The sequence below is a fragment of the Acanthochromis polyacanthus genome, chromosome 21, assembly GCF_021347895.1.
Source record: "Acanthochromis polyacanthus isolate Apoly-LR-REF ecotype Palm Island chromosome 21, KAUST_Apoly_ChrSc, whole genome shotgun sequence".
Classification (NCBI taxonomy): Eukaryota; Metazoa; Chordata; class Actinopteri; family Pomacentridae; genus Acanthochromis; species Acanthochromis polyacanthus.
The window spans coordinates 1,457,710-1,529,524 of record NC_067133.1 but is presented as its reverse complement, the minus strand read 5'-3'; the positions used below and the strand labels follow the sequence as shown (position 1 = coordinate 1,529,524).

At 39.4% G+C, this 71,815-nt stretch overlaps 4 protein-coding genes across 7 annotated transcripts in view; 1 reads left to right on the top strand and 3 right to left on the bottom strand.

The window, feature by feature from the left end:
- Window positions 1-7,896, bottom strand: part of traf7 (TNF receptor-associated factor 7) — a 24,071-nt gene extending 16,175 nt beyond the window's left edge. The window contains exons 1-9 of one of the 2 annotated variants that reach the window (XM_051940968.1): window positions 7,773-7,896; window positions 6,911-6,995; window positions 4,179-4,349; window positions 4,010-4,067; window positions 3,812-3,903; window positions 2,549-2,665; window positions 2,335-2,427; window positions 235-268; window positions 1-133 (exon numbers count right to left, since the gene is read on the bottom strand). The exon at window positions 1-133 is cut by the window's left edge and continues 90 nt beyond it. In XM_051940968.1, the coding sequence (XP_051796928.1) occupies window positions 1-133; window positions 235-268; window positions 2,335-2,427; window positions 2,549-2,665; window positions 3,812-3,903; window positions 4,010-4,067; window positions 4,179-4,289 (638 nt within the window). In that variant the 5' untranslated portion in view covers window positions 4,290-4,349; window positions 6,911-6,995; window positions 7,773-7,896. The remainder of the gene's footprint in view (window positions 134-234; window positions 269-2,334; window positions 2,428-2,548; window positions 2,666-3,811; window positions 3,904-4,009; window positions 4,068-4,178; window positions 4,350-6,910; window positions 6,996-7,772) is intronic. The other variant, XM_022216930.2, reaches the window with a different exon arrangement.
- Window positions 7,897-12,706: 4,810 nt separating this feature from the next.
- Window positions 12,707-47,989, bottom strand: carhsp1 (calcium regulated heat stable protein 1). The gene is made up of 5 exons (XM_051941002.1): window positions 47,783-47,989; window positions 19,086-19,249; window positions 17,830-17,938; window positions 15,762-15,884; window positions 12,707-13,514 (listed from the first exon to the last, which is right to left on the bottom strand). Exons 2-5 carry the CDS (start codon window positions 19,165-19,167, stop codon window positions 13,352-13,354), a joined length of 477 nt encoding a protein of 158 aa, XP_051796962.1. The 5' UTR covers window positions 19,168-19,249; window positions 47,783-47,989; the 3' UTR covers window positions 12,707-13,351.
- Window positions 47,990-51,346: 3,357 nt separating this feature from the next.
- nat15 (N-acetyltransferase 15 (GCN5-related, putative)) lies at window positions 51,347-58,794 on the bottom strand. 3 transcript variants are annotated; one of them, XM_022207200.2, is made up of 7 exons: window positions 58,576-58,794; window positions 56,904-57,059; window positions 56,574-56,703; window positions 55,809-55,905; window positions 54,637-54,871; window positions 53,322-53,487; window positions 51,347-53,223 (listed from the first exon to the last, which is right to left on the bottom strand). In XM_022207200.2, the coding sequence occupies exons 2-6, from the start codon at window positions 57,011-57,013 to the stop codon at window positions 53,331-53,333; spliced, it is 729 nt and encodes a 242-aa protein (XP_022062892.1). In that variant the 5' UTR covers window positions 57,014-57,059; window positions 58,576-58,794; the 3' UTR covers window positions 51,347-53,223; window positions 53,322-53,330. The 3 variants fall into 3 exon arrangements, with proteins under 3 accessions (XP_022062892.1, XP_022062890.1, XP_022062891.1); XM_022207198.2 differs by having other exon boundaries at window positions 56,904-57,022; XM_022207199.2 differs by having other exon boundaries at window positions 56,904-57,019.
- Window positions 58,795-66,128: 7,334 nt separating this feature from the next.
- dnase1 (deoxyribonuclease I) overlaps window positions 66,129-71,815 on the top strand; it is a 6,407-nt gene continuing 720 nt past the window's right edge. Inside the window, exons 1-8 of the mRNA XM_022207219.2 lie at window positions 66,129-66,232; window positions 67,899-68,037; window positions 68,288-68,376; window positions 68,460-68,540; window positions 69,023-69,138; window positions 69,668-69,780; window positions 69,874-70,028; window positions 70,957-71,050. Of these exons, the coding sequence (XP_022062911.1) occupies window positions 67,900-68,037; window positions 68,288-68,376; window positions 68,460-68,540; window positions 69,023-69,138; window positions 69,668-69,780; window positions 69,874-70,028; window positions 70,957-71,050 (786 nt within the window). The 5' untranslated portion in view covers window positions 66,129-66,232; window position 67,899. The remainder of the gene's footprint in view (window positions 66,233-67,898; window positions 68,038-68,287; window positions 68,377-68,459; window positions 68,541-69,022; window positions 69,139-69,667; window positions 69,781-69,873; window positions 70,029-70,956; window positions 71,051-71,815) is intronic.

The following is a 71,815-nucleotide window of genomic DNA, read 5'->3' as shown; positions in this document are numbered from 1 at the left end:
GCCGCCCCGGCTGCTCCGCTGGCCGTGGCCCTGCAGCCGTATTTACAGTGGATGAAGAGCTCTCCGATTTGCTCAGCCACCGCAATGTTGTTGACCACAACCGTTAGTTTTGCAGCATCCACTGGGCACTTGTCTGTAGGGAGCACAAACATCATGGTGAAGATTAAATGAACTACACTTTGAAAATGTGCATCATGACAAAGGCCTGCTGCTCTAACCAGCACACGTACTCACCTGAGGTCAAGGCACATCGTCTGCAGAAGGTGTGCTGCAGAAGGAAGAGAAGAGTTTCAGTCCACAAATCTTATTATTTCTTCTAAAATTTGAACTAATTATGAAAGCAATGGGTTTTACTTTCACACAAAAGTAGACTAAAACAGGCTACTTTTTTAGAGAGGCAACCTTTCATCTTGTCAGGTGAAAAAAAAATGTTGCTCGCAGGTTTTATCATCTGGACCTAACTAGTTAATAAACCGCATGTTAGGTCAATGAGTAGAGTAAAAAAGCTGTCTGAATTTTCAACTATATTATTTTGTCCCTTGAAGAGCGACTTGTTATACAGCAGTTACACAATAAAAACAATGAAAAACGATTTGAAAAAATGTAAAAAAACACAATAAAAACAATAAAACATCACACAAAACATAAAGCAGATAGGGGCATTAGCAGTAAGCCAGGTCATTTAGTCAGGTGTAGTTCAGTGCAAACAGCTGCTCCATCAGCAGCTGTACATTACTTCAATAGACAATAACGCTCCCAATGTGACACTTTTAAAACAAGAAAAATTTACTAAATAATTGTATATACATGATGGCTACATATCACTCTTAAAGACAAAGGCTAAAGCTGCTAAAACTCAGCTTCCCCACCATGAAAACAATCACTGTTCTTGAGAAGCAACACCGTGTTGATTCCTTTTACTTCAGTGCATGTATATTTCACATTTAACCACACAAAAGGAAAAGCTTTTTGGATGACGATTATACAGCATGTTTGACACAAACAAACTTCCCCAAACTCAGCAGAGCATGACACAGCTGCTAATGTTAGACTAAACCACAAAACAGAAGCAGTGATATCAGAGCACATTGGAACAAAAGTTTGTCACTTTTTTCTTCAAATGAGGTGAGAGAATATTTCCAGTTTGCGCAATCTGGTAAAGATTCATGCGCATTTTTATACAGAACTGAAGATCCAATCATCATGAAAGTATAAATATGCACAAGAGCTAACATAAACAAATAAAATGGTCAACATTGCAATGATATTAAAGTTGTATTGACAGATTCACAACATCGACTCCTCCACTGAGTAACACTTAGGGCGGTACAATTAAAAAAACATTAATCACAATCTCTATCTCAGACAATTAAATGAACAAGATTAGCCGTTATTTTAATATTTAAAATGCTCCGTTCATAGAAAACAGTCCATGCAGATTAAACCACTTGGTTTCAACTTCACTGAATCTGACATTAGAACGCCTGATTTCAATCTGAACGGGAATTTTTGTTCACACATCTGCTGCTCGGCTAACCTTAACTAGCAAAGAAGAACAGGGGGCAAATTCATCAATCATTCAATCTTCTTAGAGTTTCTTAACGTTTAAAGCGTTTGTAAGAAACATCACAGGGTCAGTCTGTTGGGCAACTTGTGCAGCGTCCACAGGAAATGAAAGCTTGTCTAGCCACATTTTATGGCCTTGGCTCATAGATGAATCTGACCTGCAGGGGAACTTTTCCACACAACAGATGACGACACAATCACAAGACAAACTGCTTGTGATTCACCCGTCTACTTAATGCCACATTAATTACAACCCACTGCATCAGAGATGATTTTTTTGCAGGTAATATACCAACACGATGTAACTATGCGAGTAATCGGATCTCAAAATTAATATTCGGATACCGCCACAACGACAGAATATTCGGATATACACGTCCAGCCCTAGTAAACTAACCACCAAAACAAGCAAAATCTTAATTGTGTACGTACAACCGGAGAATGGAAACAAAGCGTGACGACGTATTCATCCGCTCCGCTCGCCAACTAATTCCACGTAAGCAGTTCCAACTAAACAACAAAACACTGTGGGTTGGTGACATCGTAAACCCATGTACACGTGTAGTTTTAGTTAAAAAAACAAAACATCACCATCGAAACTCTTTAAATACGGAGTAACTGTTGCTGCAGCTTTATGCATCAGACACATTGTTCATTTAAAACCACTTTAAGCTGTTTACAAGCAAAAAGAAAGAAATGAAAACCAGAGACAGAAGGCGAGAGATGGACAGATGGAGACAAGTACAGAGAAGACATGAGCAAACTCACCCCACATGTGGTGATGACAGGGTCCTTAAAGACGTTACAACACAGCTGGCAGCACAGTTTTACCGACGGCTGCTCAGCAAACACCTGGGGCTCCTGCACACAAACACACTCGTTTGTTAGTCTGGTCCAAAGTACGTTTGCTGTAAATGAGTTTATTCTATATGTATAAATGTGGCTGAATTTATGTTGCATAGGTTAGTGCAGGATGCCATACCGTGTCCTCCTCCTCTTCATGTAAAGAGAAAGTGGAGCGCAGCGACATGTTGGACTCGGAATGGAGAGAACGGACTGAGATGGCCGAATCCGACCTCCGAGGAGTACCGATGGGAGGCTGAGAGGAGGAAGGAAGCAGATTCCCACCTTAATAATGTCACAGTATATCCAGATGTGTGCAAGCATGCGTACAAACTGCACAACATCTAAACAAATGGCAATATTTGACACAATAAGCAAGGTTTTTCAATTCAAATTAATTTCATTGGAAGAGTGAATCGATGAATAGACATATATGTGAACTTAAACAGCAAAAATGTTATCTGCATTTTTCATCTGTCTACTACATTCACAACTCAAAGTGCAATTCTAGCGACTATATTCAACATTTTAAGACTTTTTGTAAACTCAAGCACTTTCAGTGTGTTGAAAGGTTGTTGCTAGAGGTACGGACCCGTACCCATAGCCTGTGGACTACGGATACGGCACTTTCCATTTGCCAATCAGATACGAGAGATCTGGTCACGTGACTCCCGGTAGACGCTAGCGGTACGGACCCGTAGCATCGGTACTACAGGTACGGACCCTAACACTAACCCTAACCTTAACCTTTGCTTACCTTTCAACAGTTTGCAGTGGTTAGCAGCTTCTTGACTCGCGAGACTCGCATACGGGTCCGTATCTGTCTGGCAAATGGAAAGTGCCGTATCCGTAGGCCACAGGCTACGGGTACGGGTCCGTATCTGTAGACACTACCGTGTTGAAAAGTGGTCTATTATGGGATATCTACACTGTTTGTCGGTACCACGACTGTCACAGCTAAATGGTGCGTCGTCCTGGACCTGATTTATATAAAGTAGTTTCATTTACGCAAATGCGGCGGGAGGAGTGGAGGTCCGACGCATCGCAAATCTTTCATTGAACGTCTAAACTAGTCGTCGGTGAACTAAAACCAGCACAGATTTAGCAGCTTATTACTCACTTCAAATGCTTTCAGAAATACTTTTTGCTGAACAGCTTTCTTAATATAAGAGAAAGTTTGAGCCCGAGCCGCCACGTTAATCCCACTTTAGGTTGATTACCGCCACATACTGGACCTGAGTATGCATCAGTGTTACCAGTGCAGCAGAAATTAGGGAACTGAGAAAGGTGATAAAAAGCCTTATTTTTCTGTATTTAATTAATCGGAATGAACATATTAAAGTCCTAGTATTTTACCCATACAAGTTCCCATAAATGTCATGAATTTTACAGGAATATTCACCATTCCATCGTCGTCATCGCGGGGAGAGTAGGTCAGAGTGCTTGAGGAGGAGGGGGTTCTTCTGTGCTGCTTGTAGTTGCTGGATCCTTCAGCTGGAGTCGCACAAAATGCACAAAATTAAGTACTTTATTGACAATCAAGCAAAAAGAAGAAAAAAGAAGGCTGTGTTTCGAAAAGAAAACAGCAATTATTGGTCACCTTTAGCTCCAGCAGCCACGGCTGAGAAGGTCGGGCCAAATGATGCCTCCATCCTGCTCTGCAATACAGAAAGGAAAACAAAGGGTATCACTACTACAACAGGAATACATAGCAGATGATGAGCAGAATCTGAATAAAAGTTCTCTTGTTTGCCACACTAGTGTCTCACCCCAGTGCCAGAGTCTGCTGGGGGGGTGGAGGGGCTGCTGGGAATGGTTGCTGTGGCGGCTGCTGCTCCTCCGGAGTATCGGTTGTAGTGAGCCGTCTTGCCGCTGCTCATAACCCAAAGTACACGCACGTACGCGCAAGGAAATACTGGCAGCTAGCTGGACGGCTAGGCCTGGGGAAACGAAGAAGGGTATTAGGGTGTTATTGTGACACATACTGCAAAAAAAAAAAAGCATCAAGTCTGGTGATCGCGCTCTGAGCAGTGCAACAGAAGCCTGGCTGAAAACAGGATAAGCACATAATGCTTGCCATAAGTTGGATTTATGTTTTAACAGTGACGGGGAGAAAAAAAAAAACACACCCACACTTGGCTCAAGAAGTGTTGGCGACTGCCAGCGGCGACACTACAGCTTAAAGCGAGATGAGCGACAATGCAGTGAGATACGAGTGAATGACGGAACAGAGGAGTCACTGTTGTTAAGATGTTTGACCTACTTTACTGGCCTCAGGCAAAACCACACAATCACACCAAATGATTTCCTTTCAGTCGCTACAGAAAATTAAAACCCAATAAAGAGCAAGTTTTTCTGTTCAACTCCATTGTCTTGTGAAGCTTCTAGAAGTGTTGCAGCAATAAGAGAAAGTTTGAAGTTCGCTCAACCAGTTAAACAAATAAAACCCTTTAGGTACGACATTTCCTCTAGTTAGTACGACGTCATAAGTTTTGTTGACATAGTTACTCACATATATACTGATTTGATGCTCCTGGTTAAGTATTTGTGCCTCGTCTGACCTTAACAAAGGGATCACTCTTGATGGAAGCAATCCAACTGACTACTATTCAATTGTTAATTTTTAAAATTTCATTATCAAACTCCACATTTTTCCAGAAGGAATCCACTCCCTCTTCTTACCTTACAAAGAAGGTAAAAAGATTCTGAGTTTGGGAGTCTGGGGGACTCTAGAATCTGATTACAACTGACTTAGCAGAACAATTAGATTAGATGATTAATTGGTTCTTCAATGGACAATTAATAAACACCTGCCACCAATTTAGATAATTAGGATTTAAGCAGAAATGCCTAAAGACATTATTTTCCAGATAAGATGTCCAGATTTTTTATGTTCTGCGGATAAAACCTGAATATTTGGTGTTTTTGTAATATTAGCTGGACAAAAAAAACAAATCTGAAACTTGGATTTTAAAATAATAAGAGGTTTGTACTGCACAGAAGAATTGTGGCATCAAACAACGATTTTTTAAGCAGGAAAATTGCATGTGCTCAAATGTTAATGACATGTATCTAATTTAATTTACTGAAGCATAATATATATGTTTGTTTCTCAGAAGATGAACAGAAAAAAGTATAGATTTCTATCAAATGAGGTAACACAGGCTCAATGACATCACAGATCGATCATGCTTACAGCCGTGTTTGCTAACTCTTCAAAGACCCATTGTGCGCCTGGAAAAACCCTGACGTGATGACATTATTCACTATCCACGCACTCCAACATCCACAGCCCCACGAATCAACAGATTAATTAAGAAAGCAATGGAAAAAGCTGGTGGTGCCCTAAATGGGAGTGAAAGGTTTGGATCTGTGCACCCTTAATAAATACAACGCAGCTGTAAGCGAATCTCAAGGGACAATTTCAGCGAGAAAAAAGATCTGAGAAGAGGAAGCAGGATTACAGAAGTGACTGTTGCATGTTTTTGGGTTTTTTTTAAGTGATTTTTTTTTGGCCTTTGTAGGTTTTATTACATAGAACAGTGGAGAGAGAGAGACAGGAAATGTGAGCAGAAGAGTGGGGGAATGACCGGCATTGAAGAGAGTGATTCTCCTGAGACACATGCATGCTGAAAGTGTTGGAAAAATACGCAACATCTGTCTAACTCAGGGGTCATATGGCCAAAACTGGCCCAAACCCGGTCCAATCTGTCCCGTGGGACGACTTTAAGACATTAACTGCAATTTTTCAATAAAAGTACCTGCTATTTCACATTAGTTCATGCACTGCCACAACTTATGTGTTTTTTTACGTACAAATTTACAAGGAAGAGGGACAACTTAATCTTCTTCCTTAATAGTTCCCACTTCAGTTTGTATGGTGTAGTGGTCAGGATTACTACACAGATGTGGAAATGAATGCAAACAGAAAATAGTTTCCAGGGTTAGTTGTTTTTGATCAAAAAGTAAAATACGATTCCTGATACCTGCAGCTGTATGTTTTGTGCCTTTGTAAACACAGTGTGATCTGTAAATTGTACAAAGAATTGTGGTTATTTATATATAGGTGTCCACACTTGAGGGAAATGAAAATAGAGGTGGTCTGTGTGTATAGACACCTGATGACTCCCTCACTTTCAAGCCACATGTGGAGAATCTTGTGAAGAAGCTGAGGCTAAAATCTGGGTTTTTACTTTACTGTAAAAAAGCGGCTTGTCGCTGCAGCTTTTTTTTTTGTCAGTGTTGGAATGCGGACATCTTTTTTATATGAATGCTTCGGATGGCTGACACTGTTTACTGCTTCTTTGACGTTTATTATAAACTATAAAGTGTCAACATACCACTGTCAGTTCTACTCTCGGGAGGACGGCCAGCTTTAGACACCACAAGGATTGATTCCACAACATGCACTTCTCTGCATTTCTCATAACTCGCTTGTAAATTACATTTTTTATTTGTTCTTTTTTGTGTGTTTTCTGTTCACGTTTTAATTATGTTTTACCTGTATAATTTGTATATGCTGCTGTCTATCTTGGCCAGGACTCCTTTGCAAAAGAGGTCGTTAATCTCAATGGGATTTTTCTCAGCTGAATATAGAAAAATAAACAAAAATATAGAGGTTATTATGGTCTGATTTTTACTGGTCACTTGAGATCAAATTAGGCTTAACTAAAATGAGTTTAGCCCAAACTGAAAACAACACTGAGCTCAAATCTAACAAAGAAGTTGAAGACTATTTAATAGCTTTGTAAAGGGGATAAAAAGTGACCAGCATCTGCAAACCCTCAAACACAGAAAGTGGGAGGATGGGAGGCAGAGAGAGGCACAAACGGAAGAGGGAGAAGTGACAGCCAAAAACCAGCGACCCGGATAACTGGCTGCGGATGTAAACAGAAAGGTATGCGGACTGTCAGCTCATATGGTAATGGACTGCAGAATCTGCCAGTGAGACTATCCAGGAGCTGTGATCTGCTCCAGTCTCTGTTCACAAAGCAGGAGATTCCCGTAAAGGGTCCTCAAACAGAAAGGGGGGCGGAACACACACAAAGTTCAACACAGCTAGCTAGCTTAAACGGCAAAAATACGAGTCTGAGAGTTTAACGTGAGCTAGCTACCACAAAACACAGCTTATAACACGGTTTCTGACCAGCTGTCATCGTGTCAAAAACAAGGATATAAAACTGCGATAATTAGCGCGCTAAAGCTAGCTCAAGTTAGCTACTGTTCCAGTTTTATTAGCAATCACTTCTACGAGCTAATTTGGCAAACTCCGCTAACCGCCATCTTGAAGTCGGCGCTCTTAAGTAGCCGTTGAGATGTTTGCTTTAAAATTTAGTCGTTTTAGTATTAGTTTGGGGACTTACCATTGTTTTTTTCCACAACAGCGCAGCTCCAAGTCTGCAGACGAATTCCTCAATCTTCCTCTCTGCCTCACGTCTACACGGCTCAGTGCGCCGCGGGGTATTCTGGGAGTTGCAGTGAGTAAGCGCACCGAGCTGATTTCCGTCTCCCCTCCCTCGGACTACGCCACCTACAATGCACTTCGCGGAGCTGACAGTGGACCGTTCCCCCTAATATACCCACGGACCGTCCGGTTCCGCGTGTTTTCTGGCGGAGACCGAGACATCATGCGACAGCTACCGTCACGTTTACGCCGAGCGCACGTGCGCGGTGGTGTGATGTGGAGAGAGGAGCTGTCAGGTACTGCAGCAGATGTTGGCCGTTTACGGGAGATGCGCTGCTTCCAGGGGATGGATGGATGGAGGGAGGGATGGAGGTCCACATGAGCAGGACGTGGATGGACCTGCAGGTTGTGCAGGCACTAAAGCATCTGGAGTGAATTTAGGCCCTTTGTGGTGCTTTGTAGCTCCGTCTGCGTGGCCACGTTGGATGTTTTTTGTCAGTCTACTGCCTCCACAGACAGCCCTTTAACCCTTTAACTCTCGTGTTGAATTAACATCCTGCACATTCCCCTGGTCCAAACGGTCCAAAATGACCCACCTCCACTGAGCCTCTAAAATAAAGCAGTTCAACCCAAAATCTGTTTTACACGAAGAAACAACCTGTCATGAATCACACACTTTGTCAATGTCTGGATTTTCCCACAGAAAGACTGTATTTAACCCTGTAAAACCCACTGTAGCAACAATACATCAATTTTATTGTTTTTCAATTAAAAAAAATATAATTTTTTAAATAATTGTTTATTATTCGAAAATAATATATACCAAAATAACATATTTTTTAGGTATATTATTTTTGCTTATTTCTATGTTTGGGTTTTTCATTAGCGTTTTTTTATTAAAAATGTATGTTAAAACTTTTATTAAATGTACATTGGAAATATCTACATATAATATATAGCAGTTTTACATGACAGATTATTTTTCTTCTTTTTGTGGAGTGATGTTGATAAATGAACACAAGACACCTGTTTTGTTAGGGATGAGTTTGCAAATATGTGAAATTTTCATTTAATATGCCATTTTTTGGAGTTTTTTTCTTCTTTACATCAGTATAACCCTTATATCCCAAGTTTTACTAATATGTATTGACTTAACTGCTACAATAAACTGCCTAAAGTGCCATAAACCTAAAAAAATAAGAAAATTGTTCTTGTTTTTTCTACATATATTACAAAATACAGAAATTGTACAGCTGTATCCCTCAAATTTGTAAATGTAAAAAAGTTGCACAATATCCCATGCATCTTTATTTATGAAGATTTTTGTTATGTGTGCTTTATTTTGTGTTTTTACAATCCCATCACTGCAACAAAAAAGCACTCTGAGACCTGGTGAATGTGTCAAATGTAAGTGGAAGTCCCCAGATTTTATATCCAAAAAGAAAGATCAATCTATCTTACCAGGTTTTAAATCTACCAACCAATCAAAAATTAATACGCAATCATCAACTTTGACCCGCAACATAACAGGAAGGTTAAATAACAGTATATAACCTAAACATAAGCAGAACCCCCATAGGAGTCAGTCTGATCACACATATTTGGAGACATATTCAATAAATGTGTCTTACAACTAACTACAAATAAGACAATTTGCTTGAAATGGACAGTAAAGACAGGCCAGCTCCCTTCAGATATGTTGTTTGTTGGTTGATTTACTTATCTATCAGATGAATTTTAGTTATCTGAATTCTGGCTTGAGTATAAATGTTTCTCAATGTGCAAATAGTTCCGCTTTCCAATCAACCTTTCGTGATGTTTCTCTGAATGAGGAGGCAGGTGTGAAGATCAGTGACGAAGGTAATGACTGCTGGATGTAAATAAAATCATCCTCAGACACCTTCAGTCACTAAGATGAATAAATTCCCTGTGAAAGTTGTATGTTTCCACTTTTACTAAACATGCAACTGCAGTGTAAAAATAGATTTTAGTGATTTTTTGGATGGGTGAGTCACCTGTAATACACAAACACGTCCAGAGGAGGGCAGCAGATTGAAGTTTTTGTGTCGTGGTCGCCACAAATCCACTGCATCCATCTGAGGCGACTGATTTATTTGTAATCAAAGGTGTTTCTCGTTTAACTTTTACACTGAAAGAGCACGTTTGGCAAGTTGAACGACAAAATCAAAAATATTCGAGTTTCAAAATAGTGCTCCAAAGAAAATAATTTCTTTTTATATGAGCATATCTTTCATTCTTTCATTGAATTTATGTGTTTATTGGAAGAGATGCTTGAAAGTAAACTCAGCAGTTACTACAAATATACACTCTGTAACTATCTGCAGAGCCCAGCTTGTGACTTTGGTCTTAAAGGTCAGGTTTATTCCCAATGGAAAACGAAGCAAGAAATTTGATTGTATCCAAAATCTAAATTTAGCACTGAAGTCTTGCTCACATAAGTATATCAAATTACAAGTAAATATATGTCAAGGAATAAAAATCCCACGGGAAAATCCAATTATCCTCACAGATCTTTGTCTTGAGCCATCCTAACTACCAAATGCAGTGATAATTCCCAAAGAAACAACACAAAACTCTCCACACATGCCGACAAAGTTGGATCTGAAAGTGAAAATTACGCCCACATCAAAAAAGTATTTGCATAAAATATGTCAACAACGTTTCAAGACAAAATATGTTCAGTAAAAAGTATTATGCACTTATCTTTCCTCTTCCCATAAAATACTAGCCTAGCCGCGCTAGACAACCCACGGCAACAAATTTAATTCTCTGCCAGGGTGGGTCTAGTTACCCTCCATAAGGCTCAAGGTTGGATGCGCCTAAAACTGGCCGGACCAATCACCATGAAGTGTAGAGTCAGAAGGCGGGCGTAACTAAGTGACGACAGAGGCGTGACGATTCTGACAGAAACAACCGGCGCACAATAAACAGTTATCTTTCGACTCGGCTTTGGCCACAGCCCTTAAAGATTTGAAGCTAAAATTCAACTTGAAAGATAAACAAAGGACGGCACTGAAGTGTTTCATTGAGAAGAAAGACGTATTTGGACTTATGCCGACGGGATATGGCAAATCCTTAATATAGCAGTTGGCTCCACTGGTTGGGAAGCTAACGGGACTTAGCCACAATCCAGCGCTGTAGGAACTACGTCAGCCTATTCGTTGCGTTGATTGGTTGTATACCTACCCAATTGCTGCAGAGGGATTTGATAGACAACCTTTTAGCCCGCCTCCCTCCCTGTCGAGCGTGCCTAGACCCTTGTGCCTTCAGAAACATGGGTCTAGCGTGGCTAGGCTAATAAAATACGCTTCCACTGATGGAATCCATTTTCCTTAAAGAGAAAGAGAAAGGTACCAAAGCCCCATCCCTTCACATTTAGCACCATTAAAAAGCCCTTAATGTCCTCTGTAGATGGCAAAAGGAGTTAGTTTAGTCGTCTAGTGGTAGTCAGGAGGATCTGTCTGTCAAATGTAGTAGCCTGTACCAAAAACACCAAGAAGTCCTTCTACATCCGGTCACATTCTGCAGTTTGAGAGCCAGCACGCTTTTTTCACCATTCCGACCCACAATCCTCTGTGCAGTTACATCACCATGTCTCCTGCAAATCCAGCAAATCCAAACAAGCTTAAGATGCCGAGAACGCGCAGACTGCAATTGTCCAAGTTTAAGGTGCACTATTGTGATGAAGTTTTATGTTCGGTTGACTGCATACTGCATGAAACTATGTGTAAAAGCAGCTGTACGTACTTAAGGTCAAAGGAAAAAGCATGCAATTTAGAAATGGAGCTGGTCATGCTTGTAGTCTGTTGGGTTCCTCTTCACCTCTCACTAAACAGAACAGTAGAAGGTTATAAAGGAGCCAGTATATGAGAGCTCTGTATCAGTCTCAGACTGGAAAATGATCCAAAATATGCATCTAAAGATACTCAAGGATGAATGAAGAAATCATTTGAGCGTTCTGAAGTGACTGGTGTTAATTAAACTTACCATCTATAAAAAACAGACAACTATTGAGGAAGAGGGCACCCTTCTAACCTGACAGAAATCAAGCCATTTGTTCAACTGAAAACAGAGAGAGGAAGCATTTGATTGCACCGATTGCCTCAAAAAGGTGTTAAATTAAAATAGTTAAGACTCGCGATGTGTTTGTTCATTATCATTCTCATTCGTTGCATTATTTAAAACAGCACAAAAAACAAAACAACAGTGTATCAGGGTTATTAAAAATGAAAAACGTGGATTCCAGTTAGTTTAACCCTCATGTTAACCCATATTAAGGTTTAAAAATGTGGAAAATATATTCACAGTGAAACGTCTGATGTCCACATTTTCAACATTTTTGGGAAATCTTTGAACATTTTTTGGTGGAAAAAATAAATGTTAAAAATGTTCCTTTAAGAACATTCATCAAAAACTAAAAATAAAAAATCCAGCGAATTTTGTAGGATTTTAGTTGATTTTTTTGTGAATGTTCTTAAAGAAAACATTAGAACTTTTACTGATGTTTATGTAATCACTTTAGATATTTTTAGGATTTTTTTGGAAGACATTTACTCATTTTTTGAAAATATTTACAATTTATATATATATTTTTTTTATTTCTTGCCAAATTTGGGGATTTTTTCAAAATAAAACTTTAAAGGGATTTTCTTCCTGAAGATTTTGGAAATTTTTTGCTGAATTTTTGGGTATTTTCAGACAAGGGAACAATATTTTTTGATGCCATAAATGAGAACAACAGCAGAGTTAAAAAAAAATAAAAATAAATCAAGTTAATAATCCAGGTTAAGAAAAGGTTCAACTTCGGATGAACTCAAGAGTTTTCCAAAGATTTATACCCAAGTATGAAAACAAAATGCAGAAACGTTAGGATTTACCAGTTCAAAATGCTTTAATTCACTTATATAGCCACCCAAACATGACCAAATACAGATTATAGATCGATATAAGTAGGCACAAACAGAGGTGTAAGTTAGAAGTAGGCACACATAGTATACCTGGAAAATAACTGCACGGTGCTGGAGCCGCATCAGCTCCTCTACGACCAGCAGCTGGTTTATTCCCAAACGCCGTCAATTTGAATTTCAGTGTCTCATAATGCAAAACTCTGTCTAAAGCACCTTCGAGGAGACTTCCAGGAAATGAATAATCGTAGCTATAAGTCCAGTTTCAACCAAATTTCAACACGGAACTCTACAATTCTAAGCAAGGATGTGAGGCCTTTCTATGAAATACATCAATCAGAAATCTGTTCATAAACCACTAAAACCAACCGCATTTTCCCAAAATATAGTCGACTATTTCTCAAGAAAGGCTGACGAAGTTCTGCCGCATTTTAAGTCAGTTAAGTGATGGTTGATTTAGGTGCCAGTCTCATCCCCTCTGACACAGCTGATAACATTACCTGCTTTTCCCTCCATTTTCACATCCACTGTTCCCTTTTGCCCCCTTCCTTTCCTCCCACTTTCCTCCATACTTCCGTTCCCCTCCCTTCCTCCCCACAGCCAGGACCGGCGTTCAGCTGCTGACGGCGTGTCCCGACCAGGTCTCGTGTTTGGTCCCCGGGTTCAGATGGGTTATAGTCACCTCCACCGCCTGGACCTTCTCGTGTTTGGGAGGGATGGAGCAGATCTTGTAGCTCATTTCGTCGCCCTCCACCGGCACGTACTCGCCTTCGATGCTGGAAGACGGCCAAAGAAAGAAAGAAAGAAAGAGGTTCATAAATTATAAATCAGCGGAGGGAAAGTGAAAGTGATGCACTGAAGTCATTTGTCTCCTGTCGCCCTTCTGGTGCTGGACTGACTGTGCTGAGAATTTAGATCCTGTTTTCAAAAATACAGAGCTTTACAGTTTTAACCCTCCTGTTGTCTTCATTTACGGGCACCAAAAAAATATTGGTCCTGTGTCTGAAAAAAATCCAAAAATTAACCAAAGCTCTGGAAATTTGCAAAACTTTCAGGAAGAAAATTCTAATAATTCCTTAAAAGTTTCCCTTAAAAGTATAATTTTAAAAAATTTGGCACGGAAATTCTTGTAAATATTTTCAAAAAGTAAAAATCTTCCCAAAAAATCCTAAAAATATCTAAAGTGATTACATAAATATCAGTAAAACTTCAACTTTTTAATCACAGGGGTCAAACATGAGGCCTGCAGGCCAAAACCGGCCCTCCAGAGGGTCCAATCCGGCCCGTGGGACAATTTTGCAAATTGTAAAAATTACAGAGAAGACATTAACTGCAGAATGTACATTGATAATACTATAAATTTAAGATAACTTCTAGACCATCACAAGTTGTTTTCATCATAACGTAAAATACTAGATTGCTCATTTTTCTTTTGCCATTTTGTGTCTAATTTTTGTAATATTTTGTCTTGTTTTTTTGTCTTTTTTTGTCGTTTGTCTCATGTTTTTGTCATTTTGTGTTTCCTTTTTGTTTCGCTTGTGTTTTTTTTTCTTATTTTTGGGCATGATGTTCATCTATTATCTATCACATTTGCTAACCTGCTGCTCTTTAAATCCTTTAAACAAATTTGTAGGCAAGACGCTTTGCTAAATTAGTTGTGTTGGCTCCCTCGATTAGTTGGCTACCAAAGAGAAACATTCCATATTTCACGTCGTTCTTCTGCCTCGTGTGTGAGCTGTGAACGGTTGGCATTAGCGCTTGGATTTACAGCCATGTCTTGGGGCTATGAAAGCTGCCAGAGAGGGAAAAAAGGCAGTTGTCACACCCACTCTGCCTGCAGGGAGTGGAGGTAGAGCACTGAAAACAGACACTGCCCTGCTGTGGAGCAACGCTGTTCATCGGAAATATACCCCTCTGAGTAAAACACCGCTGATCCACGAAAGTATCGATGCAGATAATACAGGGCTCACTACTTTTTTATCCTCAAGTTATCAACAATAACACTAATCGTTATGTTTTAGTTCAGCTCACTTGTGCCAATGAGTCACAGCTATCTGGAAATTAATGACACAGTGGTTTACTTTATGATCAAAACGACAAAAGTCAGACAAAAAACAAAAAAAAAGCAAGAAAGTATTACAAAAACGAAATGCAAAATGGCAAAAATGGGACAAACGACACAAAACAAAACAAAAGAGACAAAAAAGTTACAAAGCAACAAGAAACTGACACAAATAAGATAAAAAATGACAAAAAAGGAACAAAACGACAAAAAAATAGACAAAAAACACAAGCGAGACAAACACAAAATGACAAAAACATGAGAACAAAACATTACAACAATGAGACGCAAAATGACAAAAGAACAACGAGCAATCTTTACGATAGAAACAACTTGTCACGGTCGAGAAATGATTTTAAATCTATAGTTTTACAAATTTACAATCTGGAATTAATGTCTTCTCTGTAATTTCTACACTTTACAAAGTCGTCCAGAGGGCCGGATTGGACCCTCTGGTGGGCTGGTTTTGAGCCGACACCCCTGCTTGAGCATGAGCAATAAAACTACCTTAAATACTATATGTTATGTTTGACTCGCATGTTTTCCATTTGGTCAGTTGGAGAGGGGAAAAAAAAAAAGACTTTTTGAACTGTGTCACTGTCCTGTTTTGCTTCAAACATTGTGCTGCTTTTATTTAACGTGTGCGTAGGTGTTTCATTGTGTGATCATGTGTGCACTGCTGACGTGTTTTAAGCCTGTGGGTGATAACAAAGGCACTGCCATGAAGGTCATCAGATATTCTGTTGTCCTCCTACACACTCCTGCAGCTACTGCCATCCCAGTGTTTCCCTCCACTCCTACACTGAGACACACCTCATCAGCGACACAAAACATCAATGAACCCCTGTGTGTATGTGTGTGTGTTCAGTCCTACACAAACTCACTTACTCCCCCAACGGCCAGGACGCTCCTACTCACCGACCGACCCACAAACTCACTCATCCTCGAGGCGCACACTTACTCCGAGATGTGGACGAAGATGTCCTTGCCTCCGTCCGACGGCGTGATGAAGCCGTGGCCTTTGGAGCGGGAAAAACATTTACACACACCACTGAACGCCGGACCCTCTGCTGCCCGAGCCGTCCTGCAGATGGTGAGAAAGAGCATCAACATTAACTCATTACTCCAACCCATGACTAAAAGATACAATGTTTGGATTAGCTAGAAGTGTAAATTGCAGAATCTCGTGACAATACTTGATGTTTTCACCACTGAGCCTGACCCCTCTTCACATCATACTGAGGAATTTGTACCATTGTTCATCATTACTGGATGCTGCTCTACACATTGTGAGAAATGCAGGCATTAGACATGCACTGCCAATCACATATAATACACAGCATTCATTCCTTCTTGCTCATCTCTTGCAGACAGTTGGAAATAAAAAGTAGAAATTATATGTAAGCATCTACTGTTGACAAGTTGGCCCCAAGAAGTGTCATAGTCCTTGTACGAACTAGCAGACGGATATCTTTGTCCTACATTAAAATAAATAAATTTAAAAAAAAAATCAAGATCTGTCCACACAACCACTGTTTTAATAGAATATCTCAGCACAAAGTAGAAATGACTACTAACACTCTAAAAACAAGACGACATGGTCATCAATATCCCCCGCCACATGTGATGTCTATGAGTCTATGTCCAAAATAGTGATCAAGGGCCATAAGTCTGTTAAATATTATCGCACAGGTCTCTTTTTCGAACTTGATCAAGGTGTCCATGGTGTGAAGCTACACACTAAATTTCATAATCCTAGCTGTAATAGTTTCCGAGAAAAGCTGTCCCCTTCATGTCGGACAGACGCACAGACGCACGGACGGACGGACGGACGGACGGACGGACGGAGGCCAAACCTTTATCCCCCTTTTCCACTTCGTGGAGGCGGGGCATAATAACCATGCTGCTCCAGTCTACATCGTCATTACGTGAAATACCAAAGCAGACTGTCATACTATCATTTCTGCGAGACGCCATGGACCAAGAAATATTGGACACAGCAGACCCAGAGGCTTTTCTGAAGTGAAGTTTTGCAGCAATGATTGATGTAAAGTCCTCCAAAAGTTTGGGGTCACTTAGAAATGTCCTTTCTTTACTTATTTTCTACATTATAGATTAAAAGAATATTTATGGAATTAAATTGTAAACAGAAAAGTGTTAATCTTCAGTATTAATCTAAAATGTAGAAAATAATACAAATAAATAAAAATAATTGAATGAGAAGGCAGGAGTGTTCAAACGTTTGACTAGTAGAAATAAACTGGAAAAATCTACACTTTGAAAGGTGTTTGAAAAAAAAATCTGCATCCGAGTGTCTTACAGAGGCCCTACTGCAGAGAAAACTGTTGATTTTACAAACTAAATAAGATTAACCCTCGTGTCGTCCTGCTGGTAAAAATCAACCCGTTTTAAATTTTGAAAATGTGGAGGAAAATACATATTTTCACAGTGAAACTTCTGATGTCCACATTTTCAACATTTTCGGGAAATCTTCGAATATTTTTTGGTGGAAAAAAAGAATTGTTAAAAATGTTTCGTAAGAACATTCACCAAAAAAAAATCTACCAAAATCCAGCGAAATTCGCTGGATTGTGGTTGATTTTTTTGGTGAATGTTCTTTAAGAAAATATCAGAAGTTGTACTGATATATATGTAATTACTTTAGATATTTTTAGGATTTTTTTGGAAGATTTTTACTCATTTTTGGAAAATATTTACAAGAATTCTCTTGAGAAATTTGGGTGATTTTTTTAAAATAAAATTTTTAAAGAATTATTGGAATTTTCTTCCTCAAGGTTTTGCAAATTTTCAGAAATTTTGGAAAAAAAAATTTGCAGAATTTTTGGATTCTTTTCAGACAAGGAAACAATATTTTTTGATGCCCATAAATGAGGACAACAGGAGGGTTAATGTTAGTGAGGACATGACTACAGTAGGATTTTTTTTAATCTTGATGCCAGTTTTGCCTGTAATAACAAATGAAAAGTGCACCATTTCCACTCGTTTCACTGGCTTGTTTGTGTTCTTACGCTGAGCAGGTCCTGTTTCTGCGTGTGGGCAGAGGGCTGGGGATGAGGTAGCCTCTCATGGGGGAAGGTGAGCGGTCTCTCTGTCTGCAGGCTGGAGGCAACAGGGACTCTGATGGAACAAAAAAAAACAGCCGTAGTTCCATTAGTACCATGCGTAGAGTCACAAAGCATGTCCTGATACGACTTTTAACAGCTCTCCATGGCTCTGTAGCAGTGCTAGCATAATTTCTCTGCATTTGAAAACCTCCTCCTTGTACCTTCTCGACATGCCCATATGGTGTTTTTTACATGCTAGAAGATGCATCCTGAGTGAAATAAACTCTCAAAAAAAGAAGTCATTTTGAGTCTTGGAATATGCTTGCAGACAGTCCCCCAAGACTGTGCAGCGTGTCTTCAATGCAAAATCTGGAAAAACTTCACCAACTGGCAAACAACTTTGGACTTGGTACCAAAAACGTAAAGAGAAAGGCCGCTTATGCAGGGCTAAAGGATCTGGCAGACCATCATCAACATCAGCATATTCCAAGACGCAAAATGACTTCTCTGTGGGAATGAAACTGAAAACAGAACAGAAATAAAACATTAAATATAAAATCTTGATCTGTTTCTTTACATTCTGTGAAAATTTAAGGCTATTTCAACAAGAATTGAAAAAATTATTGCCCTGCTAAATGATGTCAAATGTTCTGGGACACCCTGTGTATATAGTGGTTTTCTTATTTTGCACAGACAATGTTTACCTTTGGAAAGCCTTGCTGGATTTGAGAATGCATCCAATGGGGTATGACAATAAAATCAGGCACAATGTGTTCATTTCATGACAGGAGACATGTGATGTTACCTAAAATTAGTTAAAAAGCCCACATATATCGGTATCGGTTCATATCTGAATCGGAAATTGAGAGCTGGACAATATCGGCACATCGGTTATCGGCAAAAAAGCCAATATCGGACATTCCCACAAAGGAGGCAAGAAAGAGACATGAGGAGAGAGGAGTTGAGGCAACGGGTATTTCACAAAAATGATAAATTCTTGCTCCAGAGCTGTTGTTGTATGGTGACACAACTTAGCATGACGTGTGACGGCTCCATCATCTGTCCGTTGTTTTGTTATACCCGACTTTTTTGCGACCTCGATTTGACTCCGTGTGTCCTGCTGCGGACATGATTTGTTTATTCCCGCTGTGTGTCACGCCTCCTTCACATGTCAAGAGTGGAGAAAAAAACTTCATGAGACGCTAAATGGGCCTTTTTACCTGGAGAACGTGGCAATCCCGCAGAGGGCAGCGGAGGGGTGACGGGTCGAGACCCCTGGATGGGCGTGGCCTGAGAGGACATGTCTGAAGAGGCGGAGTCAAAGGGCAGGGAGGAAGGAGGGGGCGTCACTCAAAAAGAGAGCACGGCAGAACCTGTTAAACACCTGCGGAAATGAAGGATATGAGAAAAGATTTAGTCATCTCAGCTGATTCCTCGCCCTCTGCTTAATGCTAGAGCACATAGAACATCAGCGTGAGTTTCTTTAAGGACATCACGTTTTCTAGAAGCACAACACCTCCTATCCCTTCAAAAAAAAAAAAACAAAAACATCAAATCAGTGACCGGCTGGTGGCATGCTCAAACCCTACATTGCCATGGCAACGATAATTTGAGGACAGCCTGGGCCGCTGCGACCTGAACGAGAAGGAGAACAGTCCTCTCATTCACCTCGGCCCGGGACTTACATCATCCACCATTACATCACCAGCTATGCCAACCAATTAGGGAAAGGCAGAAAAGAAAACCTCCATTGATTTCTTCTTTCCATTACTGGCATATTGTTTAAAAGAATACAGAGGGGAAAAAAGAGGGGGCTGCTAAATAAATATAAGAGAGCAGTCCAGAAAACACCTGGATTCAATGTCTGTATTTCTCAGTGTTTCTACAGAAGGCAGAAGAAAAGGAGGAAGATTTTTGTAGCTTCCAAAAACAAGGATTGAAAGCGACTACATGTGAACCCAGTTTTTAAAACAAAAAATCGCAGCTCAAGCTACGTGATAAGTGAAATTTAAAGCTGCATTAATAAATATTTTTACGCTTGGATCAAATGACAAAGTGTGATGTGGAGCGCTCACAGCTCTCTTCAGCATGTGTTAGCGCATCGTTTTGTTTTTCTTATCTGGCCTGCAAACTGTGCCATCTCCAATTTCTCAGCAGAAAGGGTATAATCACTTAGCTAAGATTTCCTGTTTTTCCACGGGGAGCCAGTGAAGATTATCTTAGATTTCCATGGCTATGTGAACTAGGGTAGCCTTTCTGCAAACAATGGTAGTGCCAAAAAAAACAAAAAACAGAGGAATAATGTAACTTTAGCTCAATCGTGGTTACAACATTTACAGTTAACCTTTACATGCAGTTTATATATGATTACAGTAAAGTCCAAAAGTGCAGTAAAATGTCTAAAAACATTTCTAAAGCCACTTCAGGAAAAGTCGCCACATTTCAAGCCCCAAATAAAAGTCATTTCGGGTGTTTATACAGCTGCCAAATGTCAGAGTAGGTCAAATGTGATGCAAAGAATGTGTAACGGTTAAACTAATACTCTTGATACCAATCAACTAAGACAGCTTTAAGCAAAAAAGCACCAAAAAAAGGGATTGTTTTTGTTCTCAAAAGGACAGGAGCTCTTATGCTATCTTTGTTACTACTGTGTATTTTTATTCTGCTTTTAGCTCTTTTACTGTCAGTTTGTTAATCAGTCTACCACACCGATCCAGAAATATGTCAGCTGTTTGTTGCATTGCTGTGAAATTTTCTTGGTTGGTTGGTTAGTTTTTATTTCATTCATTGACAAAAGAAAAAAAACTAACTAACCAACCAGTCTGACTATAAACACTAAATTCAAGTGATGATAAAGTTTGCAAGAAAACTACAGAGAACTTTAGTGGAGCCGAAATTAGTCAGCATAATCATGATTATTTTAACATATTTTTTCCTAAAATGCTTCAGTCCATTGTAACAAATGTTTTTCTTTTGCGTCACTGTGTGATTGCTGCATCAGTTGTCTTTGGCTCCACAGCTCCACAGTTTTAGACAACAGTGGCTGCAGCAGGTCAGTGTAAAAATTTCCAAAGATTCAAGGTTTCCAAAAAAAAAAAAAAAAAAAATCACAAAACAAAACAATGTTTGATGGCACAGCAGCCCAATGCACCCAAAAAGCAGCACACAAACACTATTCTGGAAGCCGCCACAAAAGGCAACAGCACCACGAGCGTCTGTTTATCAGCAAGAAGAGATTTTAGTATCCTTTTAGCTGCTAAATGCACTCAAGAAGTTCAAAACTCAAAAACATGATAAAATTGTAAAGTCAATTAGGCTGTTTTTCAAGGAAAATCAGTCGTTGAAATTTATCGACTCATCCGTAAAATAGTCAACAAATGAATCATCTTTAGCTCTACGGAACCTTCCAGCTTCCTGAAGGTGTCGGGTAATGGAGAAAACAGCACTGATAAGAAAACTGTTGGGTTCATTGATACAGTGGAACAAAGATCACGGCTGTGTGCTTGTTTTGACGGGTCATCGAGCTCTGTTGCACCGGGTTTTTATACTGAAGAGCAGAAGAAAACCACAGACATAAATCACTGTAACAACTGTGAGCAGACAAACCAGAAATACAAGAACACGGCAGATGATTAATAGTGGAAAAAAAACAAAACAAAACTGCGACACCAAGCCTTCAAAGACTCTTTCCAAATCTGTAGATTTGAGCCAACTCCCCGGCCTCTTATCTGTTGTAGTTCTCGGTGAGAGTTGTTTCAGATCTACATATACAGCATGTTTATCCAGGGAGGTTTGTTCAGGACACGGTGGTTTGTTGGACAAAGATAAAGCTGCACGCTGCCAGCAGGGGTCTGAGCACACAGAGCAGAGAGAGCACGGCATCTGATCTGTCTTAACTCAATAGACATGAGACTAATGCAATCACAGCCTCTCTGGACAGCATGCTTAGCTTATGATCAACCATCAACGCACACTCACACTTAGAGGTTCTGTTTAGACTGTGAGAAGAGCAGCACCCCAAAATAATAGACATCATGTCAACACACACTCAAGATGACTTCTTTGCCGTTATGTCACATATGACTAAAATAACTGACTACATAAAACATACAAGAAGGGCAGAGAAAATAGTTGCTGGAGACCAGAAGAAGGGAAGGAGACGGGGTCGCTATAAGAAGAGAGGAGTAGGAAAGTGAAACGGAAACACTGCAGATAAGCAAGAGATAAAACCAGAGGGAGGCTTGGAAAACATGATAAGGAGAGTACAGATTTAGCCTCCTTACTGCTTTCTGCTTTAAAGGGCATTTTAATAGATGCATGTTTTAATGAAGTAACCGTTAACAGTTTTCTTTAAACTCTGCAAACTACTGCAAATGCTCCCAAGCATACTGTAACTCGTCCAATCGTAGGGCTTTCAGTTGATCCCAAATGGCATGAGAAACAAGTTGAAACTTCACCTCAGTACGGTGTTTGGTACTGGCGGGGCCCCTCACGGATTCTGACTCTGAAAAAGGTTACGTTCACTCGCTACATGCTTTTCAGAATCTTAACCCGAACCAAACTTTACCAACCACAGCTGCAGCTAACAGTCACTTTCATTGATCAATCTATCTACAGTGGTCCTTCGTCCATCGTGGACGTTACGTTCCAGACTTCCCCACAAAGTAGTCACCATAGTTATTTTATTATTTAGATATTTCAAGGCTTTATAAACCCTCCCCACACTGCTGTTATTATTATTATTTTTAAATCTTTATTTAACCAGGAAGTCCCACTGAGATTAGAAACCTCTTTTACAAGAGAGACCTGGTCAAGGTAGCAGCCATACGAAATTTAGAAGTTATATAAAACAGATACAAGATACAAAAATAAACAAGAAAACTTTTTTTTTTAAAATTATATGTTGTTCAATGTGCCTTTCTGTATTTTCGCGTTCTTGCATTGTGCATAATAAGTTCATTTATAGGCTTTAAACGGTGCAGGTTTAGAACAAAGGTTCGGTGCTGTATCTGGTCCACATCTGGAATAAAGATGAGGTTGTAAATACTGACAGGGTCTAAGGATCAGACTAATTCCTGGGTAGGTTTTCTGTGGGTCAGACGAGGAAGAATCTTGGTAGCCAATGAAATCAGAAAGCGAGGGATAACCTCCTTAAACAGGGTTCATTTTTGACAGTTTGGCCAGTAATTGTGCAACATTTCCGTCACTGAAAAAGAAATGCTCTTTTAAGATAGCCTAGCCGCGCTAGACCCATGTTTCTGAAGGCACAAGGGTCTAGGACCGCTTGACAGGGAGGGAGGCGGGCTTAAAGGTTGTCTTTCAAATCACTCTGCAGCAATTGGGTAGGTATACAACCAATCAGTGCAACGAATAGGCTGACGGAGTTCCTAGAGCGCCGGCGGATTGTGGCTAAGTCCCGTTAGCTTCCCAACCAGCGGAGCCAACTGCTATATTAAGGATTTGCCATATCCCGTCGGCATAAGTCCAAATACGTCTTTCTTCTCAGTGAAACACTTCAGTGCCGTCCTTTGTTTATCTTTCAAGTTGAATTTTAGCTTCAAATCTTTAAGGGCTGTGGCCAAAGCCAAGTCGATTTTTTGTTTATTGTGCGCGGGTTGTTTCTGTCAGAATCGTCGCGCCTCTGTCGTCACTTAGTTACGCCCGCCTTCTGACTCTACACTTCATGGTGATTGGTCCGGCCAGTTTTAGGAGCATCCAGCCTCGAGCCTTATGGAGGGTAACCAGACCCACCCTGGCAGAGAATTAAATTTGTTGCCGTGGGTTGTCTAGCATGGCTAGGCTATGTTTAAGATGCATTTTACATTGAATTTTTTTGCACAAAGTTACTTTTTTTAATGTTAAATACAACCTTTTTCTTTTTTACCCTTACGGTTATTGTCTGTGGTTTTATTAACCTTTCCCACACTCTTATAAACACTTCCGATGCTCTCAAACACTTTCTACACAGTTTTAATGGCATATACAGTTCTATACAAGTACTCACCAATGAATATACTACAACTTAAATGATGAAGATGATGAATTATTTGTGTAGCACTGATTACACTGGGATGAACGTACTGCACAGTGAGAATGGACAAGGTGAGATGCTGAATGCCGCTATACACGAAGATGGAGGAGACTGATGCTACAGTCACTGAACCAATCAGAGCCCAGCACTCTACGCTACGCATTTAATATTCTTTTAATGCATTTTAACTATAATTTTTAATATTTTTTATATCGTTTTCCATTTCAATTTATCAACTGGAAAATGACTAAGATTTAATATTAGCTAGTTGGTGCAGGAACATGCTGGGTGAGGAGGTTAGTCGTAAGTAAAACAGAAGAATTTGGACTCCCAGTAAATGCTGTGTTCTTTGTTCTACCAAAGGAGCAGAGCCGAGATCAGGACTTCCAGAGAGCAGTAAGCAGTCACTGAGGATAAGATGCTGCTGCAGGACGGTCAGCAAATCTCCCTGAATTGTAGGGTTGCCTGCTTGTTGCGCCTCACTGTCCTGTTTTCTGTTTCTACATGTGATAAATACAAGCTGTGGCATGTGGGTGTGGAAGATCTGGAGCCGTTTAGAGGCACCTGATGGAGCTGGAGTGACTAAGAAGAAAGGAAGGTAAAGAGAAGTGCAATGTGCTTCTCTTCTGATGGGCAAAGACGCTTGATTAATTTTTAAAGCGCATTAATGTGAGGAATTCCAGATGAGGGCAGGGAGACTGCAAGGTCAAACGTGACAGCATGTCTGTTTGTAAAAGTAAAATGTGCACACAAACTGTAAGCAGAACAATGTCCCCACAGATGGACACATAAACACATCTGTTTAGTAAACTCAGAGACGTGATGTAAAAGCTGCTGCCTAATTGTCCTAATAAGGAACACATGAGAAAAGGTAGTGTCCCCACAAGGCCTTTAAGAATGTTAAAAGATCCCGTATGGTGAAAATTCTATCATGTTTCATCTGCCTTAAAAATCTGTAGGTGTATAAAAAAGGTTCAGCACATTAAAACCTGCTCACATGAATCCCAGTTTCCATGATTTTCTGTTTCTGTTGTAGGACAATGCAACGCAACAGCACCTTTGCTTTGAGTTTGGTGATATTTCCATGCATGAGGATCACTCCGAGAGAATACGCGAAGCAACAGATGTCACACATTGTCAGCTGCTTTTCTCTCATACTGATCATAGGTTGAGAAAATCTCCTCCAGTGGCAGCTCAGGTGCATTTAAAGCTAAAAACGGTGAAACTTAGAATGTTAGAGATTTAAAAAAAAAAAAAGAGGTTAAACACTACAAACATGACTAAATATGTATGCAAGCATCATTGCGAATAATGAAAATGATAGATAAATTGAAGCGGTTGTAGTGAAACAGAAATCGAAAATGCTATAAAATAACCGCAGCTTTTGGAAAGGCTGCTCAACTGGTCGAAACACTGAGGGGGCAATTAAGTCTGGACCCGAAGAAACCGAGACTTTTTGGGGAAAATGGCACAGACCATACTTGCTTCTGATTTGGATTTAATTGTAGCTTGCAGATTAGTCACTCTCCTACCTCATTACCTTTTCCTGGAGGAAAAACAAAGACATCACCCTTGACTACCAGGTTCTTTCTACCACAATTCTGCATTAAAAAGAAATGACATGCATTGCCGAGATTGTTGTAGAGCTGTAACGCTCGTCCAGGAGCAGATTGTTTTTGTTGGCATGTTAAAATGAAAACGCATTAGTGTGGCTGCAGTCTAAATCTACCCGAAGGCTCAAACTGGTAGAGGAGAACAGACACAAAGTGAAACAAAGATTAGAGGAAAAAGAGACAAAGGGACGCACTGAATTACATTTAAGCATCATACTGAGATTTAAGAGTTTAAGAGTCAAGGAGAAGAAGGAAAAATCCCATAATGTTTCGAGGATAGAGCACCTGTCAAGTTAAATTAAAATGCTATCAGAATATTATTTTTGATATGAGGTCAGGCTATAGCTGCCTCAGTCCCGGGGCTGTAATAACTCTTACTTTAATATATCAGAGGGCTCTGGCAAATACCAAATAAATTGCTTCTTTTCTTTTTAATTCCCTCTGTATAAACACAGCATTGTCTACCTCTCTGCCGATCACACAAACACAAACAATAGCCACACTCTGTTATTCTGCCTCTCTCTCACACACACACACAGCGCCAGATTAGACCTGTGTCCTATGGAATTTTCCATGATCGTACCCTCTGGTTGACCCAGAGACCCCGCTGACACAGCAAATACCAGCCGAGTGGGGCACAACACGCACACATGCATGTTTAGATGCATACATTAGCTCTCAGGCCAACACACACACACAAACCATTCACGTGATGAGCCCTTTATATTGTATGACCACCGTCTCCGCACAGGCAGGACAAAACGATAACGATGATGATGAGTTTATTTCGAGCTTTTACAAGGTAAAGTTTATACATGTTGTGAACAGTACTTTGGCAGTTTTTCTACTCTTCCAAGATGTTTTGATACAATTTGTTTGAACCTTATAAACATGTCAATACAAAAAGAGAAAGAAAAAAAAACACACAAAAAAAGAAAAACAAAAAAGCTCGAAAGGACCTCTCATGAATCCATCTGGACTCCATTCACTGGTGTAGAGTTTCAGCGAGGCATCTTCTGCAAGACTAGACCCATTCATCTGCATTCACAGAGAAAGCAATCACAGCTTTAAAGGCCCAGTCCTTGACATTTCTAAATCAACAAGAGTAGTATGCATTGCTTCTCTGTGTTATAGATTTTCTGTTCCAGCCGCTCAGGAGTCTGTGCAATACAAAAACAGAGAGGTTTTCTGCTGCACATGATATATGTCTTGGTTGCAGCAGTTACAGCTGTAAGTAATTAGGTACAAAGTAGAAGAACTGGTATGGTGATCAGATGGAAGGGCAGAGGAAAACGGATTCTTGAGCACATGGGCTAGTCTGCTTTATTAGAATAGTTTAAAATTTGCTGAGCTTCGGATGAGAAGATTGATAGCAGTCTCATATCTGTACGGTACAACTGATGATGGTTAGCTTGAAGACAAAGGAAAATCCTACTATCACGACCATAAAGGCTCAGTAATACCCCATTTAGACTGACACAGTGCGTCACTATGGGTCACACCACGTCATACGACCGCCCTTCACCATCCTCTTGTTGACTGGGGCGATTTTTGCATGAACAATGTCCTCAAAGCCGTTCAGAATACGATTAGTCATGATATGAACGAGTTCCTTAAATATACTCGGCTCAACACGTTACCTAAGAAAATAAACATTTGATTGCCTGGAGCTACTTCACAGAGTTGAACTGTACAAACAGCAATCACTTTTATTTACGTCACGTGCAACGCCTGGCTGGGCTCGTGTCTTACGTGAATGGCGTGTCTCGAGTCATACCGCGTGTCTATATGCGGTTTGAAAATCGTATAATTAGTGGGAAGTAGTCCCGTCACCTCCTGTGCTGCTGAGGCCTTACTGATGGATGCAGCAGGAAAAAACGCAAACATAGAGACACGACCGGGAACACATAGAAGCAAAGACACAGCAGTCACAGACCAGGAGAGAAAGAGGCGTACAATCAGCTGCAGCAGAATGGCAGACTTTGAATCCAACTCCAAAAGCTTTTATGCCATCATCTGGAAACCAAGAAATCAATGCGGAACTCGAACATTATCAGTCCGCCTTTGAACCATTCAGGACACAGAAAAGGAAAAAGGGCATAAAAAGAAATGCTCTTTTAATGGCACAACCACCCCGCTGTCTGAAAGTATAAAAGCTGACTGCGACTAATGTATTATTCACATGGGATTAGTGTTACCTGGGGATCTCTGGTAATTTCATCCATCTCAATATCCTCCCAAATTTCCATCTTCTTGTTCATGTGATTTCGCCATTTCTGCGAATGCTCCATAGGCCTGTTGTGTATCGGCCTACTCCTACATTTGCACCTAAAACACTGCCATAATTCGACCGGGAAAGAGGTAGAAAAAGAAAAAAGAAAAAGAAAAAAAAAACTAAAATTCCCCCAGTCACTGAGAAGCAGATTCACAAAGGACTAGAACTATGGCAGGACGTCGGTTGTCGGCGAAATATGGTAGATAATTTGCGATGGAATTTTTACTTTCCAAATTACAGACATGGCGCATTCGCACAGGCTTAAGATTACAGACATCCCCCGCAATTATTACAAATCACCACTGGTCCCGAGGTAAACCTTAAGGTCGCACATCTGCAAACACCAAGTCACACCAAGCCAGATTATGCATTTCAAAAACTAAAGAGCCCAAGAACGATAGACGCAAGTATGAAAAGAAAAACGAGGCGTCGAGATGGGACTACCACGTGAAGAAGTGGAACTTTTAACAAGTTCAGTGTCTTTTTTTCTGCTGCTCCATCTTGTTCTGCACCCCAATCCATGTCTTTTACATCATCCTTTATTGTATTCTCTGTTATTTGTCCCTCTCAACAGCTCTCCTCTTTCACAGGTTCACTCAGTTCCTTCTTCCCGACGGGGTAAAAAACAGAAAGGAGAGAAAATGTCAACGAGGACGAGGTGACACAAAGGCAATGAGAGTAAGGTGAGCTGAATACTAAGCAACAGACATTTAACTCAGTAGAAGAGAGTAAAAGCTATTACTCCTCTTCCTTTTCACACCCGTACAGACATAATTATCTTACCTTTGTGCCATTTCTCTGATTTTAATGTCAATTTTAATGTAATGCTTTAATTCTAAAGTCTGAATATGTTGCATTTATGCTGTGATTTTAATGTCAGCTCTCTTTTCTAAATGTACTTCCATGCCTCTGTAACCTTGAGATGCTTGGGTGTGAATGGTGCTACACAAGTAAACATATCTTGCCTTTAATTTGGGAGATTGATGCCCCTCTTTCACAGTAAATATGTACATATGTGGACTAGGTTTGTGTGGTTTGAAGCGCTGGTGTTTATCAGGCAGGAGAAGCCGAGTAAAAGGTGGTACTAAGTTGCCTCTTGGAAATGTGGAATCCATCGTTTTTACAGCTCAACCCACAATTAGGACATTTTGAAGAGCTACTTTGAACTACTTCTTAATCAGAGATGATGTCACTGTGGTTCCGTCACTTCAGTCCTTTTTCCATTTTCCATCGCAGATTTATGCGAGCCAGTTAAAGGTTTGAAAGACAATCACTGCAACTAATGAAAAAGTGGCCAAATTTTTTTTATCTCATAAATCTGGCAGCCTCTTCGACCCTTGAAATGAGCAGGAGCTGACATAAACCACCGTCACATTTTCACATCCGCCGTTATTTCTGTGGACTCGGAGCGCCTTGAGCCCTTTCAGCTGATGGTGACCCCAGTTATTGTGGCGTCACCGTTATTACGTGCTGAAATGAATGAAGTGGACAAGGGACGCAAACAGCTCCGGGCTCCGAGACTTTTATGCGCCGGCACAAAGTATGAGAGGATCTGCTTTTTACGCATTATGCTGCCGGTCTTGAGAACTGGAGGCAGAAAGCATTAACCTGAAACACAGAGGGCCTATTATATGGAGCTCTCTGTGTGTTTGGGTGGGTAGGTGAGCGGCCCTGAGTATGCATGTGTCACAGTCAAAGACGGTCATGGTCCTATAATTTGATGACTCACAGGCCTGATAAGCATCAATCTCTTTGATTCACGTCAGCAGCCTCGTTCTCCGTACCGGACGACATGAGGAGCGTCATGTTCATTTGCATGTGGAGATGCAGTGCTTTCCATACTTAAACACATTCATTCACTGGCTGTTTTACCTAAACTGTACGTAGGACGCAGGTGTAAAGCTGCCACTGGCCATTCAGTTCAGGTATCTTTGTCCTTCCCTTCCACATCCATGTGTTGCTGTGTTCCTTGCTGGAGGATCAGGGTTGTGCAGCAAGGCACCCCTGCTAGTTTTTTTCCGAGGATTATCCATTTTAATGACAACGCTCATCTCATGCATGGAAATGTTCCAACCAAACAATTCTATATCTCACTATTTTGACAGAACACTGAATAGTTTGCTTAGTCTGACCCGCAACAACTGTGATAAGTTTCAAGAAATACAAATGGGCTGGAGTGTTTTCCCCTATAGCAGAATGGTAGTATGGTGTAGCCAGACCATTCTGTTCTATAGAAAGGGCCGACAAAGCAAGACTACGCGTACTGTAAATGTGATGTATTACTGTTACGCAGGAGTATATAAGCTTAGTAGTGCTAACAATTGTACTACATACACCACAGGGCAAAAGTTTGGAAGTTTCTGTTCATAATGTCTTTCTTAAAAAGGTAAAAAATCATAAAATTCCAAATTCTTTGGATTTTTGGGATGTATTTACTGCATGAGCTGACTTTGTTTTCATTGATATGCACCATTTTCCTCACTTTACCTTTAGGTATACATTGATGTTACCAGGCAATTGCTGAATAAATGCTAACAAAAGAGAAGAAGGACTTAAATAGTGTTCAGCATGACAACAGAAACAACTCACGGTTTTGTCTCTGAAGCCGTTTTTGTCGCAGACGCTAATTCCCCTTCATCATGTCATTTTGAGCATCCTCAGCTGCAGAAACAAAAAGCACGCAAGTTCTCCCAAACTTTGACAGCAATAAAAAGGGGCTCACATGGGCTCACAAGTAGTGGTGTGTAAAGATTATGTTGGATACAGTACAGCACATTAACAAGACAAAACTCACCAGAGTAGACCAGTGAAGGCTGTTCCTCATTCCAAAGGCTCAAAACAACCATTTTGGGCAAACGCCCCGTCCTTCTTTTGTCCGTTTTTATATAGGAAAGCGAAAGAAAAAACACCAGGATTTAAGGATAAGGCTAATCGATTTTTTTTGTCAAGTAAGTTTTAGAGTTGAGAAGATTTGCAACAGTCACAACTTCAGTGCAAAAGTTTAAAAAAAACAAAAAAACAAAACACCAAATCACAGTTTGCATTATTCACTTTAGTTCTTTGGCTTTTGAGAGTTTGCAGACAAAAATGACAATGTTTGTCCAACATGACTGTCACTCTCATTAGCAACACAACTGCTGCTCCTACTGTAGTTTCCTCTGGTTTTACAAACGGTTCAACCGTACCACACAGTTGGTAAAAGGACGCCTTTCTCATAGTGACGGCTGCATCCACAACTCACTTGTTCTACGCTCTTGTAAGATGTCACTGTGGCCTCATTTTCAATGGAAACAATGAAGTTCATTCCAGGTTAGACTAACAGGTTAGAGCAGTTTGTGTTGGAAACATCACAGGCAAAACCATGCAGTATAACAGGGATACTAGTGTTTGTCGTGTGCACAATGATATGAATAATGTCATTCTCTGTCCTCTTTGTAAACACCATATTGTGAATGTGATCAAAATTAGGGTTAACCTGGGATGCTGCAATCTATATGTCTTTTGCATATAGATCAAGGTGATTCATTTCACACATTAAAAAAAAAAAATAAATCAAAAGAAGTACTTCACTCAAAGCGATGATTTATTCATACAGGTTCTTCTAGTCAAGAACAGGTGAGGAGTCAAAGCATAGCCTTTGATCAAACTATTTTTACCTCATCTTTTGTTATTTACCTTTGAGTTCATGCAAATTAAACTCGTTTCACTCAACTTGAAACAAAGCCAGAGTAATTATTATTGGCACACGAAGAGACAAGCACTTCAGGACACTTCTGTCTCTCTGGGTTTGACCAGACATTTGTCTCCATGCTGTAATTTATCACAGCTGTTAACATGTTCTTCTTTTATCTCGTCTGTATAGCGCTGTATTGTAAAAACACTAAAGAAGACAAATCTGTCCAGCTAAAGTCTACACTCTGCTAATTAGATTTTTTGATCAGCTTGTACGATTTGCAACTAGTTGGCAAAGCAATAGAAGTCCATGAAGTAATATCTTTGCTGTAATTAACAGAAGACAACATCAGAATCAGGTACGTTTGCACTGATTACTGCAGTTAAAGGTAGTCTGTGGGGGTTTTGACCAGTAGCAGTACCGCAGAGCAAGGTATTTACAAATACAGGGGTCCTCGACTTACATCAGAGTTCAGTTCCTAAAGTGTGTCATAAGTTGATTTTCGCCGAAAGTTTGAACTCCAGTGAAAATGTAAACAAACCCGTTATGTGCATCACGATATTGATCAGTTTACATACTTGTACAACTACAGTAACAAAAACAGTCGTTAGCTCACACTGAAACACAACTCAGCAGGAAAATACCGGCAAAAATGTAAAGTGCAAGTCTGACTGATGCTTGGGAGCCATAATGAAGTTAGTGAATGTAGCATAATCCAATGTAGCAGCAAATGTAAACAAAGCCATCTTATAGCGCTGCAGTATACAGTATTCGTCCACTCCGCTCACCAACTAATTCCAATGAAACGCCGTACGTTAAACCGAGGACCGGCTTGTAATCGGTTCTGATGTAACGGCGAAACGACATAAGTCGAGGACGTCGTAAATCAAGGACCTCATTTAGTTCCCTATTTTCTTTGTATTGTGATGTGTACGATGATCCAATTTGAAATACAATTTTGCATTTTTAAAAGAAAACTCCACGGTGTACCTTTAAGGTTCTCTGACGTCTCTAATCCCACCGTTTACTTCTTTGTGTCCTGCTCACATTTGGACAGGTCTGCCCTCTCCCCAGGGTGTCGTTACCACAGCTGATGATCCCAACTTCCTGGATACAGCAGGAAAAAGGAAGCTCGAAATGAAGCTTCATCCTGTGCAATCACGACAGACAAGAACCTCTGTGTATGATCTGATTTATTTGGAGGGCTCTCGTGAAGTTTTCATATATAGAATTTCCATACTTTTTGAGTGGATTTCTACTCAACTCTGATTAACTCTTAATACATACTTGAGGTTATACGCAAACTGGGACTCTATACTTTGTAATGCCCCAACCTAGGAAGATGCAATGAAGGCCCAATAGCAGTATGTTGCCTAATTAAAGGCCGTTATCTTTTGTTCATGCTACCAAATGTTTTGCAATGCCCTTTCATGGTGATTTGAGTCTATGTATTTAAGCTAAATTATCAAACTATTCTTCTGTTGCTATCAGTGCAGAGTTTAAGGCCAGCATCTTATTATCAGTCATACTTATGTTAAACTCTGACCTAGGAGGTTTAATTAGAGATAATCCTGATTTAGATACTGCAGCTTTTCCCCAAATGAGCCCAACCTAACCTGGCAATAGCCAGATTAATAATTGTGTAGTACTTGATAGTACTCCACAATATCAATATGGGACCACTCCATGTAAATCTGTTCGGAGGAAAGAGGCACGGATTGGACAATGCAACAGTATGTCCCGCCTCTGACAGGTTTGTTTTTAGCCAATCGCGGGATCTTCACAACGAGCGGAGCCAATTGGTAGATCAAACTCTTACCAAAACCCGTAGGTAAAAAAGCACAAACATCTTTACCATCCAGAAATGAGCAAAGCGCCTCTCGTTGTTCTTCCTTCAAAGAAGCGATAGGAGATTCAGCTAAAACTGACTTAATAGCAGCATCTACACGATCGTTGTCCTCCGTTGCCATGTTTGTTTTGATCTACTGGCGCTTGGTGTCGTCTTCACACCCGGATGTCCCGCCCCACACACGAATACTGCTGCGTGATTGGCCCGTGCCAACTTGGCTCTGTGCAAACAGTGAATGCGGGAGCGGAGCAAGATGCTTTCTTGAGAGATTTGTGAACTCACAAATATCGCGAGAAATCAACTTGCTGGCAAGGTTAAGCCTAACCCATTCCAAACTAGTTAGAGGAGCAGCAACTACAAAAAAACCTCTCATAACAAATAGCGCAAACGTTCGGATCCCATTTGTCACAGGGAAAAGTCTGCAGAGAAAAAGGGTTTTCGTGGCCTTCATGATGTATTTCCATTTGGTGATCTTTTTAAACACACAATCAGTGTTTTTACTGAAGGAGTCAGGAAGCTGTATAGTTCTTGGAAAGCCGACACCACAAACTTCAAAGAGGAGACCTTCCACCTGACACTACCTGAGCAGGTTCAAATGATCTGCACCTAATTTGGGAACTCCTGATTCTATTGTGGCGAATATGAAGGTGTGAGAAATGTCTGGACATTTTGAAAGGAGGGAATGCTGCTTTCCTTTGGGGCAGTTTAAGAGATCTTATTTGGTAGCTTTATAAACTGATTTTGACCAAGATCATTGCTGCTTTATCACACCGATTGTTGTCTGTTACGTAAAGCTTATAAATGTGAAGAACAGCTCTAGGTGTTGTGCCTCAGATATGCAGATTTATGATCTAGTGTTACCAATAACCCTTCGTTTTTAACTACAGTTGACAGTAGACTTTAGTTGTCGTTGTAGCTGTAGACTGCTGAATGTTTAGTAATACTTCTTTTATGGATCTGGGACGACGTTTCTGCCATCAGGGTTTAAATGGTGGACATACAGTAGAAGCAACAAGACGACATGGTCATCAATATCCCCCACCACATGTGATGTCTATGAGTCTACATCCAAGATAGTGATCAAGGGTCATAACTCTGTTAAATATTATTGCACAGGTCTCATTTTTGAACTTGATCAAGGTATCCATGGTGTGAAGCTACACACTAAATTTCGTAATCCTAGCTGTAATAGTTTCCGAGAAAAGCTGTCCCCTTCATCTCGGACGGACGGATGGACGGATGGACGGACCGACGGACAGAGGCCAAACCTATATCCCCCTTCTCCACTTCGTGGAGGTGGGGGATAATAATGGAGTTTAACATGTCGAAGATAAGCACAGTTCATAGTATATTTGTGTAGGTATATAGAGCCTGTACTGAACACCCTTTAACCGTCTCTTGTGTTGAAATGGGAAACTGAGTGATGAACAGTTCTAATTAGTTATGAAAATGACTACAAAATGTTAATTTCACGTGTTGCTATTACATCACATTTACTAGCAGCTCGTGTTTAAAAGAGGATCAAGTGTTTAAATAAGTTGCCAAAGTAAACAATTTACAAAATGAGTCATTCCATCTCATTTCAACAAATCTGAGGAAATTTTGTTGCATGACCTCCTCTGATCATCTCCAAACTTTTTTTTTAACTATCCCAACATAAGAATAGATTACTTGCAAAGTTTTAACATCATATGATTGCTATTTGCTAAGTTATAAAATATTTAAATCCCTATTTTTCCACTCGGAAATTGATATTTTAGGTAGAAAGGCTTGATTTAGGAAGATAATACTGGGAACTGACTGATGATATAGACTTACAAGTGATCTGAAGGGTTCAAACACCTTAACAATAGAGCAGGAAAAAAAAATTTGGAATGAATATACCCATTTCTCTGTGGTACAGGGCAATTTAAAAATTTGGCGAAAATGGCATTTTTCAAGAATTTAGGCATTTTTTTCACAAATTTTAATAAGTAACAAGGTTCATATGTTATAAAAATCTCAAAGTACCTTAAAAGTTCTCTCTAACCTAAAAATATCCAAGAGCTAGCTAGTCTCCTTAGACCTCAAAACGATGCCTATTTATGAAACAGACTGAAAAACACCATACATATATTGGCACAGAAACCAATGTGGGACATGGAGTAGAAACATGAAACTTTGTCTGTATAACAATAAACATCCGAATAATTGATATCTGAAGTATCAACATTGTTTCTTGAATCCTTCATGGCCAATTTAACCAAGAAATGCACTATGTTTTATAGGCGTTTTTTAGGAATTCTAACTAATATATTGCAGTTAAAATGAGTTATATTGCCTTAGGTCCCATGTAAAACATGTAATTTGTCCCCAACTTATCACACCACTATTTCTGTCCTTTGAACTGCTTGAATTTCTCTGAAATCAGGCCATCATCTGCACCAGATATGTGGTACTGTCCGCCACTGAATGCCACTGATCTTTCTTCAGGTACATACCAAGGGTCAGTCTGACTGTCTTCTGACATGCTGCTCTCTTCACAGGTTTCAATTTTCTTGTAGCATTGAGGACAGACCTTCATGCCAGGCCTCACATTCATATACCCTTTTGACTGTAAAGTTTTGGCTGCCTGTATGTCAAGAGAGCGGAGACTTTTCCTGACACTAGCCTTGTGACATCTGAAAGGGTCGCAACATGCTTTCTGTAAAAATTCATATTTGTTCAAATACAGTTTTTCATGATGCATGCATACTGAAGCATCTGCAGGTATTTCAGACCCACTTCGCATTAACAGAAGTTCTTGTTCATTGTCTGTGTAGGTACAAAATTTCCGCAGGCCCGTCTTCCTGCAGTAAGTTGTCTTATGGCATTCCTCTGAGGAGGCTGTCCTGAGAATGCAGTCTGGGAGTGATGCCATTTCTTCTTATTTAGTTACTGTATGAAAGAAAAAACAATGTCTATATAATAATTAACTTCAGATATGCCCTTTGTAACTTATACTACGATGCTGATGCTTCAGATTCATCTTTCATCTTTAGTTGGTCATGTAAATGGTTCCTAAAAACAAAAACGAGGATCAAAATATATAGTAAATTGATTCAGCAGTTGCTCATCTTTGGCACAAGAAACAAATATGAAAGTAAGTTCACACATACTTCACACATACTAGTTCCTCCAAAAAAAATTTGAACCGCGTACCATGTATCCCACATGCACTTTTTAATGCCTAAAGTTAGGCTATTTTGGGTCTACACCTGAGTTCAACAGCCTATAAATCAATAAATAAGCTTTATTTTAATGTTTTAAAACTTTTACCTTATGCAACTTTCATTAGTAAAGAAGAAAATTCATTCTTTCAATGTCTTTTCACAAGAATAAGTCCTAAAATAGAGGCATGAAAAACCCAAAATAAAGTCGCCCATGAAATCATAAGGATATTTTGGGAAATTCCACAGTCCAGTATTTTTTTATTTTCATTCATTTCTATACTTTTCTCACCAGAAGGGTAAAAGTTTTGGAAGGGGAAAAAATTCTGACCATGTAAAAGGAGTATAAATTGCTTTTTTTAGTAGTTTAAAACCCTAAAATCATAGGCGAGGATTAAGTTTGGACTGACTATGGGTATTAGATTAGATCATTACTGCTTATACTGTATGTTTATAACCATAATACTTTGCATTTGTTAATAAAATTACCCAAATAAAGCCCAAAAAAATTTTTGGGAGGATCTGAGAAAGTGGTGCAACAAGCATTTGTTGAATTGACATGGAATGACTCAAATGCAATGTTACATGAACAGAACGTCCTTTAAAAACTGTTCAAAATGTGATTGTTTTCTACTTTTCTTTGATGTTTTCGGTGGATATTACCAGATTCAATCCAATAAATCCGGTAAATGAAAGCAGCCTCGGTTTCTCCGTGGTAGCCATCAATCAGCTCTCTTTACTCTCTTCACTGCATTAGACGGTGAAACTAAAGCTGTGGTGAGCAGCTACAGAGCCATTAAGTCTCTGTGTGCACTACATCACACGAACAAGACGCTCCGAGTGAGGCAAATGATTACGACTGCAATAAGACCAATGGACCTGAAAATGAGACGAAAACTGCATCTCTTGGCCTGCTTAGTACATGGTTATCTCATCGATTGGTAAATTACCCAGCAGTTAATGATAATGTTGAACTGAACTTTGCAGTGAACCTGTTCCACAACCAGCCTCATTTATGTCTACGATGTCAGGGACCATAACACAGAGAATTCAGCACAAGTTGTTAGATGTGAAAGGAGCTGCAATAGGTGGAACACAATACAGTTATTTTTTAAAATCCCTTGTTATGTAGGGTTTTTTCAATCAGTTTTTATATAAGTTTAAATCAGCTTTCATATAGTTTTTTATTCCCAGATTTTATATTGATTTTTTTAGTTTTTATATAGGCTTTTAAATCAGTTTCTATACAGGTATTTTTTATTATTTTATGTAGATTTTTTATCAGTTTTTATATATGTTTTTATCAATTCTTATATAGTTTTTTAATCTGTTTTTATATACGTATTTTTATCAGTTTTTGTATAGGTTTTTATTAATTTATATATACGTTTTTAAATAAGTTTTTATTTGTTTTCATATTTTTTATAGATTTTTAACAGTTTTTATATAGTTTTGTTAGCTTTTATATAGATTTTTATCAGTTTTTATGTAGGTTATTTAAGAAGTCTTTATATAGATTGTTATTAGTTTTCATACAGGTTTTTATTAGTTTTTATCTAAGTTTTTATTATCAGATTTTAGATAGATTTTTCTTAGTTTTTTTTTTAGAGGTTTTTATCAGTTTTATGTATAGCTTTCATACAGGTTTTAATTAGCTTTTATATAGGTTTTTTAATCAGTTTTTATATAGGTTTTATTAGTTTTTATATAGATTTGTAGCAGTTTTTATATAGGTTTATATTTGTTTTCATCAAATTTTTTTTATCATTAGATTTTATATAGATTTTTATGTAGGTTTCTATTAGTTTTCAAACAGGTTTTTATTACTTTTTTATAGCTTTTTAATCAGTTTCTATATAGGTTTTTATTACTTTTTTATAGCTTTTTAATCAGTTTCTATATAGGTTTTTATTACTTTTTTATAGCTTTTTAATCAGTTTTTATTACTTTTTATATCAGATTTTACATAGATTTTCATTACTTTTTGTATATGTTTTTAGCAGTTTTTATATAATTCCTGAACATCTTCATTTAGCTAGATAGACGCGTGGGGAAAAACAATGCAACTTTATCATCTGACCATGTCTCAAGTGTCCATGTAGCCTTAGTTTATCTTTCTTTATAAAACTCAAACGTAAAATGTGCTTACATGACATCAAGATGAACAATAAAATCAGTGAAAAGTCTTCTTAGGCAAAATATGACACCACACGTCGCAGGATCAGAGTGAGTTGTCAACCAGACAACATGTAAACAAACAGAAGCAAGAGAATGTGTTTATCCTAGTTCTGTTTGAAATGGGGCGCAAGGGGGAAACCAAAAATCTGTCAAACGTATTCAGTGGTCTCACAGGTGCAACTGACAATTAACAGCTCTGTTTGTTTGTGGGTAGCGTTATGTCATTCTGCATTCCCGTACATTCATAGATCTGGCTGCTCTACTGTGCCCCGCGCTTTAATTCACACGTATTTGCACAGATTCTTTTTCTGGTTGTTGTTGTTTTACGTTAGCTTTGTGATATTTTGTGCACAAGCTGCATATAGTACATTAGTGACTTTTGCTCAGGCATGTCGTTTTGAATGTTTTTAATGTCCTTTATGGATTTGTGTTGTTGCAATAATGGTGTTTGGTTTTAATAACTAACCTGCAGTACTCCTGCCTCATTTGATGTGCCAGTCGTAAGAATTGTTGATGCTAACAGCAAATCGTTCACAAAGTAAAATCCTGTGGGGCATCAGGTCACTTTTGGTTCACGGAAGGGCTGGTAGGTTATTTCTGCACTGCTGACCAGTCAGTAATCAGCCCACACTAGTCCCTGCTGTGCTGTCCATGCACATCTTCAGACCTTTTCTCCTGCAAGGAGAGGAGTTGGAGCAGGCAGCTTATTACACGGGGGCTTTTCTTTTTCATTTGTTACTGTCAGAATAGACGAAGACCACCAATGAATTAAAAACTGCCTGGATCAAAACATCCCTTACTATTAGAAGACAGCAGGGATGAGAACCAGCATCTTTCCATGTGTTGCCAGAGATTGAAAACGAGAGTAGGCAGAGCAACAAACACAGGAAGAGAGAAAGCAGGCCAGGAAGAGTGAAAGACAAAGACAAACTGTGTTTAGGCTGGAAGGACAAAGAAAACAAAAGAGTAAAAAGAGACGTTTGTCGGGACGTACGCTGCTGTGAGGTCCCCAAACAATATAGCGTTCTCTAAGTGAAAGACACATTCATTGCTTCTGACAGTTTGGACTGAAACCGCTGATTTATTGCTTCCTGTGGGAAAATATTTCCTCCAACTAACTACACCCACACTAAAATAAACCGAGATAAGATGGTATATAATATGCATTTCTGTTTAAAATATTACACACTCAACTGCACCATAAATCAGAGCAGAAACTTTATAAATCAATAATTGCACTCTAAATAGCGAGGAAGACATCATCAACGAACTTCTGAGCAGGTGGCGGGTTTTTTCTATACTTCACCTGAGGCAGACAGCAAACAAATATAGCAATCCCCACACAGCCCTCATACAAACAAAGCAACGTGATCTGTCTCATTGTGTACATACAGCACTATCACCTAGCTGTACTTTACTAGGTGTTTACAGAGCAGGTCCTCTTTCACACCCTGTTACATAACACCGGTAAAAGTAAAAAAGGCTACAAGAGAGGAGTTTTTGCAGAATGAGAAGTTACCTTTAAATAAGCGTGGCAGGAGCTTGTAACCGAAAATAAGCTCATACAAAATAAAGTTGACTTGCGTAAATAAATAGGTCTTATTCTGCAAGGTAAATGTTTTTATACACAATTTTGAAAGAGTTCCAGCAACTCAGGAATTTTAAGTCGGCAGTATTTGGCTAAATCCCTGCTTAGGCTCTAGTAATATTTTGTAAATAAAACTAAATATTTTTATGATATGTTAAGGCCACTGCTTACTGTATGATCTTTGGCTGTCCCAGACGAAACATAACAATTTTGAGAGAACTGTGGCGATCTCTTTAGTCTTGGCTCTAAATACTACGTCGCGCTGTCAGACAGGAGCAAGTACAGCCGTCGTCATGGTTTTGTGACCAAAGACAAGCTGTGATAAAATTCTGCCAGCGTCAGAAATTTGGGGTGATCATCTCACAGTGTGACGTCAACTAACTAACCAACAGAAATGCAGAATAAAATGACGTACTGATCAGCTAAACCCAACAGAACGCATCAAAACAAGCATGTGGGATTTAAACAAAGAAGACAGCCGAGTAGAGTTGTGGCAGCAGAAGACTTTTTGACGTGTGCTCTAGCTCGTACCACAACCGGACAAAAAAAGACGAAGCATGAACGGTCGTGGCTCGCATCCATAGTCTCATCCTCCTTTTTTTTGGATTTGTCTCCAAACACATAAATGTCACCAGGGCGAGGGCTCCGTTCATGTTTGTCTAGTTTCCCTGTGATTGTAGGAGCTCTGTTTATGCTTCTGTTCTTTACTTTTCATGGATGGACGGGGCACGCTTATGATGTTTTATTCTTGCACATTCACGCCGACCCACATCGCACAGTGTGTCGAGGCCTTTGGGAGTCTACAGAGCTGAAGATAATGTCTTCAAATGTTTATCCAACTACAGATATTCCATTCAGAATCATATAAAACTGAGAAACTAAGCAAATCATCACATGGGTTGAAGCTGAATTTTGCAAATCTTTTAGTTTGGTTTTCTTGACCAAAACAACTAATCAGAACATTTGCCGGCATTTCTTGATTTGAATCGGTCTTAACCCTTTTGAGCGTACAAAATGAGCCTATTGCATTTCTTTGCAATGAAAATATTAAACTAAACTTTCTCTTGGGAAATACTGAAAGACATCGACACAAGTTGTTTGTTCCAAGTACAACATTAACACGCTTAAAACAGCACTGCAAAGGTTCCGTTGATGTCGTTTGACTTTCTGTCAGTAGTACACTTAAAGTACTATACTTATTACTAGCTTTTGAAAGTACCCAACAGTAATTTTTCTTGCCACTGTCCCCTTAGGGCTTTCTCTGGGGGTTCAGGTATTTGAGTTCTGAAAGCATCTTGAGAATTGAAAATTGAATTAATACAATCAGTTAATAACTATAAGAACTAACAGAAACTCAACCAGACGTGTCATGGAAGCAGATCTCTAATGAAGCTTTATAAGAGCACAAATGCAAAGGAATGATCAACACATGAAGCTGTGAACCCAAAAGTCAAAAATAACTTCATGCAAAGTTCAACTGAAGCTAAAATAGCGCTCTCTTACCACAGAGACTGTAGCCTAGTCAGTCCAATCGCTGGGACAAACGGAAAACAACTCCTTATGGTGCAGCATCACATCACTTGTTTGGTTGAAACAGTAAGCAGAAATCTGATTACTGACTATCTTCATGCTAACATGTGATTTTCAGTGTTGTAACTTCATTTCTCAATATAACCACACTGCTGACACGCAGAGTCAAGGATTGGGCCATCCTGTCTTATTTTGCTTGTTCTACCCCCAAGAGAACCACAGAAAAAGAAGCCAACCGTGTCCATGAGGATCTCAGATGCACACAGTTGCAGCTGAAGTTTATTCAAAGTGAGCACGTATCCGCATGCAAATTTTACGGATTAGCAGTTCAACAAAGTGGCACCTTTCATGTCCCTTCCCACATACAGTATTTCCTGAGGTGTAACCTAGAGTGATGTACTGATAAGCTCTGATATGCCTCCAGGGGTCATTCAAGTCGTGTTTCACAAATGTGGGTGGAATTTGCTCCTTTCAGGACGCAATAAATGTGCACACAGTTTACAGAGATGAACAAACACAGACAGGCTACAACAGCGCAACTCCCTTCCTTTTATCCCGTTTTATCTTCCGGCTTCACCTCCATATTTTCTCTTCAAACCTCTGCTCACTTTTACTGCCAACTGGTTCTGCCTTTTGCACACACGCAAAATAAACACGCTTAGCGATCAAACAGCCACATGCTTCGGTCAGGTGTTGCTTTTAAAGCGGCTAATGGACAAACGAGAAATCCATTTCAAGATATTGGACGTGACCTCGGTGCAGTTGTCCAATGTGAGAATTTGGTGCTTTTTCTGTATTATGCGGATGTAAGCTGAGCATTTTGGCGAGTTAAGAATAGACTGTCTTACTGTCAATGTGGTGAATACAAAGCTACAACCATTAGTTTAGACCAGCATAAAAACTGGAAGCTAGTGGAAATATCTGGCTTTATCCGAGGTTAACAAAATCTCCCTTTGTGTATTTTGTTTTTGTAATACTGTCTGATTTGCTGTATGTGTAACCTGTTTTTGTTGTTCATCTTGTTGTATGCTCCCTCTTCACCAAGTCGTTATCGAAAATGAGAACTAGCTCTCAACTAATTAACCTGGTAAAATAAAGCTTAAACAATTTTTTTTAAAAATCTGACCTTCCCTGAAAATTCATTCAAATCCATTTGTCCGTTTTTGAGTAATATTGCTCACAGACAGACAAACCAACATCGATCGTCACATAACTCCGCCACGGCTCCACCTCCTTGAGTAATCGTCTTTCAGACAATAGTGTTCATCCAGCAGTTTGTGTTTTGCCCTTTCCTATTTCAAGGGAAAAGGCCACTGTGCACAAACCCAGCTCCATAAATAAATGCTCTTCCCAGTTAGGTGTGGAACAACTTGACTGGCTCGTACTGGACCCTGACCTCAAGTCCGTTCAGCACCTTTGGAATTTATTGGGAGGGAGACTGCAAGCCAGACTTTATGACCCAACATCGTTAATGTCACTGTGGCAAAATGGGAGCACATTTGGACAGCCACCGCCAGAAATGGGAAAAAATTAAGTCAGAGACCAGAACAGTGGAGGCAGCTATTGCAACCATTTGTTGAGGAGTCCACATATCTTTGCCCTAATAGTCTTCCCGCTTCCTCCCACCACTGCCTCCCCTTCTCCCTTTCATTGTCAGTGCTTTATTGTCGACAGCCAGCGCTCACGAGGGACTATTACAGCAGATCATATTGCACAACAACATCCAAGGCCTTCACAACAAGCACCATCTCCTGGCTTTATAGCCGTTAAAGGCCCAGCCATAAAAAACAACCTGCTGGGCTTTCACAGCGGCACAACGCCTCAGTGAGCAGCACATCTGACATTCGGAAAGGCGTTTATGATTTGGCCTTGATTTTCTGACGTTGTATTACACGAGCCGCCCGACAGCCGATACATTAACTCACATTACTGTTTAATGAAAACAATGAAAGGAGCGCTCTACTCCTTCAATAATGCTGGATTAATGTGCGGCATTAAAAAAAATATGAGTAGTAAAATCAGTGCAGCAAAGTCGGGCATGGCATCTTGTTCCTCGTCCAAAGCTGGTGCCTGCATTAGCTACGATGCAACTCAATGACCTACAGTACATTCAGAGATTTTGGTGTACTTCTAGCCTCAAGCAAAACTCAGAAGTGGGCTGCAGAGGTCTTTACAGGTTTTTTTTTTTTTTTCATTTTTAAAATTGTAGGTTTGAGACCAACACTAAGGACTATTTATCAGTCTACTACAAGTTGTGTACACCTTCGTTTTACTGTGCTATCCAACACCTGTACACAGAGATGAAAAATTGGTGCAGTTTTGCTTCAACTTTTAAGCCAAGTGTGTTGTTGACCGATGCCGTGGCTACACTGAACACACAACATATTATTAAACTGCCTCTATAACGCTATGTTTCCACTATTATCAGTAGTTTTTAATCACCAGTAGAGAAGATTGTGGAGATCTGCTTCACAAACGTTAAAATAGACCAGTCTCTTAACTACAATTTTAGGAGTTTCAATCGGCTCTTTTACAGAAAAATACATCAAAAAATAATTTTTTAAAAATTACTCTACCAGTCAGTGAATTGCATCCAATGGAATCAGCGACATGAATAAAGTTCTTCCTCCAGCTCCCTCTGTCCAGCATTACAGACAAAAGTTCTTTGCCGTCCAGACCAGTGTCTTTTTCTAGCACCTTCCTTAATGGCGTGCTGGGCCTGCCAGGCCTTCGGATAGTATCAGGTTTCCATAACAACGACCAGCTGCTTCGTTGTGTCTCACCACATGTCCAGCCAGGGCTAGTCCACGTTGTCTAATGATGGTTGATCAGCATGGATGTGAGCCATATAGCAACTTGTTGCTGAGGTGCGATTTCCAGGAGATGTTTTGTACCCTCTGTAACATTCAAAGTCCCATGGATTCTTTTTGAGAGAGTCTTTGTTAGTGACCAGGAGTGAGATCCAGAGAGCAAGATGGTTTCCACTGACACCTTGAATACAGGGAGTCCTCAGTTTACGACATCATCAACTTATGACGTTTCAACATTACATCAGAACTGGTTACATGGAACTGGTTGGCAAGTGGAGCGGACGAATACATCGTCATGCGCTGCTATAAGACGGTTTTGTTTAGATTCTCCGGTTGTACACCAGCTTGGATTGTGCTACATTCTCTAACTTTTTGTCCTTCATTATGGCTCAGACTCTTCTGATGCATGACTCATACATGCATGGAAGTCGTTGATATTCATGACTTTTTTGAAGAATTGATCTATATCTTGATGCACGTAACGGCTTTATCTACATTTCGCTGGAGTCCCAACTTACACTGAAAATCAACTTACGTCAATCCATAGGAAATGAACTCCGATGTAAGTCAAGGATTACACTACCATACCATCAGTATCATGGAAATGACTGCTTTATACCAAACATGGATACCAGTTTGGGGTTTTGTTCCTTCTTCTGGCTCCAGCTGACAGTTGCTTCATAACTTCATCCCATACTTAGTCGACTGTCATCTGTAGAAGCTAACTTACACATATGACACAAACTTGGCCAAAACCTTCACAGCGCTGTTCTGCTTCCAAAACCTGAACACACAACAAAGCCAAAACAGCAGCTCGACGCCTGCCTAATTTGCCTGTGACTCACACAACAACGGCGTACATGCCCTGCAGGTGTAGTGACGAAAAAGACATATTCTGCATCATATGTGCTCTGCGAATGGTTTGCATACATGTTAAGTGTTCGGTGTAGCCAAATGCTGATGGTGTCAAAACTACAGGAGAACCTCAGAAAAGCAGTAAAAAAATTAGCACATTTTGGGGGAAACATGCTGCTGCTTGTTTCTGAACTGACAGTGATGTCTAGGTGTGAACAGTTACTGAATTCAAAATCAAAACGAAGCAACATGTCTGATCTGGGGTTTAATCTGTTGTGTTAACACTTTTGCAAATTTATGTAAACGTTCTTCTGTGACAGTTATGCTTTTGATAGTGTCTCGTGGTTTTGGACGAAGCTTTTTGTTAGTATGGGAGCATAAATGACTTCTTCTTCGACGTCCGTTAGTTACACTGCTATAGGCCGAGGCTGCTCTTTGATGCACTGAGTCTTCCTCCATCTACCTTTGTATTTACTATATATACCGTTATTGCAGTCCTTTATCCGAGTGTCCCTGGTCCCAGAGCTGGATGCTACAGATCTGTGGTTGCTGTCCCACCAGCTGTTTTAGTCTCCACCATGTCCACCGTAGGATGCTGCTGCTGACCTTCCTCCAGCCCACTGTTTCCAGCTGTTCATTTCCACCAGTCAACCCTGCATTGCCCTCACTTTACAGGATATGCTCTTCTCCATACTGTTTGAATTTTATTACCAGCTATATATGTAGTATATTTCATGCCAGAGCCGTACAACATAACAGTAAACTTCCGAATCAGTTTCAGTGTTGGCTTCTACTTTGTATGTATCATCCCTACCTCTTCTGTCCCTCTCAACCCACCAGCCAGCAGCAGATGGGTCCCCCCACACAAAGAGCCGGGTTCTGCTCAAGGTTTTTTCCTGTTAAAAGTGATTTTTTTTTCTTGCCACTGTCTCCTTAGGGCTTGCTCTGGGGGTTCATATAGAATCTGTAAAACGCCTTGAGACAACTTGAACTGTAATTGCCGCTATATAAATGAAATTGAATTGGTAAGGCTCCAGCATGTGTTTTGAAAAGCACAGTGAACTAAAACTTGTTGGGAAATCTTACTATGTGTCAGAAGAACTGCGATTAGATATTTTCGGCAAATCATTCAGGCCTTGCAACGTTCCAAAACCTCAGTTTAATTGACATCTGATGATGAAAGCACTACATAATTTCCTCAATCCCATAAATGTTAGAGTATATTATGTATGTACAGTCATGGACTCGGCTGTATTGTGGTAAATCTTCATGTCAGAGTGACTGTTATGGTTCCAATGCTGTTATTTCAAATGGATAATAAGAATTTCTGCTACAAAACTCAAAGCAATCTCATGATTTCTACATTTGAGAAGCTTTTCATGCCAACACAATGAACAACACAGTGATCTATAAAATGGACCAAGGACATTTCGGTCTGCTTGGGAGGAAAAAGCATTCTTGAAATGAAAATATGCAGTGAAATCTCAGAATTTCACTCATTGTGAGTACGAGATTTTCTCACTCAAAGGGATGTAAAGTCTTGTCAGTCGTGAACAAGCTAAAACACGCAGTATTACACGTTACATGCAAGTGTTGGTGCCCCCCGTGAGTCTGCTAAAATCAGAAATGTTAATCTGAGCGCAGATCTGAGGAGGAAGGGGGCACTACAGCCTTAAGAATCAGCCACATCCTGATTGAAACCGTGTCACTTGCACTCATTACAAATCTGGGACTTTTTCAGCCCGACTTTACCTATTTTTCTGCCCCACAACACCACCTGATGATCGTCTTGTTTCTACCAACACATAAGGCCTCAGAAACACTGCTTTTCCCTCCACCCTTTGCTCTCCCGTATGGCACACAAACAGCCTTCCAGTAATGAGTCTCAGATAAAATACTAACAACATCCTGCAGCTCTTCAACTCCTACAGAAGCTCATCTTGCAGCACTTCATTAGCTCAGACTGGGGGGCGGTGTGGAGAGAAAGCCCGTTTTCAAGCTTCTGAACAAAAGCTTCAACATACATACTTAGGACTGGCTCAGACTGCTTCTTTTTTTCTTTTTTGCCTCCACTTTCTGAGGAAACGAGCGCCAGGAAAACGTAACCCGTAATGGAAGACAAAAACTGTGGAACTTAAACGCAGCCCCACTTTCACCATTAACCACATTTAATAAAGTCAAATAAAGTTATTTTTCGTTCTTTTAATACAACTTAAAGTAAAACTTGACAGCTGCTTTAATAAACAAGAGAACTTTTAGCTCGCTGTTGATATTAACCCACGCGACGTTAGCGGAGTAAACAGTTTGTTTGTCGGAGCATCTCTCACCTTGTTTCCTCCAAATTTGAGCGCTCAAACTGAAGAAACGTCCAACGAGAGGAAGAAAACACTCTGGGGGGAGTTTGATGAAGTGTCCACTGTGTGTTCCCGGACTTTAGCTGTGTCAGGGATGAGCTCCAGTTTCCAGTAGTGAACCAGAGTAAATACCTTCTTCTCTTTCACGGCTCGGGTCCTTTTTTTTTCTCAATGATGGGCGTGACTCGGTTCCCAGTGACGTCACATGTTACCGTAACACACACGATAGTGCGACGACAAAAACACGCAGCCTACCGTAAAGACTCATCACAACCCGCAAAGCATCCCATATGAACAATATTCAGATTATCTATCTATCTATCTATCTATCTATCTATCTATCTATCTATCTATCTATCTATCTATCTATCTATCTATCTAGATATCTATCTATCTATCTATCTATCTATCTATCTATCTATCTATCTATCTATCTATCTATCTATCTATCTATCTATCTATCATTTTAGTTTTATTTTATTTAACTTTTTTGGTCATATTTTTTTCTATATTTGAGTCTTACACTCAGTTTAAAAATCCATACAAAAATATCGTAGAGGGAGGAGGAGGGTGCTTTGACATGGATATATCACCGATTATCTAATATATGTTTATTTATTTCATATTTTGTTTGTAAGAATGTACATAAAAAAGATAAGATAATCATTTATTGCTCCGATGCCAGGGGATATAGCTGGAGTAAATAATTCTACTTCGTCCTACTCCTTTTAGGATAAGTTGGGGTATTATTTGTTGCTTTGCTTTGTTTTGTTTATTTCCCTATGTTTTATTTTGTTTTGTTGTTGTTTTTGAATATATTTCGATTTGTTTTTGTGGCTTGTTTTTCTCACATGTCCACAATAAAAACATTCATTCATTCATTCAAGTAAAAGTGCATGTACAGCAATGTAAAAGTACTTCCTTACAAGCATTAAAAAATACTAAAGTAATACTATTGGCGCTAGCAATTTACAAATACTCTAGGTAAAAGCCCTGCATGAAAATTTCTACTCAAGTAAAAGTACAGGTAAAGTGACACAAAAATACTTGATTAAAATCAATAGAAAATGTTTATTATTAGTAATAATACAGTAAACAGTATTCTTTATGTTTATAAAGGGGTACAGCAGAATAAGCAAGGTGTAAATAATAAAATTAATCGAGGTTGAATTCTGTTTAGCTGTTCCAATTTCAGGTCCTGCTAGTGTTTACTCTCTTGACTAATGTTAAAGTTTTTTTTCTTTGGGCTTCCATACAGTTTGGAACAAAGAATGATAAAGCAAAAATATCCTTATCAGTGACTAAAAAAGGAAAGAACTGGCACGTGTCATTTGTTAATGCCATTTTATGTTTTTAATTGTGCATCTGTTGTACTTGTAGCTGAACATTTATACCATTAACCATGATTTTAAAAGCAAATGGAACCGGAGACAAGACTAAACATGGAACACCTCCTACCAATCAGCAGAGGGGGACATAGCTGCTTTTTCAGCTAAAAATGAGAATTAAGTTTCTGTTATTTCAGAATGCTATCTTTTTCTCTGGGTTAACACTAAATGTAATGTGATTCCCTGCTGCGGAAACAATACAGCCGGCTAATATACAATAATTGCCCTATTTTAATTGGTCTCTTTTATCACGAACACACACGACGGATCCTTTTTGCAGCATCCATGACGTAAAATCAAAGAGAGCAGAGGCGTTGACTTTACCTCAGCAATGAGACACGAGGACTTCACAAAGGTACAGCTGAGGTTTGACCGCCTCTCATCTGCCCTTCAGCTGACAAGAAACACACCTCATGAAAAGTGACTTTAAAGAGGAGAGACTGACTCATCACAGCCGCAACGCTGTGAAAGAAGATAATAGGAGGCTGAATACCAAAGAGCAGCATTCATCAGCTGGACAACTGGTCTGACACGAGGTATTCTAACGTGTTACAGAGCAACATATGAAAATCTTTAAAGACACCGAACAGCCCTTAATCAGTGAGGCTCGATGAGAAAATCAGCCCTTTTTCTTGCATCTTCTACATGTGCTTCAGTGATTGCAAAGCATCATTTTGGTAGAATATAATGCAGCTGTCTGGTACCAGATGGGTCAATATACAATCTAGGGATTTTTGAAGTCCATGAGATATATCTTGCACACATTTTTATCAAAAAGTAAAGAAAAAAAATGCTTTTATCTTCATTATGATCATTTCTTTACAAATTCCATAATTATTTATGATGGAAACAATCATTTATTACTAAAAAAAAATGACTGCATATCACTAAAATGTCAACAAATAACCATCCAAATTTAACAACCACCTTCTAATGTGCCTTCTTTTTGTCATTTTGCATATCGTTTTGTCATTCTCTGTCTTGTTTTTGTCATTTTATATATCAGTTTTGTCATTTCGCATCTTGCTTTTCTGATTTTGTAGTTTTCTGTCTCGTTACCATTTTGTATCAGTTTTGTCGTTTTGTATATTGGATTTGTCATTCTGCATCTTGGTTTCGCAGTTGTCGGTCTAGTTTTTGCCATTTCCTGTCTCGCAATCATATATTGACCCAGATGTTCAAAATAATTTTAAAAGACTTACACACAGAATGTCATTTTTTTTGTCACACTTTTTTTTTTTAGCCTGATACCAAAATGATTTTTAATTTGCTGTAACTTGTTGGCATCAACCACCTATTCCCAAAATGCACTATTCAAGTTTTCTCCAGTGGATTATCAAAAAGCAAATCCAGAGAATCGAAGCTTTTTAATAGTTTTGTTTTGTACAGTATATCCCATTACATTGATGCTCAAAGTGGCTTACAGAAAAAATCCTGCTGAACAAAAGCAAGATTTGGACTTAGACTGTGATACCCAGAGTGGACATAAAATTTATGTGCACTTTTGAACAGATGTGTTTTGTTTTTTAATGCCCGACAACTTCATGTGTCTATCTCTTATACTTAGGGAGTTATGAGGGCTCAAAAATGCCAAAGCAATTCTGTGCTTCAACGGCCTCCAACTCTAAAAACATGCTAAATATGAAGATGAAATTTTGCATGGATTTATTAAATATAATACAAATATTGTACAAAAAAAATCAGCTGGCTTTCAGGGGTAGAGGTGGGAGACACTGGTTGAGCTTTTAGTGGAAAGATCTTTAAAAATGATGCCATAAAAAAGAAAAAACACAAATTAGGCTTCTTTCTTTTAGCTGCTTTGGAGCAAATAGTGCAAGATCATTTATTCACAACAGAAATCACTGTTCAGCCTCTGAAAATAGTTGTATGTTTTCTAAAGCATCTTTCTAAAATACTGGAAGATTATCTTTGTCATCAGGATCTCTTGGATATATGCCACCCACATTTTTTTAAGAGAAAGCTTCAGAGATGAGATAAACAAGAGTTTTGATCCTGCATATTTTAATCTTATTCTACAAACCAAAAGTCAGCGTTTCATTTTGACCATTGCTTTAATCTGTCTCTTTGAAGTCCTAAGAAATGTGTAGAAGTGCAACACTGAGTCACAAACTGCTGAAACAACGGCATATTGGGAATGAAAACAAGGCTCAGGTTTATGACAATCACAATGAAAATGTCAGAACAATGTAAAGTAGTCGTACAGCGGGGGCAGTCAGACTGACTCAGTCTTTACAATCACCCAAATTAAACTAATTTATTGCATATACAACGTCTGAAGATTTCCTTTGAGTCACCTTTCCAGGGCCGGTAAAGTGAGAAATGCTCTCCCCTTTTAACAATGAATATGCAGTTTTCACAGTCACTCTTACATTTTCAGAGCTATGTCATGTATAAAATCTAACATTTGCTCACAGACTGATACATCGGATGCAAAAAAACAAACAAGTCGAACAAAATGCGGTAAAATTGATAAAGTACAACGTTGCTCTCTGACAAAGTTACCATCAACACCATCGGTCTTCCGTGAACAGATCTCGCTAACATTTGGCACTTGCTAGGTGCTAATTTCAGACCCTGTGTGCACATACAGACGCTCACGCAGACACACCTGCATGCACACAAGGCGGCTGATGTTTGTGTTTGGAACATTACTTTCTCATTTCATCTACAGGCCGGCATAAAAATCTAATCTGGGCCAATATTTTAAAATCTGGACAAACAAATGGACATTTCTCTACATTAGCAGCAATATTACAGCCAGAGAGCAGCAGACACACAGGACTGCAGCCGTTACCATTAAAACCTCTAAAATAAGGAGCCAAGCACCTCTCCTTTCCTCTTGGAAGAATTATACACGGGCAACACTGGAAACAACATAGAAAGGCTGCTTTGTTTAGGGTTCTGACCATATTTTTAGACTTTCAGTAAGTCCTACATAACATGAGCTGTCTGTAAACGCTGTGTTGCGGTGAGCACTGACCCAGTGGTTTACTGCAACATGTTGGTGTTTCTCTACTGATGTACAGTCACTAGTTCAGTTATTGCACAGAACAAAGGGATGGTTTCATGAATGTTGAAAAGGAAAATTCCAGCCGCTACTGAATAAATGACCTCTCTACATCGTGCCTCAAAGTTCCCTGTGTATAATTAGCTCTATCTGAACCTACTAGCACATTAACTCATCTCTAGATTGACAGGCCTGAACTTGTTCTTGAGTGTCTATTTTACAAACTGGAAATGACTCTGAATTCAGTCTTTGCTCAGAAAAGGGACAAGGATGGGTGATCTTCCAACTAGGCCTACGGACAGCATAGAATAGACATACATGTAGAGAGAATTTATATATTAGCTTAGTATATATAATATACAAACAGTATACATCGTCTCTGACAGTAGTGGACAGGATGAAGGGAGACAAAGATAGGCAGGGTTGAACCTTAAGTCTCCGTACGGTTCCCAGTGTGTCTATTAAACCCCTTTCACACCAAAACTACAACCTGTGTTTGCCATTTGCATGTCTGGATCAGCGTATCTGAACCAGGTGCTCAGCTCTGCTCTGATTGGCCTGATAGCGGGTCTGACACGGCTCGGCTCTGGAATGACTGGGAGAACACAGGTTACAATAAGAGGAACTATGAGATAGTGTGATTATATATATATATATAGTATATATTTATTTATTTATGGACTAGTATAGGAACTGAATAACTAAAAAAATCCTGTGGTTTTACCAGATCACACCCCCTATTAGTGTGAACACAACATTGCACTTTTAGTGATGTTGCAAAGCAACAACCCTGCAAACCCGAATCCTGTGAACAGTGCTTAAGTGTGGATTTCATGGTGAGTATTATTCTGGACATGTGAAGGGTCAAACGCAGGTTGAACCTGAGTCCTGTGTCACACGGAGAGTGTGGAAAGCTGTACGAGACTGAGAATGTGAGTGTGCGTGTACATCCTGGCGTGTACAGGGGAAGACTGACGAAAATCAGAACAGCTGCGCTCCTGAAAAACAAAAGAAGAAAAGCAGAAATCAGACGTCTGGAGATGCTTGAAGCTAGACAGGGAAAAGTGTAACTCTTGTCGCTGCAACTAGCTCCCACCGTGTGGCGTCACATTGTTCTGCTGTACTGTATGCCGGTCTTGGAGGCGATGTTGGACCAGGGGAGCAGAGAGCGCAGCAGGGACTGGGCCTGTCGGTACAGCCGCTGAGGGATGGAGCAGGGGCTCAGGCTGGCCAGGGTGGAACCGATGTGCTGGATGTAGTCAGTGGAACGAGACGCTAAGGAAAATTTACATCTGGTATCTACCCGACACGTCTGCAGTGTGGCTGCTTGGAAATACAAGAAGCTCATCACTCTCACTGCAGCACAGATCTCAAGTAAAATCATCATTTACCAGAATTTTTGGACTATAAGCCGCTACTTTTTTCACCTGCTTTGAACAATGTGTCTTAAACAATGATGTGGCTAACTTACAGATTTTTAACAGGATAACGAGCTTCATGCCGTCAACATGTTTAGCCTCGTCACTCAGACCAATGAAACTGTTTGAATTAAATCAAACGCACTCACACTAAATTCTTCAGATCGGTCATTTTGCGCTTCATGCACACACACTCACAAAGAAATGCACATGATGCAGCTTTTAAGTTAAAACAGCAGCTCTGTCGAAGGAGGAAACAGAGCTGCTGTACGTCAGCTTGGTATCAATGAATCGATGGCGAGACGTTGGAGACGACAACATGAAGAACTGACTCAACGCAAAAGAGATGACAAAAGCTTTCAGAGGTAATAAAAGCAGAAGGCCTGAACGTGAAAACGTTCCTTCAGACTGGGTGAACACACAGAGCAGACGGCTGCGGTGTTTCCACCATAGAGATGCACTGCTCTGTTACAGGCACTGTTTGTAAAAAAGCCTTTATTTAATTAAAAGTTTAAAAAATCTTTCAGTGTAAATATCTCATGTTACAACGCAGACACTTGCAACTTATAGACAAGTGTGGCTTATATATGTCCATTTTTTTTTTTTTTAAATTCAGTGGGTGTGGCTTATATTCAGGCGCGCTCAATAGTCCGATCATTACGGTACTTTTCATAATTGGCTACTCTGTGATATTGAGGAGATGAGGACTAATATATTTCTTGGATTCAGAGAAAAATTGTCTGTTGATATTCGGTACAAACCAAAATTAGGAACTTATTGTCTTATAAAGGATAGATACAGTTTGGAACTTTATGTGAAGAATAATTTAGGCAAAAGACAGAGATCCCTCTGTGCTCAGTTAGGCTCAGGAACCATCAGCTTTAGAAACATGATGATGCATGACACGAAAATAAAGAAATCAATCAATCAATCAAAAAGCAGCTCGACACAACAGTAAATAAATGTAGTCTCTCTGCTCTCACAAAAGGATATAATATTGTCCAGGGCGGGTGACCCCCGTTGATGTAGAGCACGTATGTGAACCCATCTTTGAGGACGCCTCGTATTGAGTAGTAGTAGGGCAGGTAGTGGTGCTGCCTGAAGTCCCTGTTCTCATAGAAGTGGATGGCAGTGTTGTTGGTGGTGAGGACGTGTAGGTAGATCGCCTTACAGTGATCCTGGGCTGTCGTTGAGATGTGCTCCTTCAAACTGTCCAGCAGTAAGGAGCCTGAGCGGTGGAAAGGAGAGAGAGAGAGAGAAAGCTCCATCACTGAGAGGAGAAGCTCCAGAGATGAAGCACTGTGGCACTACAGAGGTACCCCAGCTTACAAAATCATGTTATCCAGATATAAAACAACACACCTGTTTGACACAGACCACAGCAAGAATCGTATCATCTTTTTCACGTTTGCTTTGGTGGAAAAGAAATTACTTTTTTCCGGTAAAAGTGTGACTAAAACAGCAAATACAATCGGATGGCGTACACAATATGTGCACATTGTTCAGCTTTAGTCACATGACATTCATCTGGGTGCATCAACAGAGAGCAAATGGAAAAAGATTAAAGGGAAGGAGGAACAAACAGGAGGCAAGGTTATGGAGATGCTGCACCCCTTTATGTCATCAAATATTCATGAACATTTGGCAGCAAAAAGGGAAAACTTCATCCAGTGGAGCATTTTTCAATATTTATGGATTACAAAGTCAGAGACTCTGAGTGTCTCAAATCAGGTCAAGTCGTACCGCAGACGAGTTTAATTCTAGTCACAAGTCTCAAGTCTGACTTTAATCAAAGTCTGAGTGCTACAGTTCTGCACCAAAACCCAGCAGAGCAAATGAACACCCGATAACATTAGATGGCATCGGACCAGTGCACTGAAAGTCTCACTGAATTTAAATAAATCAGCCTTTAATCATTTGTGTCATGAGATATTTGTCTGAAATATAAATCTTGTTTCGATACAACTGGCACTATTTTAAGTATGCTGAATTAATTTGCTGTTTTAAACTACAGACATTTTCAAAACACGACAGAAATTCTGCAACTTCCACGCAAATTTATTTGCATGTCAGGACTCCCAGCAGTCAGACCACAGCCTCAGCTGGAGCTCCAACTGCTGACTCTGTGAGCGTTTGTGTGTCTGAGTGTGAAAGGGCAGCAGTACCTATGCCATGTTTCCTGAACTCTTTGACCACTCCCAGGCTGAGGATGTAAGCTACCTGTGTGTCCACAGGAAAGCTGGAGGCCAGGATGTCTCCATCCTAACAAACACAGAAACACATGGACAGAGAGAAAACCATAAAATGAAATGATCCATTCTTTATGAGCATAAAATACATACAATACTGCAGCATCCATAATGGATTCTGAAGGAAAACTGCATCTGATTCAGGACAATTTTCAGCTGAAACGGTGGTTATCTCTGTAATCTGGTGAGTGTGCTCTGAATTTCCTCTCTGGGAGCTGTCTGTCACAGTCTTAATCTTTGCCTAGGCAAAATACCCACAGGGAGGGCAGATTCCAACATGCAAATCCTGTGCCAAGGGTGCATTACTGAGGGAACGGCTTATGAAGCATTCAGCCTATAGTGAGAGGTACAGATTTCAGATAACAGATTTGTCAGATTACTGCACTGCTTTCAGACAGAAGTGAGAACTTAAACTGAATGAAGTTGTAGTCTTTAGAAATGTTCAATATTTATACTTCACAATCAAACTCCACCCTTTATTCCCAATTCATCCTCTTATCCCTCATTTCTGATGAGTCTAGCTTGGTAAAGGGCATCAGGTTTGTCTAATTAGCACACTAAAAACAGCCTCCACTATCTCTGTGATCTACATTTGACATTTCTAACTAACAGCTGACACCAATAAACTCAGTGGCACTATCTCCAGAGAACACAGCTTCAGAGAGAGACTGCACATCATACCTCTTTGTGTACTTTGGTTCGGCCTTTGATCTCGGCCACAATCATTCCCACGATGCCTCCTCTGAAGGTGGCAGCGAGGGAGAAGAACTTCTTGTTGGAGGTGATGTCTTGATACCATGAGTCTGGGTACCTGGAGTCAAAAGTCAGCGTTCATGAGTCAGAAAGCCACTCAACTTTTGAAAATAATGCAATTCTTTACTACAGGAGTCATATAAATTCCACAGTCAAATCCCTGGTGAACTCCTGGGATGCGGTTAATAGACGCACATCAATACAGATCAAGAAAAAGTAAACAAATTGCATAAATGCTTGTAGAATACGACATCTTACTCGATTGGAAACCAATCACCACAGAGCAGCTTGACATTCTCTATGTCATCGTGGCAAAGGAAGCGGAGCTGGACTTCACTGAGAGCTGTGGGAGGCACCACGTCACTCATTCACACCTGCTGGGACCAACAGAGAGCACACAAAGGTTTGATGAGTCTGTAAAAGAAGGCAGAGTGTCAGACTCTCCAGCCTAGTCAGATGAATTAAGAGCACATGCCGGTAAAGTCCATTACTGAAAACATGACCTCATGCATTCTGTATTGTGTTTGGATGAAGGAGGCTACAAGTCACTGTGTGTGTGTCCAACTAATCTGCATTCAAACGTGTGACTAAGTGCATTTTTAGCAACAAAAAAACCCCAAAGCTTTGTATCAGAACATGAAATCCAGCCATCAAAATGATTAGTCAACCCTGGCATAATATTCTAAAATGCGGTAAAAGGAAATGCAGCCATGGATTATCAGGAAATTAATCAAGCTACTTTAATAATCAATCATTTAGTGCTCAAACTAAGTTGGGTCAATATATAATTGTGGGACTTTTTGTTTCATAGTTGACATTTTTCCTACAACCAAAATCCATGCAGCCTTTTTAGAGAAAGATTCTTCTAAATTTTATATCTACAATTAAGCAAAATTGAAAATGAAAGTCATTTCTAAAGATATTGTAGTAAATCTGCTGACATGCCATAAATCCACACTTGACTCACACACTACTTTATCTTAAATAACTAAGAAAGTCTTGGAGTCATGCCCGTCTTTTCTTCAGGATATAACACACTTCCTTGAGAAGTGTTTTTGTTATGGGGATCTTAGTTGAAAGTGATTTCTTAGACACACATACAGTTAGTTATTTTCCATATAAAATTTGATATATTCCCAAAAAAGAAATATCTGTCATGGTTATCTCAACTTAATGAAAAGAACACAATCAAAACATCTGTTGAATAATCTAATTCTTTTCATAGTTTATCTAATTAGAAGGTGGTTGTTATTAAATTAGGACCGTTATTTGGTTGGTATTTTAGCAATATCCGGTCTTTTTTTTTTATTAATAAGGGATTGTTTCCTTCATAAATAATTATGGAATTTGTAAAGATATGATCATAATGAACACAAAAAACATTATTTTTTTACTTTTAATAAAATGTACACAAGATATATCCCATGGACTTCAAAAGTCCCTCAATTGTATATTGACCCATATATTCAATATTGACTAAACTGTTGATTACTTGCTTAATTAATCATTAGTACCACAAAGACACATAATATGATTGATAAAGACATGTCTGTATTTAGACACTCTGTTCATAATGCATTAACTCTTGTGATCGACCCATGACAGAGTCAAAAAACGTCTTATCAGCTGACAATCTACAAGTTCGGGCTAATTTACATGTTTTTACAAACACAAGTTATTGAACTATTCATCATTATATTCTATATGTTGACAAAAATACCAAAAACGGACCCTGCCACTACCTGTAACAACACCGCCGCTTTCTCTATTTGCTGTTTTATCCACATTTCTGGCGGACTGTTCAATCATAATACTGAGACAAACACAGAAAACAGATAAAAACAGTAAACAGTTAAAGTAACAGCCGCCTGTTAAGTAGCATGCAGGCTAACCGTCGCTAACGGTAGCGAACTAAGCTAAGCTAACTTACCTTGTTTCAACACTCGGACCGGACGAAAGTCGAACAGAACTGAATTCCGCGAGCATCAATCGATACAGTCACTCCTCCGGACACAGCATGATAGAGCACCGGTTTCCTACCGACTCTCAAAGCCGTTTCATTACTGTGCTAATGCTACACAGAGAGCTACGCTAGCCAAAACGCTGCCTATTTTCTTCCTGTTTGTGGCTGCTGCGCGAGTGACGTCGCACTGAAGGCGTTTTCTTCTCGTCGCTCGTTGGTTGGAGCCGAAAACGTCATCGCGTCACCGCCACCTACTGGACTGAAGAAGGAACACAGCGCGGAGTCTGAACTGCTGCTCCTGCACATATAAATCACCTCAGGTGGTACTTGAGCAGTTTAAAGCAAGCACATGGCAGGATTAGCTCCAAAAAAAATAAAAAAAAATAAAAAAACAACAACATCGACAATAATAGCAATAACAAATACATAAATAAAAATAATAAATAAATGCATGCATACACACAAAACAAGTATAACAATGACAAATAAATAAATGCATACATACAAAATCATGACACGAATAAATAAATAAACCCCAAAAATTTATTAAAAACAATAAATAAATAAAAACATGAAATAAATACATACATAAAAATAACAGCAATGATAAAAACATTAATAAAAAATGCGTACATACAAAAATAATAATCATACATACATACATACATACGCAAACAAACTAATTACCAAAAAAATACTGCGCTCAGCTGTATATATTGTTCAAATTATTGTTATTATAATTGTTATCATTACTGTAAATGTGGTTAGCACAGCCTTGAAAGTTGTTGTGGCTCTAACACTGGAAATTTCCCCTGATGTGGGGAGTAGTAAAGGATCATCTTATCTTATCTTAATTGAGGTGATTGAGAGTGTATGAGAACTGGGGTTTTAAAAAAAAGCCCAAACGCTTAGCTAAACATAATCTATTATTAGCTACAAGTGCTGGATAAATGATTGAACTAACTAAAAGCACTAAAAAATGGAAGAACTTATGGTTATTTACTGGTTTAAATAGCTCTAAGTAATGAATAATTAACTAAAAACAACAAATACAGTGGTGGAAATAGTTTGCTGAAAGCAACAGTTCTTGGTATTACATACAGATTATTGTTCCCATCTAATGCTAACTTTTCTCCATGTGCCCTGGGCAACTGAAAAAGATTCTGCCGATTATCCTGCATCTGCTCCTGCAGGAACCTTTGGTGGATTTGAAGATAGCTCATACGTTTGAGTAAAAAAGAAGATGAAGGAGAAAAGAAAAAACAATAGTACAAATCAGCAATAATCTTACATGTGCAGCTTTGTCATGTGAGAGTTTATAAATGGTTAGTCGGGATTTATGATATTTGAAGAGATAAAAAGTTGCATTAGTTGCAGACCTTCTTATCTGTTAAGATTATTGCGACATTTATGATCTTCATGTGCTGTAGAATGAACACTAAAGTTACACTATACTTAATTCAGACACACTGCAGAGGAGCAACAGGAACATCAGCTTCTCCTAATAGAACACAAGCGCCCCCGAAAACATCGTTTGGGACATTCTTGTCATCACCACTGATGTGTCTTGATGCAAACTTAACTCACTCAAAGGTCAGAAAAAAAACTTTCTTGTTTCCAATAGTCGTAAAACAAACAGGCAGCAGTTACTTCTTCACCTCTTTTCTTATTGCTAGTATTCACATTCTTATTAATATGAATGATGATAAATAAAAGGCACATAAATTCTTTTCCACAAAAAATGGTCTAATTGTACATTGCACAGTGGTTTATATCAGTAGAAAAACACACACAAGGACAACAGCACAGATATGTAATAACTGAAGGTCACAGTGATTAAAACGTATACAGACAGGTCTTCCAGTTTCTCCAGAAACTAGAAAAAAACTTGCGTGGGGTCAGTTAATACCAGTATAATGACATTTTTAGTATCAGCTGATTGGCACATAGTAACCCTAACCCTATTTCTGCAGGGGGTCCTCGGTTTACAACGTCTTACCGCCTATGGTGTTTCATTGTTACGTCAGAACTGGTTACATGGAACTAGCAGACGAATACATTCTCATGCGGCGCTATGAAAGGAAGACGGCTTTGTTTACATTCGCCAGTTGTACAGAACATATGGTGTTCATGATTTTTCTGAAGAACTGGTCGATATCATGATGCACGTCATGTGAGTTTCAACTTAAAGCAAAAATCGATGTATGTCACGTTGTAGGACTGAAACTCCGACATAAGTTGAGGACCCCTTGTAACAAGAAAAGTACTCAGAGAGTGCAGTAGTCCACCAAGGTTACTCAGTCATTGTATCATTTCCAATGGGAATCTTTAATAAAAAATGACTTTACTTTGAGCACAGGCATGTGTTATGCATGTGTACGTTAAGTACGGATACCGAATTGCGTGACCTAAATATGTAGCAGAATTGATGGGGCTCGGAAACACCCCCACAGTTTAATCAGTTGTTGCTTCTAAGATTTGAGCGAACAATTTGTAGTAGGACCACAAGCAAGTGATCGTCAGCAGGCAGCTGACATAGCGTTCATTTGCTGTCATGGTTACAGTGACGACATGCCGCTATCTCACAATGATACGTAAATCTTTAACAAATCCATGAATCCAGACTGTAAGTCACATCACTGCCAAAATCTAGAGAAGGGGCCCTTGTGTCATTTCTGAGCTTCCCTGAAAATGTAATCCAAATCCCTTGGTCCATTATTAAGTAATGGTGCTAACAGACAGACAGATGTACACACGTGGACAAAATTGTTGGTACCCCTCAGTTAAAGAAGGAAAAACCCACAATTCTCACTGAAATCACTTGAAACTCACAAAAGTAACAATAAATAAAAATTTATTGAAAATTAAATAATCAAAATCAGCCATCACTTTTGAATTGTTGATTAACATAATTATTTTTAAAAAAACAAACTAATGAAATAGGGCTGGACAAAAATGATGGTACCCATAACTTAATATTTTGTTGCACAACCTTTTGAGGCAATCACTGCAATTAAACGATTTCTGTATTTGTCAATGAGCGTTCTGCAGCTGTCAACAGGTATTTTGGCCCACTCCTCATGAGCAAACAGCTCCAGTTGTCTCAGGTTTGATGGGTGTCTTCTCCAAATGGCATGTTTCAGCTCCTTCCACATATGTTCAATGGGATTCAGATCTGGGCTCATAGAAGGCCACTTTAGAATAGTCCAACGCTTTTCTCTCAGCCATTCTTGGGTGTTTTTGGCTGTGTGTTTTGGATCGTTGTCCTGTTGGAAGACCCATGACCTGCGACTGAGACCAAGCTTTCTGACACTAGGCAGCACATTTCTCTCCAGAATGCCTTGATAGTCTTCAGATTTCATCGTACCTTGCACACTTTCAAGACACCCTGTGCCAGATGCAGCAAAGCAGCCCCAAAACATTACTGAGCCTCCTCCATGTTTCACCGTAGGGACAGTGTTCTTTTCTTCGTATGCTTGGTTTTTGAGTCTATGAACATAGAGTTGATGTGCCTTACCAAAAAGCTCCAGTTTGGTCTCATCTGTCCAAAGGACATTCTCCCAGAAGCTTTGTGGCTTGTCAACATGCATTTTTGCAAATTCCAGTCTGGCTTTTTTATGAGTTTTTTTCAGCAGTGGTGTCCTCCTTGGTCGTCTCCCATGAAGTCCACTTTGGCTCAAACAACCACGAATGGTGCGATCTGACACTGATGTACCTTGGCCTTGGAGTTCACCTTTAATTTCTTTGGAGGTTGCTCTGGGCTCTTTGGATACAATTCCAACGATCCGTCTCTTCAATTTGTCATCAATTTTCCTCTTGCGGCCACGTCCAGGGAGGTTGGCTACTGTCCCGTGGGTCTTGAACTTCTGAATAATATGAGCCACTGTTGTCACAGGAACTTCAAGCTGTTTAGAGATGGTCTTATAGCCTTTACCTTTAAGATGTTTGTCTATAATTTTTTTTCGGATGTCCTGGGACAATTCTCTCCTTCGCTTTCTGTTGTCCATGTTCAGTGTGGTACACACCTTTTCACCAAACAGCAGGGTGACTACTTGTCTCCCTTTAAATAGGCAGACTGCCTGATTATGAGTTTGGAAACACCTGTGATGTCAATTAAATGACACACCTGAGTTAATCATGTCACTCTGGTCAAATAGTTTTCAATCTTTTATAGAGGTACCATCATTTTTGTCCAGGCCTGTTTCATTAGTTTGTTTTTTTTAAATAATTATGTTAATCAACAATTCAAAAGTGATGGCTGTTTTTGATTATTTAATTTTCAATAAATTTTTATTTATTGTTACTTTTGTGAGTTTCAAGTGATTTCAGTGAGAATTGTGGGTTTTTCCTTCTTTAACTGAGGGGTACCAACAATTTTGTCCACGTGTGTACACCGATCGTCACATAACTCCGTGGCAGCATAACAAACATAAGTGGGTCCAGAACTGAGCCCTGGGGCACACCAGTGAAAACATTTAGCAGTGCAGATGAGTTGACCTCAAAATAAATTTGTTGCTTTCTGTCAACCAGATAGTTATCAAACCACAGCCAACGGCCTGCTCACACAAACCAACATCAAGCAATCGTTGCTTCAGAATGCAGTGGTCCACTGTGTCAAAGACCTTAGAAAGGTCTACAAAGAGGGCTGTAGAAATGTTTTTGTGAGCCAGCCAATCTATTATGTTATTGGTGGTAGTGCTGTGTTGTTTCTTAAAACTGGACTGAAATGGGGAGAAAACACTGTTGAAGGAGGAAATTCTTGAACTGATCATTAACTAGACTTTCAAGGACCTTTGACAAAATGGACAACTTGGACGTGGGTCAATAATTATTCAAGCAGGTAGGGAAGCAGAGCCTTGAGTGGATCAAGTTATGGCAATTTGGGAGTTTGCATGTCAGTTCCTAAGCAACACCTATGGAACCCTGAACAGAAGTGAGTAGAACCATGAGCAACAATGCAGAAATAGAAGAGAAAGCATCCAGTTGTGTGCAACAGAAGATATTTGCAGACTCGTGTTATCTTTTGCTCTCCCAAACTGCTTCCTTCAGAACGCAAAGTGTACGTACAAATGTTTCAATGAGATCATATCCAGTGAACTTAGTCTCATTTTATAAAACAGACAGTAAAGTGAATGTGTTGGCAAATGTTGATGCTTTTAAAGACATTCCATTTTGGCATGAAACCCGTGTAAACACGGATCAAAGGACCTTCAGTCAACTCTCTTTATCATTATTTATGCCACCTGCTGTCTTCCCATTCCTACTGAGATCATGACCAATAGCTGTTATTAACCATCTGCACACCAGTTAAAATAATCAGTACTGTAGTAGGCAGTCACCAGTTTTAGCTTTTATTATTCTTTATTTATGAAGATGAAGCATTGTGTTTAAAGTTAAAAGAGAAACATCAACATTCTGTGTGACTGCATACAAACATATACATGTCAAATCTATGAATAACATTGCATATTTATAAAGGTGAAAGATGCACATTTGAAAGAATATCTTTTAGAAATAAGACACTTTTTTTCCCCTTCTAAATCCATCACAAATACATTTAGAACACCACAGCTACTCCACTGTTTTGGTTCCATTTTTTTTTTTTTTTTTTTTTTTTTTTTTAAAATCGGTTTCAAGAATACTTTCGCATGCATACCTTCAATTCCAAATCAAGTTAAATGTTTTTATACATAATGTTTGCATTAAATTTGACAAATGTATTTTTCAAGAAAACGCTACTTTCGGATACACCATGCCAGTGCACACTATGAACTCGTATCCATCATTATCCTTACACTTATTAAAGTGACGGCTCTGCATACGGTGATTGAATGTGGTGCTTATAAAAAATATTCATTCCAAGTAGAAGTTTTCCCCCTTTTTTGCTTTTCAACATTGACTCATGGTCAAGAATTTACAAAAAAGACTCTTCCATGTCAAAGTGAACACAGGTTTCTACCAAGTAATGCCAACTACTTAAAAAATATACAACAGAAAATAAATAATTGCATCAGTATTCATGAGTTATTTAGCAGATGCACCTTAGTCAGTCCTGCACACGTGGACACTGCAAATATTTCATGGAATATAGTTCAGTGTCAGATTAAATGCTCACTGAAAGCATTTAACTTGAGATGAATTTGAAGATATGCATTTAAAAGTATTTATAACTTATCTTTAAAAAGTGGAAAATATGTAAATAAAACTAAAATTTAATCATCGTCAGTTTAGGTTAGCGTTTTCTTTTTATCCAACAACTTTGTAACGATGTTTTCTTTATGTGAATTATGATCCAACCTCTAGGGTCAACTGGATGTAACCAAATAACCAGATGTTATTTGGTTCAGGAAAAGGAATTTATTGCTCGGTCAAATTGAACATAAAAGTGGTCAAACAAAGCAAATCAAGGTTGGTGGGTCTTACCAAATGAAAGAAGAAAATAAAACCAAACAAAGGTATGATCAATACAGACGAAATATTCAATAACAAAATGAATATGTGTTTTTAGATATTTTAGCAATTTTTGAAAAATCTGAAACTAAAATCTCCCACCTACAAATGTGTTAAGAGCTTTAATTCAGCACTTAGAAGCTCCTTTGGGATGACATCTTGGAGTATTCTTTGGTAAAATTCTACAAGATTTACACATCTGGATTTTTGGAAAGCGTCTGTGAGCTGCAACCTTCAGGTTCCTCCACAGACGCTGAAGTCTGCTCTTTGGTTGAGCTGCTCAAGGATCAGAAATTTGTTCTTAAGATGCTCCAGACTCATCTCATCTGTTTAATAAGTGAACCACGGTCTCAGTCTCTGGTTATGTAGTTTTCCTAAAGGGCTTCTCTGTATTTGTCATCCTTCCCTTAGTTCTTATCAGCGTTTTTGCTTGATATGAGAAAATCTTAATAGCATATTTTGTGTTGTTTTTAGTGGTCAGCATGAAAATGAATATTCAAAGTAGTTTAAATCAATCCACTGGACTTTAAGAAAGTTCCTTGAAGACATTTCACCTCTCATCCAAGAGGCTTCTTCAGTTCTGGTGGTGGTTGGTGTTGCCTCAGCTTTTAAACCTCTGTGAGGTGTGTCCAGGGCTATTATTCCAACTAACGATACCAAAACTCATCTGACTACTCAATGATGGCCGCTGTTGGTATCGGTGGGTTCGTTGAAATGCACAGATGTCACTGAGCCCTCATGTGCCAATGGTGGTCTTTAGCATGAGTCTGCTGAGTAGTTCTTTTGGGGAGTTTTGAAAGGACCCGACTGTAAATTGGCGAAAGATGATGTCGCAGGACCCCCCCATTCAGAGATGGCTTCTCTACTTTGACATGGATGGCTTCTTTCACTCCTCTCTCAAACCATCTGTCCATGAAAATGAATGTTTGAAGAATTTATGTTTGAAGCGAACTGAATTAAACGTAATCCTAACAATCTGTTTAACCCAAGAATTAGAGAAACACACCTCTCCTCACTCCTCCCCAGCCTGCCGTGGTCACATGCACCATCATGTAAATAAAAACCTGACGGGGGACGCCGAGTGGTTCTGCTCAGAAGCTGAACCGTAGTCTGCAGGGATTCATACAAGCGAGCCTCTGTGTTCTACTTAAATTCTCCTTCCACACCGCGACAGGTAGATATCACCTCTGACTCTCTCTCTTACAATACTTTGCTATAAATGAATTGTCCAGTGTCATACTTTACACACAGCTAGAATGTGGCTGTGTGACCTAGGTAACAGGATAAGTAGCGTTTCACTTAATTCCTCTGAAAAGCAGCTCATTAAATAGGTAATGGGTTTGAACTGAGAAGAACAGCAATCTTATCATGCATCCAGTGCGGCAGGTGTTATATCCATCTCTGACTCTCACAACAAGTCAGACTCTATTAGTACAGCTATATTTGGATCAGTGATTTGTGTTGGAGCAGACAGAAGCAGCAGATCAGTGATAATCCACTTGTTTGCTCCAGGGTGGAAACTTATTCCAATCCATAAACAAACAATAACATCCATCAGGTAAACTTTAAAAGGCTCATCTTTATTTGAAATTACTCATTTTAGATTGTCTGAGTAACTTCTAAGCAACATTATTGAACACTTGCAATACAAACCAACAAATGAAATGAAAGGGTGAATGAAAGTCAGCAGAGAGTAGATAAAATATTAAACTATAGCAAAAGCAACTTCTAAACCAGTGAGAAAAATAAGCAGATACAGCAAACTTGCCAGTCCTAAACAATACGACAGGAGTAGAAAGTAAAATTATCATAATTTCAAGGAAAGGACGCATCACACATGCATTAGAGAAGACTGCAATTCTACCAAAACTACATCTAATTGCATAACCATGATGTATTCAGTCAAATCTGCTCCTACACACTCTAGATATTTCATTTTTATTAATGTTGGCTCCAGGGATAGCAACACATGATACAGAGTCTTATATTAACATAATGACTATCAGCATGTTACAATGGGGGGGGGTGGAGAACCCAAGTGCAGATACAACAGACAGGCTAAATGGGGATATTGAAAATGGGTTTTTATTCAGCAAAACTCCAAAAACACAATAACCGTGACCAGAACTGGGGAGGCAGGGCAAAAACCAAATTGGACTAATGCTTTGGAACAAAATGCTTAATATAACAAAACTAAGGGGAGGTACTCACACACCGGAGGAAACCAATAATCGAGGGAGCAAAACAGGCTGAGGTTAATCCAAACAACAGAGTCCAAGGGGGGGTAATCCACAAAGGGGAAAATGCAGAAAAGTCCAAAAACAGAAGCAGTCCAGAGGAAGGAAATCTTGCAGGGGACAGAGGCTGTGGCAACATGTGATGAAGGCAATGACCCAGCAGAGACTGAGGGAAAGAAGAGAGCTTATATAGCTTATATGAGAGGCGTTGAGCTGATTGGCTGCAGCTGACGCCCACAGCAGCAATCAGCTGGCAGAGCCAAAGGGCGAGCGACAGGTAGAGAGAGACAGGAGGGAAAGACGACAGACAGAGGGAGCCAGAGGTAAACAAGCCAAAAGACACACAACAGAAGGGCAACAATGGGAAAAGGAAGGAAAAGAGGAGGAGGAAAAGGGAGGCAGAAGCAGGACCATAACACAGCAGCTTCATTTTGGACTCATGAAGAACCTCTAAATGGCCGAACAGTGAAGGTTAACTTGTAATTCAGTGATTAACGGCAGTGACAATGAATGAAGATGTCTCTATAACTGCTTCCTTTAATGGATATTTATGTTTTATTGCACACATGAGTCATATCTGAACATGTGGCCTCTGTGGTTCAGGATGCGTCTGCTGTGTTCTCTGGGTCTGGTTCTGGCCCTGCTGCATGTTTCCACGTCTCTGCTGCTGGGAGCCTTCAACATCAAGACCTTTGGAGACACGAAAGCCTCCAACACCACCCTGATGAGCATCATCAATACGGTCAGAAACGTTCTCTAATTTCATCTGGCACTCTTTGTTCCCTAGGTGTGTGGAAAAGTTTAGAAAGATTACAAAGAAAGAAAGAAAGAAAGAACAAGTCTGCAGCCCAGAGATGTTGACTGTTAACAGGATACCACTTCCTCGTGAACGTCCACTAATGAACATGATGATGATTATCGAGCTAAAAGTTAACCTACGGTAATAAGAGACTTGATGCTGGAGAAAGCTTTGTTCTGTGTTGTTTTTGCAGATTGTCCAGCGCTATGACATCCTTCTGATCCAGGAGGTCAGAGACAGCGATCTGTCAGCAACCAAGAAGCTCATGGAGCTCGTCAACAGGTGAGACTGACTGCACACTTCAGAAAAACCTGATGATAAAATAATGCTTTCATATATATCTCTGTGTGTGTGTTTTCTCCTAGAAATGGTCCTGAGTTCGGCTACACCGTCAGTGAGCCTCTGGGTCGCAGCACCTATACAGAGAGATATCTCTTCCTCTACAGGTACAGAGAGAGGCAGTTATAAAGCCATCATGATGGGAAAACTGACCTGATAAATTCATTGGACGGTTCTTAGCCTCATTTTAATAGTTTCATCTCCTTAGCTGATTTCTTTGCTTGATGCAGGCCAATAATTTGACCCTTCTGAGACAGATTAACATCCTTTCCATGACCACAGGATATGCCTTCCAACACGATTGTTTCAGAAATGAGAAGCTCCTCACTGCATCAGCTAGAGTTAAAGAAGCTGTTTAATCACTGCAGTAATTATCCAATGGAAGGCTCTTACCTATTTGCTTGGTTAAATCCAGGGGGCGACATTTTTTTTAGCCAGGCAGTGTACATGAATATGAATCCCAGATCAACCAACATGCCCTCTTGGTATGTGATAAAGCTGACGGGCCTCATCTACTGTTAGAAAAATGCCCATAAGCATTCTGCAAACAGCAAATCGGACGCTATTGAATAGTGTGTTTCCTCTCTAGGCTGAAGACAGTGTCGGTGGTGAAAAGCTACCACTACGATGACGGCTGTGAGCCCTGTGGGACCGACACCTTCAACAGAGAGCCTTTTGTTGTCATGTTCACCTCCCCATACACTGGTAGGCTTTGGAGCAGAGTTCTGCTGCTGTTTAACCTTCACGTCATGAGATATTTTAATCAGAGATCACAAAATTGCACAATTTTAGCTTAAAACACTTCAACATACTATGAGCTTACATCATCAGGGTTTGTGTCAGCTGTAGAAGATTGTAAGTAAGTATAATTCACTGCAGACATTCACTACCATTCAAAAGTTTAAAAACTCTCACTTTTATCCATGTGCTAACATAGCTGCACAAGGGTTTTCTAATCATCAATGAGCCTTTCAACACCATTAGCTAACACAATGTAGCATTAGAACACAGGAGTGATGGTTGCTGGAAATGTTCCTCTGCACCTCTATGGAGATATTCCATTAAAAATTTCCAGTTAGAATAGTCATTTAGCACATTAGCAATGTCTACACTGGATTTATCATTCATTTAATGTCATCTTCATTGCAAAAAAACTGCTTTTCTTTCAAAAAATAGGGACATTTCTAAGTGACTAGTGTATCTGCAACTCTAAAATGTTCTCTTCTTTTTACAGTTGTGAAGAACTTCGTCCTGATCCCCCAGCATACGTCTCCAGACTCTGCTGTGGAGGAGGTGCAGGCTCTTTATGATGTGGTGGTCGATGTCCGCCAACGCTTGAACACCAACGTGAATATTCTCTTCAAATATGCATCAAAAAGCAGGTGTGAGTTTGGTGAAAGTGGGGTTCAGTGTGGCTGAACCATCACCGTCTCTCTGCAGGACATCGTGCTGCTGGGCGACTTCAACGCAGGCTGTAGCTACGTGTCGGGGTCCGACTGGCAGAAGATCCAGATCTTCACAGACAAGAGCTTCCACTGGCTGATCCCTAATGACGCCGACACCACAGTGGGTCACACGGAATGCCCTTATGACAGGTACACACACACACACACACACACACACACACGTCAGCTGTATTCACACACACAGACTCCCAGTTCCTCTCTTCCATCAACCCTTAGATGCATAAGTGGGTCTAAAGTGACCCGATGAGGTCGTTTTCTCGCAATATCGTTGTTTTTATCATTTCATATTCCAGCTATTCCTCAAAAAACATGTTTCTGATATCTTTCCATTTAAGTGTTTAAGTTACTTTTTATCCTTTTAAAGAAACTGTAATATTTGTTTGACTACCACAACCTCTTTATCACCGATAATATCATACAAGAAGTGACGCACAAACAGTGCAAAAATATCAACAGAATGGAGGTTGTCATTCTTCTGTTGCTGTTCTGCATAAAATTATTCCTTTTCAATTATCAAAATGTCCAAAATCTGTTAAAAAGTGAAAAATAAACATATTTCAAACATGAAATCTTTCTTGTGTGGACAAAAATATAATACAAAAAATAATAGTAATGATTATTCTTAACCAAAATGACAAAAAAAATGGTAAGAAAGAAAAAGAGAAACCCACATTGATTCAAATACGGGTCATTTTTGACCCACTTGCAGAAGAGTGACGGTTCCAATCACTCATGCATTTTAGGATTAAGCAGCATATTGGGCCATTAAGAGATTCAATCAATCAAACTTTATTTATAGAGCACTTTTCATACAAAGAATGTAACACAAAGTGCTGTACAACATTTAAAAGCAAAAAAGAGATTGTGTTGCATGTTGCTTTAGAAATCTAGCTGTGATTCTTGAGCTGGTACTCCCCTGTATTATCTATTTATTATCTTTATTATGATCATTTTTACTTTTATTACTGTTGTAAAGCACTTTGTGATTTTGTATCTGTGAAAGGTGCTCTGTAAATACATTTTACCTGCTTTCTTACTCATGTTCCTGTATTTGCAGGATTGTTGTCACCACCGACATGATGAAGGGAGTGGTGCCACACAGTGCTCAGGTTTACGACTACATGACGGACCTGAAGCTCAGCCACAGTCTGGTAACAACAATGAAACTCTAAACCAAATCATTACAGAGCTTCTGCTTCATCTGGTGGATTAGAAAACCCTCTTGGATGTTCCCCGTGTCTCCTACATCTTCAGCTCTAGTAAATCGATCACTGCTGGTTGATGTAAAACACACTGAGGGAATGTCACCATGGCAACCAGTTTTAAAACAGAGCAGTGGGATTAATCAGTATCGCGTTTCCCTATTTGGCTTGAACATAACAGAGGTAAATTTTTATGTTAAAGTACTGCAGTCCATCTTAAATGCACCATTAATACAAAATTTCAACTTTAACTTCACACCATATTTGTAGACCTGACTACGAAGGTGTCATTTTGAAGTATTACATTAGAAAATGGGATACAAAATTGTAGAAATTAAAAAAAAAAAAAGTTAGTGAGTTACATGGGAGTAAATATTTTCTGATGTGGAAAACATTTAGCAATCATCTTTTTCAGTGTAAAACATCTTTAACACCAGATGATGAGAAAGAAAAATTTCAATTTGCTTAATTTACTAAAATTTCAAAAGTCCTCTTTCATTTTGTTTTCTTCTATCGGGTTTGATTTTGTTTTATATATTACACGTGATCTGGAAATATCTGTTGAGTCACACGGCAACTTTTAGAATGATCAGCTTTGGAGACGCAATTAGTAAAATGTTCTAATGGCCTCTCTTCTTCCCGTGAGTGATTACAATCGACTACAGCTGGTGACTCCACTGAGGCAATTTAAATATGGCCTATTTGATGCACTCA

What these genes read in the sequence shown, in the direction of transcription:
- nat15 (XM_022207200.2), bottom strand. Translation starts at nt 57,013, where the DNA reads ATGAGTGACGTGGTGCCTCCCACAGCTCTCAGTGAAGTCCAGCTCCGC. An exon ending in GTTCAGGAAACATGGCATAG is followed by an intron (nt 54,872 to 55,808) that starts GTACTGCTGCCC and finishes TCCACCGCTCAG; the next exon opens with GCTCCTTACTGCTGGACAGT. An exon ending in CACCCGCCCTGGACAATATT is followed by an intron (nt 53,488 to 54,636) that starts ATATCCTTTTGT and finishes GTCTCGTTCCAC; the next exon opens with TGACTACATCCAGCACATCG.
- carhsp1 (XM_051941002.1), bottom strand. Translation starts at nt 19,167, where the DNA reads ATGTCCTCTCAGGCCACGCCCATCCAGGGGTCTCGACCCGTCACCCCT. An exon ending in GGGATTGCCACGTTCTCCAG is followed by an intron (nt 17,939 to 19,085) that starts GTAAAAAGGCCC and finishes TTGTTCCATCAG; the next exon opens with AGTCCCTGTTGCCTCCAGCC. An exon ending in AGAAACAGGACCTGCTCAGC is followed by an intron (nt 15,885 to 17,829) that starts GTAAGAACACAA and finishes CACCATCTGCAG; the next exon opens with GACGGCTCGGGCAGCAGAGG.